The sequence below is a fragment of the Mustelus asterias genome, chromosome 11 (genome assembly GCF_964213995.1).
Source record: "Mustelus asterias chromosome 11, sMusAst1.hap1.1, whole genome shotgun sequence".
Lineage (NCBI taxonomy): Eukaryota > Metazoa > Chordata > Chondrichthyes > Carcharhiniformes > Triakidae > Mustelus > Mustelus asterias.
The window spans coordinates 106,940,572-107,012,660 of NC_135811.1; the positions used below are offsets into that span (position 1 = coordinate 106,940,572).

Genomic DNA, 72,089 nt, shown 5'->3' on the forward strand with positions numbered 1-72,089 from the left:
CAGCTTTACTCTTGGTGGGTGGATGGGATAGTCAGGAGGGCAGCGAAAGAGAAAAAGAAAAAAGCCTCCTTCGTAAGGTGTGTCGAAGGGTCCCGTAATGAGGGCGTGAATCTGTACGGGGAAGGAAACAGTAGCCTTGATCAGAAAACTCCACTGTTGCTTTCCTACCCCCCTCTCTCTCCTCCCTCCTATCACCCTCAGCCTCCCTCTCTCCTCAGAGCAGGAATTCCAACACCCTTCTGAAGGGCAACCAGGATGGGCAAAAAATGCTGGCCTAGCCAGTGAAACCCATAAATGAAGAAAAATACATATAAATCATATCTGTCTGGTCATTTGCTTGCAGGGGACATTGTAGTGGAGCACAGTTTCTGCACATTTCAGCAAGGGGTTCAGTGGACCACATTAACCAGGAATCCCACAGTCAATTGTAGCACACAACCAGCACCGTGGTGGATATGCAACAAGGCAGCATGCATCAGGAATCTCCTTTAGTGCCACACTGAGCAGTATGTACAAATCGACCCTCAGAGCAGCTGCCATAAATCATACTCCCTAAACACAATCTGGCTGGTATTTAGAACATTATGTGGCAATGTAAACTATTAATATGCAAAAAAAAAACTTCCATGTGCACACTTGCTGTGAACTTCTATCATTCTAAATTCAAATGTCCACTTCTGTAACACAAAGTATGTCAACTTCTTAAACTGTAAGTGAAGTGTAATCTATTTCCTGTATTGTCACTGACAGAATGGTGCTATTATATGGTGGGGCGGCATGGCGATAGTGGTTAGCACTGCTGCCTCACACCGCTAGGACCCAGGTTCGATTCCCAGCTTGGGTCACTGTCTGTGCAGGTTCTGCACGTTCTCCCCGTGACTGCGTGCGTTTCTTCCGGGTGCTCCGGTTTCTTCCCACAGTCAAAAGACATGCTAAATTCTCCCTCCGTGTACTCGAACAGGCGCCGGAGTGCGGCGACTAGGGGATTTTCACAGTAACTTCATTGCAGTGTTAATGTAAGCCTACTTACGACACTAATAAACTTTTTAAACATTAATAAGTCCACAGACAGCTTCCATCATAAAGGTTGGCACAGGAAATTGTAATGGAACATTCAAAAACATTAACTTTAAAATAGGGAGTGAATAGTCTGCATACATGGGTCATGTGATCTGTTGCCTTCTAACTTTGCTTTACCTGAACTTTACCTATGCCTCGATTAAGTGCATGCAGTACTACAGAACATTGTGTAGTTTTAATTTTATCTATAGGTGTGGAATTATAGAATGATACAGCACATTTGGCCCATCATGTCTGGGCCAACTCTTTGAAAATTAGTCCCATTTGTCTGCCCTTTTGCCAAAGCCGTGCAAATGTTTCATTTTCAAGTATTTATCCAATTCCCTTCAGAAAGTTACTCCTGAATGTGCCTCCACTGTCCTTTCAGATAAGGCATTCCGGATCATAACAACTCACTATATGAAATATTCTCTGGTTTTTGCCAACTGATCTAAAATAAATATATACTGGAATAATGATTAATATTGTTCAGATCATATTGGAAACACTCAGCACTGGGTCACATTTCAATTTCTTTGTAAAGTTATAGAACTGAAACATTAACTTTGTCTCTGTTCTCAGATGTTGCCTGCGAGGCTGAGTACTTCCAGCATTTTCTGTTCATATTGCAGATTTCCAGTATCTGCAGTTAGTTTATCCTTTAATGTTCTAGTTTTTGGGATGCTACATTAAATACTGCACTGTGTACCAGGTAACAGGTCTCCGTCGCACCTTAGTCATGTCTTGTGGATCTGGGACGACAAACATCCCGGGTGGCGGTTCTTTGTAAATAGACATGATATCCCTGCAGCATGAAATAAAGCAAAATATTAGAACACACTCAACACAAAAATTACCAAATAGTGGAAGAAAATGACAACTTGAACAATAATTCCAAAGGAGGTCTGTAAAATGATGAAGGGGCATGGAAAGGATAGATATAGAGAGGGTGGCCAGGAATTTGCACCCACACCCACTGGGTCCCAATATGGCGAGACTCGGAAAACAATTATCTTGTCGACAAGACCTCGTTTTCCAATTTTTCACACCCACCACCTGTGATGTAACAAGGCTCCCGCTCTTCTCATCACCATATATTTTAATATAATTAGTGGGCTTTGCCACCATATCCGCCCACCCCCACACTCCCCAAACTTCGGAAGCGCCGGTTTACAACTGCTTTTCGCAAACATGAAGCAGTCAAAGGGAACCCGCGGGGATGCAGAGGCAAGCATAGCCCCCTCGGGTGGAGGGAAATATCAGGGTGGCAATGCCAGGGGCAGGGGGTGTTCCTTTTCTATATTGGAGAGTGGGGTGCCCTTTATAAACGATGCCCCAATCTCGGAATTCCTGGCTGCTGTCTTTTTCTGCCCCTCCCCCAGTGTGATGACATAAGCCACACCTCCAGCACCCCCCCCAAAGTGTTTAAAAATATGGCGGGAAAAGCCGACAGTGTAGCTGGCGGCCTACACTTTGTTTTTCTCACCTGACCCAACACTCTGACTGCCCAGAGTTTCCACTTGTTGGGGAATCCAAAACCAAGTGTCATAAATAAAGTGATTTCCTGACCCCACTTACTCCATCTCTCTCAAAGGCCTCGACTAGACCCTGACATCTGATTCCACAGCCACTGCAGACCTTGTGTGCGATGGCCTTGTGAACATTCTTCATGTAGAAGTCACTCTCGAGTTATCGCACCGTTAACAAAGGACCATTATCAAACAGAATTTGACCCGGAGTCAGAGATATTCCTCCCGTCGTGATTGTGAAAGTGTGATGCAATTAATCCCCGTATCCCCGGTTCCCCTTAACCTGACGATACAAGATGAGCTGACATTCAGGGAAACATGAAAATTTAATGCCAATGTCTCCAGCACCCATCGTAAACTCTGCTTTCTTGTAACTGACACCTTGTCGGGCGCTCAGACTGATTAACTTGCTGTCCTATTCGCTTTACTACCGAGCTTCAAATCCACACCCTACCATTCAGCAAAATTATTCAGCTCTACCTTCACACTAGCAGCTCCTGTGTTGTAGTCGATAAAGCTTTATCCATGTTTTAGCCAGTTCTATACTAATTTTCCCAACATTCTGCTCCCAGTTTCCAATCCTCCATTTAGAAGCTCCAAACCATTCCAATTTCAGACACCCATCTGACTCTCATTAATTACTGCTCAAATACTGTTGCCTGCCCTGGTTGGCCAAAAGTGATTTCCTGTCACCGATACAATGAATTTAAAATCCCCGTTCTCATCTTCAAATCCCTCCAACTTTATTTACCTTCAGCATCCTTTATTCCCTCTTTCCCTCCAAAGCACTACGATACAGTCATAAAATTGTACAGTGCAGAAAAGACTCTTTGGCCCATCAGGTCTATTACTATTACTAAAAGGCTCCCCCACTTCCTCATTGAACACGTGTCTGGCTTTGTTCCCCAGTAAGAAGTCTCACAACACCAGGTTAAAGTCCAACAGGTTTATTTGGTAGCAAATACCATAAGCTTTCGGAGCAATGCTCCTTCGTCAGATGGAGTGGTCTCTGTTCTCAAACAGGGCACAGACACAGAAATCAAATTACAGAATACTGATTAGAATGCAAATCTCTACAGCCAGCCAGGTCTTAAATGCACAGACAATGTGGGTGGAGGGAGCATTCAACACAGGTTAAAGAGATGTGTATTGTCTCCAGACAGTACAGCTTGTGAAATTGTGCAAGTCCAGGAGTCAAGCTGTGGGGGTTACTGATAATGTGACATAAATCCAACATCCCGGTTTAGACCGTCCTCATGTGTGCGAAACTTGGCTATCAGTTTCTGCTCAGTGACTCTGCGCTGTCGTGTGTCGTGAAGGCCACCTTGGAGAATGCTTACCTGAAGATCCAAGGCTGAATGCCCGTGACTGCTGAAGTGCTCCCCCACAGGAAGAGAACATGTTCCCCAGCACAGTAAGAAGTCTCACAACACTAGGTTAAAGTCCAACGGGTTTATTTGGCAGCACAAGCTTTCGGAGCACTGCTGTTCCCTAGTACCAGAACTGCTCTATCCCTTGCTGGACCTTCTACATATTGATATAAAAAACTCCCCTGAATAAATTTTTCAAGAAATCAGCCCCCTCTAAACCCTTTACACTATGACTATCCCAATTTATCTTGGGGAAGTTGAAATCCCCTAGTATAATTACCCAATTATTCTTACTCATCTCAGTGAATTGTCTACATACCTGTTCCTCTATTTCCTGCTGACTCTTTGGGGCCCTATTGCCTCATTTATATTCCTCGTTCTACCCACAAAGCCTCGTTTGAAGACCCTTGCAAGATATCATCTCTCCTTATTGCAGTAAATTGACTCCTTAATTAATAGTGCAACACCACCTCCAGTTTTTTACACCTTCCTCTGCCTCGCCTAAAGAGCCTACAGCTTGAAATTCTTGAGACCTCTCCTTCTCCATTTCTCTTGATGCTAATCCAAGATCCTAGCTATCACAATCATGGTTCAATATCCATTTTGTTTTATATCTCTTTCTCTGTTTACACCCTGATTTGATTTATTATTGTCACATGTATTAACATAGTGAAAAGTATTGTTTCTTGCGTGCTATACAGACAAAGCATACTGTTCATAGAGGAGGCAAGGAGAGAGTGCAGAATGTAGTGTTACAGTCATAGCTAGGGTGTAGAGAAAGATCGACTTAATGCAAGACAAGTCCATTCAAAAGTCTGACAACAGCAGGAAGAAGCTGTTCTTGAGCTGGTTGGTCCGTGACCTCAGACTTTTGTATCTTTTTCCCGACGGAAGAAGGTGGGAGAGAGAATGTCTGGGGCGCGTGGGGTCCTTAATTATGCTGGCTGCTTTGCTGAGGCAGCGGGAAGTGTAGACAGAGTCAATGGATGGGTGGCTGGTTTGCATGATGGATTGGGCTACATTCACAACCTTTTGTAGTTCCTTGCAGTCTTGGTAGAGCAGGAGCCATACCAAGCTGTGATACAACCAGAAAAAATGCTTTCTATGGCGCATCTGTAAAAGGTGAGAGTCGTAGCTGACATGCCAAATTTCCTTAGTCTTCTGAGAAAGTAGAGGCATTGGTGGGCTTTCTTAACTATAGAGTCGGCATGAGGGACCAGGACAGGTTGTTGGTGATCTGGACACCTAAAAACCACAATACACATCTCTTTAACCTGTGTTTAATGCTCCCTCCACCCACATTGTCTGTACCTTTAAGACCTGGCTAGTTATAGGGATTCGCATTCTAATCAGTATTCTGTAACTTGATTTTGTGTCTCTCTGCACTGTTTGAGAGCACATTTCCACTCCATCTGACGAAGGAGCAGCGCTCCGAAAGCTTATGGTATTTGCTACCAAATAAACCTGTTGGACTTTAACCTGGTGTTGTGAGACTTCTTACTGTGTTCACCTAAAAACTTGCAGCCCTCGACCTGGGACAGGTCAGCAAAAGTAAGTTGTTAATTCAGCAGTTTTGCTGCCAGGCTTAGCAATGCCTTCAAATGAACTGCAGAGTGGAGATGGGCACTGGTAGTTGCAGGCCTGGCAATCCACAACTATTCACAAAAGGGGCAGTCCTGGAACTGCGTCAACGCATCAATTCACAAAAATCATCATTTCACTTGTAATGAAGTCAACACAATGAAAATGCTGAAAGTCTATCCCAGTTCATCTCCCTGTCCAGGGACAGACTACACCTTTAAAGGCAGAATTGGGCGGGGGCAACAGGAGAGATGGGGAGGGGGGAGGAATTGGATACTATTGGATGTAGCAAATTCCAGCGGCAGATGAAAGCTAAGCAAATGCTTCAGCATCCGCACCACCTCAGATTCTTGACCTACTGGTCAGAATAAAATTTCATGCCATTCCTAATGAGGGCGATGGTCGTGGCATCTTTACGGTTTTTTTTTTAAAACAGAGCTTTCCATTTTGAATTTGCAATGTAAAGCGATTACCATTGACACGCTGGATTACAGCCGGCAACTGGAAAGTCGCTGCTTGCTCGAAGGACCATTGCAGGTGGTGCCATTCCAAATGATTGCGACAATCAGAGCAAGAGAAGTTAAACAATGGTTCGGGTTATTTTGGGGCTTCTCTCACTCATCACCCAGAGACTGGATAAGTCAGCAGCTGCTGTTGAAGGTTAGTAAACCAGAGGTTGGTGGTGCAGTGAAGTTTAGGGCTGCCTTATAAAGGTAAGGTTCACGTGACCGGTCATGTTAAATTCCATTTTTTCTTGCTAGGGATTCGGCGACTTTGGCCAGCATGATAGGATCAAGTTCCATAATGCATTCTATTTCTCAAAGAAATGAAAACCATTGAGGCTCATGGAGCATTCAGTTTCTTCTACTGACAGAGAAAGAGGTCCCTGATTTAAGTGACTCCGCTCACTGTATCATAAAGCATTAATCAGTGGAATCCCCAGCAATCGGGTAGGCTGTGAAGCCAGGTGATCTATTCATTGCGGCTCCTAAAGCGGAATAATGGCAGCCTGGGGTTTGCATTTCCAGGAATCCTCATGAAATAGCACCTTCGAAAGCAAATTCCAGATCCAACAGATAAATGGATAACAGACTCCACTGCCCCTCTGTGCTGATTTTGTTGCTCTTGTCAGTGCTCCCTTTAAGAATTTTATACATTTCAATGAGATCACCTCTCACTCTTTTGAGAACATTGACTCAATCCGCTCGATCTCTCTGCCAGACAGTCTTCATCCTTAAATAAGGAGACCAAAACTGTACACAGAACTGTAGGTGCGTTGTCACAAACATAATTGGAGCAAAACTAACCTAGAATTATACTGCAGACCCATGCAGGGCCAACACATATCATTTGCCGTTCCAATTGCTTGCTGTAAATATATGCTAACTTCCTGTAATGTGTACAATATAAAATCCCTCCAAACTCCTCTGTTTAAAAATTTCCCATCATTTAAAAAAATTCTGCTTTTTCCATTCTTCCGACCAAAGAGGATAATTTCACAACTCTACACATTATTCTCCATTTTGCTCAGTCAGCTGTTCAGAACCTCTTTGCAGCTTCTTTATGGTCTCTTCACGGCTTGCTTTCTTATTTATCTTGGGTGTTAGCTGTGACTCAGTGGGTAACACTTGTCTTTGATTCAGATGGTTGTGGGTTCACCAGACATTCTAGGAGCTAAAAATAAGCACTGACAGTACAATAATGAGGGAGTGTTGTACTACCAGATTAGGCCAATGCCCCATGTGCACAGTGGCGACACTTTGATAAGCACTGATTTGACTGTAAAGCACTTTGGGATGTCCAGGGGTTGTGAAAGGTGCTATACAAATGCCAGGCTTTTTAAAAAATCATCAACAAACTTGGATGTATTTCTTTATTTCCCTATATCTATTTTCACACTTGGTTCTCTCATCTAAGTCACTAATATAGATTATAAACAGCTGAGGTCCAAACACATCATTATGACACTCCATCAGCCACACTGCCCTCCCAAATATTACCTGTTTATTCTGTTTTCTGTTCATCACCCAATCCTAAAACCATGCTATTACCCCCAATCTCACAATCCCTAAACTTGGTGTGCTAGATCATGTTACTGCCCAATTGTATTCATTGCAAAGATCCCGGAGTGATCAGTTAAACACGAACATCCAAGAGGCCACCAAGAAGTTCAACCAGGCCCGTGGGACTGGAACACGTGAACAGTATTCACCAAGTTAAATATGTTAGGGTTGCACAGTGGTTAGCACTGCTGCCTCACACAGCCAGGGACCCAAATTCCCGGCCTCAGGTCACTGTCTGTATGGAGTTTGCACATTCCCCCCCATGTCTGCGTGGTTTCCTCCCACACTCCAAAGATGTACTGGTTAGGTGGACTGGCTATTCTAAATTGTCTCAGTGTCAGGGGGACTAGCTAGGGTAAATGTATGGGGATAGGCCCTGGGTGGGATTGTGATTGGTGCAGACTCGATGGGCCGAATGGCCTCCTTCTACACTGTAGGATTCTATGATATCCTATAATGTCAGATCTCGGCAAAGTGTTTCAGTTATTCTATGAACCACAGATAAGAAGCTTTGTTTGATACCTAACCATAAACTGCATTTCCTCATGGCTTCTTTGAATAAGAACGTTTGCTCTCATTTGTCTCTTAGAATGTAACTTGTGTGATTTTGACAGCAGCAACAGTCATCCCACAGGATACAATCATCACTATGCCTCTATTTGAAAACTCTCATTCTGGTTTTTAAATCCCTCCCTCCATCTCTGTAACCTCCTCCAGCCCCAGATGCACTAAGCTCTCTGGCACTTTCAGTTCTGGGGGATTTCCCTCGCTCCACCACTGCTGCCCATTCAGCTGAAGAACTGCATTGACTCAAAGCTGTGGAATTCCCACCACATCTTTTCTGTCTCTCCCTCTTCCCACATGCGAGGTGTTCCTTTAAATCTACCACTTTGACCAAGCTTTTGGTCACATGTCCTTAGGTGGCTTGTTGCCAGATGTGGTTTGATAGTGCCCCTGTTGTCATGGGATATTTTACAACATTAAGGGTGTAAAATGCTGTTGCAGAACAAACATGGTTATTCCCGATATGTTTTGACTTCTTTACACATTTAAACTTGGACTTTGGATTTATTTCCTTAATTCAAGTACTTTTCTCCTGTCAGAATGCTTCACTGTGTTATCAACTATCCAGTGGCTGGCTGAACAGAATTCTTTGTCCAACACAGTTGTTCTGTTCACAGAATCAGAACAGTAGCATTGGCAGTTAAAAGTGAATCGTAAACAAATTCTAAAACAGAACTTTGCTCGCATTCTAATATTTAAAGTGCAATTGATCATGACGATGAACAAACTGGCTGCTGTGTTTCCTGTGTTTTGATGGTGAACAAGCTTCAGATGTAGTTTGGCTGTAAAGTGCTTTGGGAAAGTTGGAGGACACAAAAGGTGCTATGCAATTGCAGACTTTTTTGTTAAGGCTCTCGGTTTGGTACTTGTTTTGAGATGGAACTAGCGACCCGGCCTCCATACTGCTCTTGTTCCAGAAGGTTCAACACTTGCTTGCAAATAATGATTAAACCGCACCATTCAAGGTTCCTAACAAGACATTTAATAGTGAAGACAAATGATGTTTAAAAAGATTCAGCCAAATATCTTCAAACCCTTGAATTATGGCCATTATTTTGGTCAGCACATATGGAGTCCAACATCAGGAAATTGATCAGTGACGGAGAGGAAAAGATCCCAAACCCACAGTGGAGGGAAACCTGAAAGTAGAAGCCCTCATCGTCAATGCATAATGGAAGCAAAGGTCAGAGATGCAGTCAACCCATTACCCCACCTCCACCTGTGATCAGATGCAAGGGTTGGGGGGCAAGTGGTCAGTTATTTACTGGGCTGAGAGAATTAAAAATGGTAACTGGATATTTAGGAAGTGGGCGGGATCTTTAAGAAATGAGTGTAATGTTGGTTGGGGAGGGGTGGAATTGATAGGGGTATAAATGAGGTTAATAGCTGAGTGGACTGTTGACAACCTCCTGCCCGACCTCAGACTCCACCAGTTTGCTCTTTTTCAGTCACCTGCACAACCATTCTCCCACCCCCCCAATTTATCCCTTCCCTATCCATTTTACCTTCCCCCACAACCACTCTCACCCCCTCCTGCCCTCAATTAACTTTTATAATTGGAGTAAAAAAGCAAATGTATCATGTACACATGTATAGGGATTTGTTGAGACTACACTGGAGTACTGTGAATCAGTCTTTGTACATAAGGAAACATATTCCGGCCTGGGTTAACTGGTGTTTGTAGCTTCTTTGTACTCTCCCACCCCTCCTTCTCGCCTAACTTTTCCTCTCAACCCCCCATCCACAACCATATTCCTCTCCCCAACCCATTCCTATCCACCCACTCCGCTTCCCAGACCCCTACAACCTGCCCAACACCCCCACACAATCCCTTCCCTCCAACCTCTCCCTACGCCTTCTCCAACACACCCCTCTCCAAAGCCCCTTCCGTTCACCCCCTCACGCTGCCACCCTACTCTTCTCCCTCACCCCTCCCCTCCAAATGCCACCCTCCCTCTCCCCAACACTCTCTGCCCTCTTCTCACCCCAGCTCCCTCAGCCCAGCCCCTCCCCACTTGTCCCCCACCCTATTCCCCCCCTCCCCCTCCGGCTGCCTCCCGCTCTGTGGCGATCCCCCGGGTGATCATTACCTTTTGATCCGGAGCAGGCAGGGTTGTGAGGGCTTCTCGCTGTCCCAGTCGGTGCTGAGGGTCGGGTCCCAGGAAGTTGCGTGCAGCTGGCTCAGGAGGCCGGTTGCTACCGAACCGGTGCCTGGTAACAGGATCGGGCTCACGCTCTCCTCCACTGGAGCTTCCGCCATGTTCCCCCCACTCCCGCCCGCACTGCGCACGCGCGGGAAACTCCCAAACAGCACCACCCGCTGGTAACTCCGGGAATGACACTCCACAAGCAGCGCCGCTGACCGGTAACTCCGGGAATGACACTCCACAAGCAGCGCCGCTGACCGGTAACTCCGGGAATGACACTCCACAAGCAGCGCCGCTGACCGGTAACTCCGGGAATGACACTCCACAAGCAGCGCCGCTGACCGGTAACTCCGGGAATGACACTCCACAAGCAGCGCCGCTGACCGGTAACTCCGGGAATGACACTCCACAAGCAGCGCCGCTGACCGGTAACTCCGGGAATGACACTCCACAAGCAGCGCCGCTGACCGGTAACTCCGGGAATGACACTCCACAAGCAGCGCCGCTGACCGGTAACTCCGGGAATGACACTCCACAAGCAGCGCCGCTGACCGGTAACTCCGGGAATCACACTCCACGAACAGCACCCCTAACCGATAACTCTGAGAATCACATGCCACAAAAAGCGCCGCTCAACGGTAACTCCGGGAATCGCACTCCCAGAAACAGAGCCGCTAACGGTAACCCCGAGAATCTCACGCCACAAACAGCTCCGCTAACCGGTAACTCCGGGAATCACACTCCACAAACAGCTCCGCTAACCGGTAACTCCGGGAATCACACGCCACAAACAGCGCCGCTGAACGGTAACTCCGGGAATCACACTCCACAAACAGCGCTGCTAACCGGTAACTCCCAGAATCACACTCCACAAACAGCGCCGCTCAACGGTAACTCCGGGAATCACACGCCACAAACAGCGCCGCTAATCGGTAACTCCGGGAATCACACTCCACAAACAGCGCCGCTGAACGGTAACTCCGGGAATCACACTCCACAAACAGCGCCGCTGAACGGTAACTCCGGGAATCACACTCCACAGACAGCGCCGCTAATCGGTAACTCCGGGAATCACACTCCACAAACAGCGCCGCTAAACGGTAACTCCGGGAATCACACTCCACAAATAGCGCCGCTGACCGGTAATTCCAGATGTGACACCCCGCTAACGGCGCCAATTCGCGGTATTTGCCTGGGTGGAGGAAAGCGCCCCCTGATGGCAGCGCAGCGCCACCGAGGGCGTGTCTCCGCGATGCGCCACCCAGAGGTGATTCTATGTAAGTGCACCGATAATGGCGAAGGTTCCTGGAAGCCCTAAATGAATTAATTGCGCCAGAATTGATTGGGCTTTTTACGCAATAGTTCACCTCATCCTCAAAACATTTTAAAGCGCTTCACCTATAACAAGTCACCAGCAATTAGATAAACAGAAAATAGATACATTTCTCAATCTGGTTCTCAATGTATGGGGGGGGGGGGGTCTCAGACAAATTGTTGGCCACAATTCCCCCACATTGGGTGCAATGAGTTGGCTTCTCTCCCTGGGAGGGAGTCAAAGTGTCGGTCGTGGCTCGGTGGGTAGCACTGTCATCTGAGTCTGGAGATTGTGGGTCCCATTCCAGGCACTCAATCCAAGTGTGTTACTGAGGGAGTGGCTCACTTGTTAGAGACATCAAGCTGAGGCGCCACCTGCCTTCTCAAGGGTTAAAGACCCCATGGTACCTTTCAAAGGGTGAGGGAGGGGAGAACATGTCCTACTAGATGATTATCTGGTCATTTGTCACATTGCTATTTGTGGGAACTTGCTGTCTTGAAATTTCTTACTTGATTTGATTTGACTTATTGTCACATGTATTAACATACAGTGAAAAGTATTGTTTCTTGCGCGCTGCACAGACAAAACATACCGTTCATGGAGAAGGAAACGAGAGAGTGCAGAATGTAGTGCTACAGTCATAGCTAGGGTGCAGAGAACGTTCAACTTAATGCAAGGTAGGTCCATTCAAAAGTCTGACAGCAGCAGGGAAGAAGCTGTTCTTGAGTCATTTGGTACATGACCTCAGACTGTTGTATCTTTTTCCCGAAGGAAGAAGGTGGAAGAGAGAATGTCCGGGGTGCGAGGGGTTCTTAATTATGCTGGCTGCTTTGCCGTGGCAGCGGGAAGTGTAGACAGTGTCAATGGATGGGAGGCTGGTTTGCGTGATGGATTGGGCTACATTCACAACCTTTTGTAGTTCCGTGCGGTCTTGGGCAGAGCAGGAACCATACCAAGCTGTGATACAACCAGAAAGAATGCTTTTTATGGTGCATCTGTAAATGTTGGTGAGAATTGTGGCAGACATGCCAAATTTCCTTAGTCTTCTGAGAAAGTAGAGGCGTTGGTGGGCTTTCTTAACTATAGTGTCGGCATGGGGGGACCAGGACAGGTTGTTGGTAATCTGGACACCTAAAAACTTGAAGCTCTCGACCCTTTCTACTTCGTCCCCGTTGATGTAGACAGGGGCATGTCCTCCATTACGCTTCCTGAAGTCAATGACAATCTCCTTCATTTTGTTGACATTGAGGTAGAGATTATTGTTGCTGCACCAGTTCACCAGATTCTGTATCTCATTCCTGTACTCTGTCTCATCATTGTTTGTGACCCGACCCACTATGGTGGTATCGTCAGCAAACTTGAAAATCGAATTGGAGGGGAATTTGGCCACACAGTCATAGGTGTATAAGGAGTACAGTAGGGAGCTGAGAACACAACCTTGTGGGGCGCTGGTGTTGTGGGGCAACCTTTACAGATGCACCATAGAAAGCATTCTTTCTGGTTGTATCACAGTTTGGGATGGCTCCTGCTCAGTCCAAGACTGCAAAAAACTACAAAGGGTTGTGAGCGAAGCTCAGTCCATCATGCAAACCAGCCTCCCATCCATTGACTTTATTTACACTTCCTGTTGCCTCGGAAAAGTAGCCACGCTCTCCGGACATACTCTCTTCTACCTCTGTCTGTAAAAAGATACAAAAGTCTTAGGACACGTACCAACCGACTCAAGAACAGCTTCTTCCCTGCTGCCATCAGAATTGTGAATGGACCTACCTTGTATTAAATTGATCTTTATCTACACCCTAGCTATGTTGCTATTCCTTCATTGGTCAAAAACTGGAACTCCTTACTTTTCACCACACAACTTGCAACAATTGGAGATGGTGGCTCACTATAGAACATAGAACATTACAGCGCAGTACATGCCCTTCAGCCCTCGATGTTGCGCCGACCAGTGGTACCAATCTAAAGCCCCTCTAATCTACACTATTCCAATATCATCCATATGTTTATCCAATAACCACTTGAACGCTCTCAACGTTGACGAGTCCACCACTGCTGCAAGCCGGGCATTCCACGCCCTTACTACTCTCTGAGTAAAGAACCTACCTCTAACATCTGTCCTATATCTCTCACCCCTCAATTTAAAGCTATGTCGCCTCGTGCTAGCCATCACCATCTGAGGAAAAAGGCTCTCACTATCCACCCTATCTAATCCTCTGATCATCTTGTATGCCTCTATTAAGTCACCTCTTAACCTTCTTCTCTCTAACGGAAACAACCTCAAGCCCCTCAGCCTTTCCTCATACGATTTTCCCACCATACCAGGCAACATCCTGGTAAATCTCCTCTGCACCCTTTCCAACACTTCCACATCTTTCCTATAATACGGCGACCAGAACTGTACGCAATACTCCAAATGCGGCCGCACCAGAGTGTTGTACAGTTGCAGCATGACCTCCTGGCTCCGAAACTCAATCCCTCTACCTATCTCCGGCTCAAAGACATTGTGGAATGATATCAAATCCTGGCTTTGCTAATGACGTGCAGACAGTGAAATAAACCTTGTTTACTTGAGCTTTTCACAAGCAGTCATCAATTCGAGCCTTCTCTGCCATCCCACCAGATCACGTCTTATCTTCTTCCTCAACTCTACTTTCCCACAATAGCATTATATCCTTTAGTATCTAAAAATGTAATCAATCTCTGCCTCAGTGACTGAGCCTCCGCAGCTTTCTGTTGTAAGAAACATCTCATTCCTAAATGGACAACCCCTTTTTGAAAAGGGTAAATTTATTAGTAATACATAAATCAAGAGAATAAATTTCAGATAAAGGTAAAATTTCAGATCAGATAAGGTTCTTGAGGAATACAAAGGTAGGGGGAAATAGCTTAAACAGGACAAAAAGGGGCCAAGACATGTCCTTGTGCGGCAGGATGAAGGAGAATCCCACAGCTTTTTATCCGTATATAAGGAGGATATGAAGTGATTCAGTAAAATGCTTAGTTTCTAAATCATTCACAGTATCCTACAAGGTAGAGCTTGCTACTCTCCCCAGTGTAAGGGATAAATTAGTATCCATATCTAGTTCAAATCGCTCTCTCCACAATTCTCTGTCCTCTCCATTAACTATATAACGATATATAACAATCACTGAAACAACTCTATGATGACATCAACAAGTTCCATCCCACCATCAGACTCACCATGGACTACTCTCCAGAATTGGTTGCATTCTTGGACACACACATCTCCATCAAGGACGGTCACCTCAGCACCTCACTGTACCGCAAGCCCACGGATAACCTCACGATGCTGCACTTCTCCAGCTTCCACCCTAAACATGTTAAAGAAGCCATCCCCTACGGACAAGTCCCCCGTATGCAGAGGATCTGCTCAGATGAAGAGGATCACAACAGACACCTACAGACGCTGAAGGACACCCTTGTAAGAACAGGATATGGTGCTCAACTCATTGATCAACAGTTCCGATGCGCCATAGCGAAAAACCCCACAGAGCTCTTCAGAAGACAAACACGGGACATGGCGGACAGAGTACCCTTCGTCGTCCAGTACTTCCCCGGAGTGGAGAAGCTATGACATCTTCTCTGGAGCCTTCAACATGTCATCGATGAAGACGAACATCTCGCCAAGGTCATCCCCACACCCCACTACTTGCCTTCAAACAACCGCACAACCTCAAACAGACCATTGTCCGCAGCAAATTACCCAGCTTTCAGGAGAACAGTGACCACAACCCTGCCACAGCAACCTCTGCAAGACATGCCGGATCATCGACACGGATGCCTTCATCTCACGTGAGAACACCATCCACCAGGTACACAGTATATACTCTTGCGACTCAGCCAACATTCTCTACCTGATACGCTGCAGGAAAGGATGTCCCGAGGCATGGTACATTGGCGAAACCATGCAGACGCTATGACAACGGATGAATGGACACCGCTCGACAATCACCAGACAGGAGTGTTCCCTTCCTGTTGGGGAACACTTCAGCAGTCACGGGCATTCAGCCTCTGATCTTCGGGTAAGCGTTCTCCAAGGTGGCCTTCAAGATGCACGACAACGCAGAATCGCTGAGCAGAAACTGATAGCCAAGTTCCGCACACATGAGGACGGCCTCAACCGGGATCTTGGGTTCATGTCACACTATCTGCAACCTCCACGACTTGCCTGGGCTTGCAAAATCTCACTAACTATCCTGGCTTGAGACAATTCACCTCTTTAACCTGTGCTTAACCCTCTCTCCACTCACATTGTCTGCACCTGTAAAGACTTGATCACGTGTTAAGACTCGCACTCCAACCATTATCTTGTAATTGAGTTTGTGTCTATATATGCCCTGTTTGTGAAACAAATCCTGCACTCACCTGATGAAGGGGCAGCGCTCCGAAAGCTCGTGCTACCAAATGTAAACCTGTTGGACTTTAACCTGGTGTTGTGAGACTACTTATTGTTAACTATAAGACTGGCACCTTGATTCCACATCATAGCCAAATCCCTCTTCAGCCTGTTTGGTTTCCTGCACAAGTTACTGGGGTGTGAGAGAATAAAGACATGGTTGATATCTCACTCCCAGGAGATATCTGGGACTTTCATGGACTAAACACGACAGTGAAATGGGCAACAGATCTATCTGAGTGAAATGGGACCTGGTTGGGTTTGTATCAGGCCACATATGCAAGATTTTTTAAAAAATGTTCATGGGATGACTGTCATTGGCTAAGCCAGCATTTATTACCCATCTCCAATAAGATGGTGAGGGACTACCTTCTGGAATTGCTGCACGCCATGCGCTGAGGAACACCCACAGTCCTGTTAGGAAGTTCCAAAATTTTGACTCAGCAAGAAGTCCCAAGTCAGGATGTTGTGTGCAAGGTGAACTTGCAGCTGGAGACAATAGTGGTGGATTTTGGTGAAAAACCTTGATGAGTTGCTGCAGTGCATCTTGTAGATGGTACACACGGCTGCCACAGTGTCTCAGTGGTGGACATGATGTGGAGATGCCAACATTGGACAGGGTGGGCACAGTAAGACTCTCAACACCAGGTTAAAGTCCAACAGGTTTATTTGGAATCACAAGCTTTCAGAACACTGCTCCTTCATCAGGTGAATGATTCACCTGATGAAGTAGCGGCGCTCTGAAAGCTCGTGATTCCAAATAAACCTGTTGGACTTTGACCTGGTGTTGTGAGACTTCTTACTACGTCAGTGGTGGAGGAAGTGAATGAAGATGATGGATGGGGTTAAGCAGCCTGCTCTGTCCTGGATGTTGTCAAGCTACTTGAGTCTTGTTGGAGCTGCATTCATCCAGGCAAGTGGAGCATATTCCATCACACTCCTGACTTGCGCTTTGTAGATGATGGACAGGCTTTGGGGAGTCAGGTGAGCTACCCTCTGTAGAATTCCCAGTCTCCGACCTGCTCTTGAAGCCACAATACTTATATGGATGGAACAGTTCAATTTCTGATCAAGGATAACTCCAGGATGTTAATAGTGAGGAATACAGCAACGGTAGTGCCAACAAACATCAAAGAGTGACAATTAAATTCTTTCATGCAAATGTTACTTGCCACATGTCAACCCAAGCCTGAATTTTGTCCAGGTCTTTTTGCAGATGAACATGGACAGCTTCAGTAGGAGGGGTTCTGAAAGATATGGAACATGAACTGTGAACATGCCCACTTCTGACCCTTGATGGAAGGTCAATTAAGCTGAAGATGGTTGGGGCTAAGACATTACTCCAGGACTGATAACTGACCTCCAACAATCAACTGGGAGGAATTAAGCCACATTAAGAATTTGGAAAATCTTTAGGGAATGGTCATTCTGCACCATCAGTAAAAGATAACTGGACATTTAAATAAAGAAATTATTTGCAGCGCTATGATGAAAGTGGAGGCTCAGTAGGACTAATTGGATAGTTTTTCTATACAGGCACAATAGTCCCCTTCTGATTCTATGGTGTGCTGCGCAGATAATTGAGAATTAAATCAATGTGGATTCAGTGCTGGGGAAATCTAATCTTATTACAGGTCAAAACATTTAGTTACATAGTGGTTAGGACTGCTGCCTCTCAGCACCAGGGACTCAGATATGGTTCCCAACTTGGGTCACTGTCTGTGGATTCTGCACGTTCTCCTGTCTGCGTGGGCTCCCTCTGGGTGCTCTGGTTTGGTGCATCAGCCGTACTAAAATTTTCCCTCAGCATACCCAAATAGGCACCGGAGTGTGGTGACTAGGGGATTTTCACAGTAACTTCATTGCAGTGTTAAAGCAAGCCTACTTGTGACTAACAAACTTTACCTTAACTCTTGCCCTTGATGGGGAGAAAGTAGGGGGCTAAAAAGTAGAACAGTGTGTAGCAAGGGATAATGTACAAGAAACAACCCCAATTTATTAATCCTCCCCCCACCTATCTACATTGCTGCATCAACCCACTGGTCCCATCTCCAAATACCACACCCACCTCTAAGCAACTCACTCAGACTGGAAAAACAGTTTATTAATGAAATACACAAACATACTTGTTTAACCATTTTATTCAGTGACCCCTGCAGGACTAAATCAAAGAGTTCTTACACAATTGGATTGAAAAAAATAATCCCATTTGAATACTTAGTGGTGACAGAGAGGCCAAAGCCACGCACTGCAATAATTTACTCTTCGCCAGCCATCTTCCGGATTCTCCCACAGGAATTTACATGGCAAACAAGATCAGGAAGGCAACCATCAGACAGAAGAGACCCATAGCTTCAGAAAGGGCAAATCCCAGGATTGCGTATGAGAAAAGCTGCTGTTTCAGAGAAGGGTTCCTGTAGAAGACAAAAAAATTGAAAACCAATTTCAGTTTCTCTGGCTACATTATTAACTGTTCACAAACTGAGCACGAGGGGTCTGGGGGATGCCAGCTATGTTGGTTTTGTACTGTCAGACAGAACTCAGTTACACAGTGCAGCTACTCTTCAAATTATGAGCAACACTCACTGAACAGCACGGATAACCTCAGCTCACCACAATATACTTTGTCGATGTGGAGAAATTCAGTGTTTGTTTATGGGTGGCATGTCCTCCCTGTGTCTGCGTGGGTTTCCTCCCAGTCTGAAAGACGTGCTGGTTAGATGCATTGGCCATGCTAAATTCTCCCTCAGTGTACTTGAACAATGTGGCAATTTTCACCGTAACTTGATTGCAGTGTTAATGTAAGCCTACTTGCGACATAATAAATAAACCATTTCAAGTACCCAGGCAGTGAGCAAGTCCAGATATGATACAATTAGTTGCTCCAACTCTGTCCAAAACTTGGCGGAAGCAGGTAGCTAACTTACTATGAGAGCAGTGTGACCCTTCTCAAGGTACCCTCACAAAGCAAAGGAAGTTTAATCCCATTGACTTGGACCAGAGAAGAACCAAGATGCAAATGGTCAGTGTGCAATCCAAGGGCCAGTGAAACAGACAGCCTGCAGACCCTTCCGACAGAGTCAGTGAAGTACAGGATCAAACTTAGAACCCGGAAAGACAGCCACCTGGCCCCTTACCCATGCTATCTCTTTGAAAGAACATTTGAGCTTACTGACCGTTAAGTTTTTCATCCTCAAGTACCTTTCAGAGTGATGGAATCAGCTTCCTTCTTGATGCTACATTTCAGATACTGAAACAGCATGTGAAACACTCTCATCCTCACAATCTTTTCGATTTTAAACCAATTTTGTGATTAACCCACTCACCAGGGAGAATAGCCTATGTTTCTACTAAAACCTCTCACTCTGAAAATCTGAATACCTCCATTGGGGCAGAACATACACTTCAGCACAGACCAATCCAAGATTCGATGTATCTGGGTTGTGTTCCAGCAGGTTTGAGGTAAAAACTCACCAGGTTCACAAGGATCCTTACCTGGCATAGCCAATAATCAAGCTGCCGAATACCGTCCCAATTCCAGCACCGGAGCCGGCCACTCCGACAGTAGCAGCACCAGCACCGATGAACTTAGCAGCAGTGTCGATGTCCCTGGAGGCGACGCTGGTTTGGAGGTCCCGCCGTACGGTCTGCACCAGTGCATTCCCAGGTACAGGGAGGAACTGTGCCTAAAGAAACAAGAGGGTGATGGTGTTTAAAGAACTTCCAAAACATAAAGCCATTCCTTTCAGATGGTCTACCATGTCAAGGGCAAACCTCTCTACTTGATGTAGGCTGCAATTCAGAAATGCATCATTTGCATTCCTAGCTGAACTCAAGAGGGACTTTGCAGCAAGGTGTACCTCGTCTAGGTAGAAAGGATGGAGGGCAGAGTCAAGGTTCCTGATCTTGAGCCAGTGACCCCCCCTTCTGCAAAGTGCACATGGTCTCTTAATTCCAGCTTTTGCTCAAAGTTAAATGATGAGAGTGGGGGGAGAAAGATGGATTTCAATTCTGGCAAGTGTGCAGTCATCTATTTTGAACATGAGGATCAGAGTGGTTTTATTTCAAAGATAGTGAAGCCAGAAACAGGGATATGGTCAAAAATACAAATGGAATGCTTCCTTTAGAAGTAGAAAGTCAAGGGGAAGGAAGCTTTGAACCACTTCTGGAGTATGAGGCACCATAGTTTAGAGATAATTTACTGACCTTGGCAGATGTACAGTGCAGATTCAGAATGTTACTCTGGTTCCAATGCTTTAAGTAGGAATAGAAATTTCATAAACTGGCTCATAGTAGATTATGGAGTGATTTAAATGAAGATTTGGGGCAGGGCTGAAGTGAATTGATTGGACAGAGAAACCTTTTCTTCTGTTGGGAGTGTTTAGGACAAGGGGATAAATCTTCATCAGGCCCCGGCCATTAAGGAGGTTAAGCAGCATTTATTTACACAAAAGGTGGCAGGAGTGCACAACCCTTCTCCCACAAAATGATGTTAGCTGAATTAGTGTAAAATGAGAGAGAGAGAGAGATTATCCAAGAATTTTAATAGATGTGGAGCCAAGGTAGGTGGGTGGAATGCAGACATAGATCAGGTATGATCTTACTGAATGAGAGAGCAGGCTTAGGAGCTAAATTGCTTCTTGTTCCTACAGAGGCAGAGGCATCCCATGTCAGATGCTCATTGTCTGGGCTCACTTGCAAGTATAGAGGGCTCTGGCACTGATGGAAAGTAGAAAGACCATACACCCCTCGAGCTTGCTCCATCATTCAATCATATTATGGCTGATCTATACTTTAACTCCATACCTCCAATGCCCAAAAACCAACCAAAACCCACCAGTCTCAGTTTTAAATTCATATCAACAATTCAGAGCTAATAAATGGCCTATAATTGCAGGAGGGAAGGTGCCGATTAAAAGACAGCCACTTGTCATTCTCAGAGGTAACATTACTACCGCCTAGACAAGACAGTCCACTTCTTTCCCAATTACCGACAGTTTTACACATTGCTGCTACGCTCAACAATGGTCTTTACCCCGCCAATGATTGCAGACTTGAAAGGTCACTGAACAGCTAGGAGCCATGCAACACTCTGGATGCCACCATTCAACAGTCACAGAAGATTTCAAACAAGCTCTTACTTGTTCATTTTGGATCTCTGGTCTGAAGACGGAGGCCGACATAGGCCGAAGGAATGTCCTCGAAGTGCTGCGAACCTGGAAGGCAAATGAAATAAGTGTTTCACCGACACTACCTCAAACTTCATGCCACCCCAACCCAACAGCTCATGCATGCCCCATACCATTTGAGCTGCCCTATCGAACAGCACTTTTTCCATGTCCAAACGTGCACTGTTTCAAAAAGTAACTTGCAAAGTCCACAACTGTAACGATCACCCATCCTTTTAAAAAACCCTGAAGAATATGTTAAACAGGAAATCTGTTCACTCACTGCAGGTAAAAACTCAATCAGGGTCTGTCAAATCTTTAAGTAAAAGAAATATTACAAAACAAGAGACAGTCTGAAGGTTACAGTTGCACATTACTAATATCTAGGTGATCTCATTACAGTACTTTTTCCCTTAAATTATACACAAGACAGAGTAACATACAATCACAGTCAGAAGAATCACAAGATAACAAGCTTAATTTCCTTAAACAACAAATAGCCCTAAATCAGAGTGAAGGGCAGAAAGTCAGATAATGCTTCCTTTAAACACTCACCACAGCAGGACAGGAGACAAACTTAGCACAAGCGTACATCATGATTATACCTTATAGAAAGAAAGGGGGAAAAATTGACAGTTACAAACAGGACTACAAATCTAATCTGCACAATATCTGGTTAGAACTAGTCACTGAACAGCATTAATTACAAAGATTAACCTGACACAGCTACTGGTACCTGCAGACTGATCCAGGTACATGCTTAGAGATTACAAAACATGAATTTTAACACAGAGCATAAAGGAGATGAATATCTGTGTGATTTGAGCTGATTATTGGAGCCCAGGTGTTTCAGCAACATGTCACTGAGCATAATGACCCTTTCGGCAGTCTGGAGGTCAAGGCACAACACTGAAGGCAATAAGTGAAAGAGGCAGAAAGTGAAACACTGTAGACTTTAAGAGCAATATTATTGCATTAAATACACAGAGTAACCAGACAGTGAGAGAGTGAGTGCAGAAATCCTTGTAATTTTCTACACTTTCACACAGACTCCATTGAACGGATTCTATTTGACAAGAGATCAATGTCCAGAGGAAAGGGTGGATTCTAATGGATTTAAATCCACTGCAATAAGCCAGGAGCAATCACTCGTGGAAGCTTCAGCTCCAGCTCCAAATCCGGGCAAAGCATTACAGGTCGAGCCAACACCCAAATGGGGTAAAGAAAATATTTAATGCAGAATAAAAATATCAGAGCAATTGTTCCATTAATTCAGGTTAATGGGTATTGGTCAAAAAGCCAGGGGAGTGAGGAAGGTCATGTGGGACAAGGGCCGCCCTCGGCCTATCCAGGGCTGGGCCGGGCTGATACCCAACTCGAGCCCCAGGCTTTGCGGCCTAAGCAGGCCAAGGGTCGGGTGTAAGCTGCAAAGATGCCACATGGAGGCGGCCCCGGCCGTTACCCGGTCTCACAGTCCTGCTTGTCCTCCTGCCTCTCCTCAGCCGCGCTTCGCAATGGCGGCGCCGCTCACTCACCTTCTCCTGTAAGTCACCTCGAGCCTCCCTGCCGGTGATTGGCCGCCGCCGCCGGAAGCCCCCGCCCACAGCCGCCCGCTTCCCCCTTCGTTGATTGGTCGGCCCGCCAGACTGGCAGCCCGCTCATCCAATGACAGCGCTAACAACGAGCACAAGCATGGTGGCCAAGATGGAACCTTGCTGCGCATGCGTCCCTGCCGCCCCCTCGTGGCCGGGAGGACAGATATGGCCGCAGGGAGCTGCAATGTCCCCCATCACTTCCACGCAATAATCTGGCTGCACTGTCAAGGTCATTGCAAACTGGGAGAAATTGACTGAGGTGAAGGCGGTTGTTGTGATTTATGGACTCTACATTTTACAATCACACACACAGAAATATGTCAGAGTAATTAGGAAGGATGACAAGGCCTTGGAGAGGGTACAGAGATTTACTAGCATGATACTATAGAGTTTCTTCACATAGAGGTTTGCTTGGATCTGGAATTCACCACAGTGGGTGGTGGAATTAGATTCTATCGGAGATTTCAAAAGGCATTTGCCCCTGCTTGAAAGTAATTAATTGTAGAGTTATAGGGAAAGTGCTGGGAGCAAGTTGGACAACTCTTCCAAAGAACCACTTCAATAAACTTGAAGCTATTACACAGGATTAACTAACAGGAATGTTATTCTTGCAGCTCCCGTGATGGCTTGGTTGGTTAAAGTAGTGAGTCGCTCCACCTCACAGCAAGAATATCCTCAGTCCAATCCTTAGTTTGCATTGAATTAGAATCATCGAATCCCTACAGTGCAGAAGCAGGCCAATTGACCAGTCGAGTCTGCACTGATTCTCCGAAAGAGCATCTTACCCAGACCCTATCCTCATAACCCCACAAGTCCCCCTAATCTACTCATCGTGGGACACTCAGGGGAAGTTTAGCATAACCAATCCACCTAACCTGCACATCTTTGGACTGTGGGAGGAAACCGGAGCACCCGGAGGAAACCCACGCAGACACGGGGAGAACGTGCAATCTCCACACAGACAGTCCGAGATCACGTTCCAACCAACTCAAGAACAGCTTCTTTCCTGCTGCCATCAGACTTTTGAATGGATATTTCTCTACACCCTTGCTGCACTCTTTCCTTCTCCCCTATGCACTCTATGAACGGTATGTTTTGTTTGTATAGCGTGCAAGAAACAATATTTTTCACTGTATCCCAATAGATGTGACAATAATAAATCAAATTAAAAAAACAAGGCTGGAATTGAACCCGGGTCCCTGGTGCTGTGACGCAGAATTGACCTCAGTGTGAGTTAAAGTTTATTTATTTATTTATTAGTCACAAGTATGGCTTACATTAACACTGCAATGAAGTTACTGTGAAATTCCCCTAGTCTCCACAGTCCAGCGCCTGTTCAGGTCAATGCACCTAACCAGCACGTCTTTCAGAATGTGGGAGGAAACCGGAGCACCCGGAGGAAACCCACGCAGACACGGGGAAACATCACTATCTAGTTACTCATTGATGTCAACGTTGAGAGTAGAATTAAGCTGAGCTGTGATAGCTCCCACTGTCAAATTAGCTGTCAACACTCACTATCTAGGCTTAGAAGCAATGAATGATTAGTGGGAAGAGCTATTAGTAAACTTCTAGCCATCATGGAGATCAAAACAGCTGTAGGAAATAAACTTAGGAGAGAAAGAAATGAGTAAAGAGGAAAATAAGTGCAAAATGAACCTGTTAACGTGTAGACAGGATCAATCGAGAATGATGCATGAGGTCTATCAGCATTTGATGTCTGACCTGATATCCCCATATCCAGAAATAGGGACCACAACAGAATAGAAAACACTCCATAAACACCACAGGGGTATAAATAACAGATACATTGAAGGATCTAATCTTCTATTGGAAGTTAGATGAAAGTTGTAAACCCTGCTGTTATAGTAAATGAAATAAATCATCTGATGAGATTACTATCTTGTAATTATTGCTTGGTGATTTCTTCCTTGCTCCTTCCACAACATACAAATTGGGGACCATATGGTGTAAAAGTGCAGGCGCCCAGTAAATAACTGAAATAAGGACAATTCTTAACAATGGCTATCAGTGAACATCAGCTGTCTTATTCTAAATGTTATCCTTTTGAAAATGAATGGGATTGTAACAGGAAGTGATTCTTGTCCTAATTATCTGCAACACGGGTGACTGTCCCCTTCCTGCATCCATCCCATTTCAAATTGGCCTGAATGTGACAGAGTGGGGAGTTGGTTGGTGTACAATGTGACATTTCACAGTAAGCAATGTGAGCTGTCCCTGCAGAGATAGAATGAAAGAACACATACATGTGATGTAGAAAAGCAATTTAAATTAGCTGTATGTGCTACATGATTTTAACAGACCAGCATTTCTTGTTTGCAATGTGTTGGATTTGTCCTTTCAGATTTCCTCTCTTTGTCTCTCCAACACAATTGAAAGGACATTGAGTTATAGTTTACTTATTAGTCACAAGCAACGCTGCAATGAAGTTACTGTGAAAGTCCCCTACGGCGCCTGCTTGGGTCAATGTATCTAACCAGCACGTCTTTTCAGATTGTGGGAGGAAACCGGAGCACCCGGAGGAAACCCACGCAGACACAGGGAGAACATGCAAACTCCACAAAGACAGTGACCCAAGCTGGGAATCGAAGCCGGGTCCCTGGCGCTGTGAGGCAGCAGTGCTAACCACTGTGCCAGCATGCTGCCCAACATTGAGTTATAGTCTGTATAATGACTTGTTTTCCCACTCCAAGGACATTCTGTTTTGGAAGTTTTCCATGATGGTGTGTGAGCTAGTCCCACTTGAGGGAGATACCTCTGGGCTAGTAGTTCTGACGACTAAATTAATGCTCTGCGGACATGGGTTCAAATCCCACCACAGAAGCTGGTGGAATTTAACTTCAATTAGTAGATCTGGAATTGAAAGCTGGTTTCAGTAATGGTGACCAAGAAACTATCATTGACTGTGGTAAAAATCCATCTCGTTCAATAATGTACTTTAGGGAGGGAAATTTGCCATTCTTACCTGGTCTGGCCTACACATGATTCCAGACCCACATTAATGTGGTTGACTGTTAACTGTCCTCTGAAATGGCCGAGCAAGCCACTCAGTTCAAGGGCAATTGGGGATGGGCAATAAATGCTGGTCTTGCCAATGAAAGAGAAAGAAAAATGTTTCCAGTGACTCAAGTGCATATTTCAGGTAATCACACCTGGTGCAGTACCGAGGGAGTGCTACACTGTTGAAGATGTTGTGTGGCCTCTCAGGTGGATGTTAAAGCTTCCATTGTACTATGTCACGAAGAACAGGTGAGAGCTCATCCTCAACACCGGTGGCCCACAAGGCTGTGTCCTCAGCCCCTTACTATACTCCTTATACCTATGACCATGTGGCCAAATTCCCCTCCAACTTGATTTTCAAGTTTGCTGACGACACCACCATAGTGGGTCGGATCTCAAACAATGATGAGACAGAGTACAGGAAAGAGATAGAGAATCTGGTGAACTGGTGCGGCGAAAATAATCTCTCCTTCAGTGTCAACAAAACGAAGGAGATTGTCATCGACTTCAGGAAGCGTAGTGGAGGGCATGTCTACGGGGACGAATTGGAAATGGTTTGGAGCTTCAAGTTTTCAGGTGTCCAGATCACCAACAACCTGTCCTGGCCTCTCCGTGCCGTGCTGTAGTTAAGAAAGCCCACCAATGCCTTTACTTTCTCAGGAGGCTAAGGAAATTTGGCATGTCCACTACGACTCTCACCAACATTTACAGATGCTCTGTAGAAAACATCCATAGAATAGAATCATAGAATCCTACAGTGCAGAAGGAGGCCATTCGGCCCTTCGAGTCTGCACCAACCACAATCCCACCCAGGCCCTATCCTCATTACCCCATGCATTTACCCTAGCTAGTCCCCCTGACACTAAGGGGCAATTTACCATGGCCAATCCACCCAACCCACACATCTTTGGACTGTGGAGGAAACCAGAGCAGCTGGAGGAAACCCACGTTGACACGGGGAGAATGTGCAAACTCCACACAGACAGTGACCCAAGCCGGGAATTGAATCTGGGTCCATAGCGCTGTGAGGCAGCAGTGCTAACCACCGTGCCGGCCTCTCTGGTTGTATCACAACTTGGTGTGGCTCCTGCTCTGTCCAAGACCGCAAAAAATGACAAAAGATGGTAAATGAAGCCCAGTCTATCACGCAAACCAGCCTCCCATCCATTGACTGTCTACACTTCCCGCTGCCTCAGAAAAGCAGCCAGCATAGTCAAGGACCCCCACGCATCCCGGACATTCTCTCTTCCATCTTCTTCCATCGGGAAAAAGATACAAAAGTCTGAGGTCACGTACCAACCGACTCAAGAACAGCTTCTTCCCTGCTGCCGTCAGACTTTTGAATGGACTTACCTCGTATTAAGTTGATCTTTCCCTACACTCTATCTATGACTGTAACACTACATTCTGCACTCTCTCCTTTCCTTCTCTATGAACGGTATGCTTTGTAGAGCATGCAAGAAACAATACTTTTCACTGTGTACTAATACATGTGGCAATAATAAATCAAATCAAATCTCCCTGTTCTGGGCAAATACTTATTCCTCAATCCAGCTATAATGACAGTGCCATGTGTGGAAGCTTGATTTATGTAAATTAGCTGCTGCCTTTCTTACATTACGACAGTTTACTTATGGGTGGCACAGTGGTTAGCGCTGCTGCCTCACAGCGCCAGAAACCCGGATTCAATTCCCAGCTTGGGTCAGTGTCTGTGTGGAGTTTGCACGTTCTCCCCGTGTCTGCGTGGGTTTCCTCCGGGTGCTCCGGTTTCCTCCCACAGTCCAAAGATGTTCACGTTAGGTGGATTGGCCATGCTAAATTGCCCTTTAGTGTCAGGGGGGCTAGCTAGGGTAAATGCATGGGGGTGGGGGGGCCTGGGTGGGATTATGGTCGGTGCAGACTTGATGGGCCGAGTGGCCTCCTTCTGCACTGTAGGATTCTATGATTACAATTCAAAAGTATCACCTTGGCTGTAAAGTGCTCTGGACATCCTGAGGTCATTTAAAGGGGCCCTATCAATACACTTCTTTTTTGTTTTCAAGATTGAACTAATTGACACTAAGCTTGTTGTTTATAAGAAAATGTAAATTGCAAGAGGTAGAGGAAGCAGCATTTCCAGGTCGTGGGAAATGAATGGTTAAAACAGTCAATTTTTAATGAACGCTGAACAATAAACAATGAATCAAGTCAATGGAAAGTACGAGGAAAAGAAAGCTTACACTTTGTTTGTCTTCAGAGGCCCCAATTATCCTCACAGCAGCCACTGCGACACTGAGCTAGGAAATTCCCAAAATTGCAGCAAATATACAAACTGCCCTGATTTCCCACAATGCAGCAGCCTGAACTCTGCCCTGCCTCAGAATCATTTCCTGCGTAGTTCCTTCACTAACCAGAAGATGCCATATGTGTTCTGTTAATATAAGCAGCTCAGCTACGATACAGGTCAGGCAAGCTCATAAAGAAGGGTCATACCTGGTAGCAATGCTTACCAAAAATAAATTGCACAATTATGGAGATGATTTGCCAAGCAAGATCCCAGGTTTTACAGCTGTATCCAAACTATTCTCCTCTCCACCTTTACATTTCACCTGCTCCTCAGCCTTTTGGATAAGATCAAGCGATAGGATCAGGTTTGAGATCAGGTGTAATGCCTGCTCTTGTCAGCTTGGATTTAGTATGTCTCTTATCGGGGCCATGAATTGGATTAAATTTGAATTATTTTTTGGAGCAGGCAAGGAGATGGATTAAGAGCTTGCCCTGTCCACTCTGCTCATTGGCTTTGTAACTCTTGAGAAAGAAATTTTAAAAAAATATTTTACCTGCTCCTTCCTATCTTGTGCATGCCCTGGTTAGGTGGATGTTGGTGCTGAGGTATCTCTGCAGGAGAGCACTACAGGAGTTCCCCATTTTTCCCAAATCATAGAATCCCTACAGTGCAGAAAAAGACCATTCGGCCCATCGAGCCTACACGGACAACAATCCCACCCAGGCCCCACCCCCATAACCCCACGCATTTACCCTGCTAATCTCCCTGACACTAAGGGGAAATTTAGCATAGCCAATCCATCTAACCTGCACACTTTGGAGTGTGGGAGGAAACCCACGCAGACATGGGGAGAACATGCAAACTCCACATAGACAGTGACCCGAGGCCAGAATTGAACCTGGGTCCCTGGCACTGTGAGGCAGCAGTGCTAACCACTGTGCCACCATGCCGCCCTTTGAGGATAATTGCTATGTATCCATACCCCTTGTTTGTACTTCTCTCACATTGTTAATTATTTATTTTATTTATTAGTGTCACAAGTAGGCTTACAGTAACACTGCAATGAAGTTACTGTGAAAATCCCCTAGTCACCACATTCCGGCGCCTGTTCGGGTACACTGAGGGAGAATTTAGCACGGCCAATGCACCCTAACCAGCACCTGTTTTGAACTGTGGGTCATCATGTCTTATCTTGCATAGAATACTGCCAAAAAAAAGAAAGTAAATGTTTTTGATGAATTGTAATGATGATTTCCATGAATAGTCAAAGTGCATTTATATGTCCCATTAACTGACACACATTCTTCACACACATGTCTGTCGTCTTGATTGAATGAAATCTTTTAGTTCCCTCAGCCAGAAATACAACTCGATTCCAAATCATTCAGCTGAACTTTATCTTAACATTAACACTGTGGTAATTTTAACTTTACAATGTTCCACAGTTGACTGAATAATCTGTGGCCAATAATGCCCAAGCACTCTGCGATGAGGGTTAGACCTGGTTGACTTGCTGTATAGTTGAGAATAGACAAGAAGTATGATGATATTAGCGTGATTAAGTCCAGTATAGCACACAACAACATGAACCAGCATGAGAAGCTTCCCTGAGAACACATTTAGCATCTTGAGTCTGTTTCATCATTCAGTAAGATTGTGGCTGAATCTGTATTTTAACTTCATCTAACTGCCTTGACTCTGTACCTCTTACTGCCCTTGTCAAAGAAAAATCCATCAACCTTAATTTTGACACTTCCACCGATTAAACCCCAGCTTTTTGAGGGAGAGAGTTCCAGATTTCCGCTCTCTTTATGTGAGGAAATGCCTCCTGATGTCACCCCAGAATGGCCTGGCTCGAATTTGAAGGTTATACCCTCTAGTTCTGAACTCTGTCCACTGGAGGAAATGATTTCTCTCCAACTGTCCTATCAATTCCTTTAATCATCTTAAATGACCCCTTAATTTTCTATACCCAAGGCAAGGCTGTTGTGTGACACCTGTCCTCATGGTTTAATAAATATCTCACATTCAAGAAGCTTCCTGTGCTGACTGCTTACAAAACCTGTGGATGAGGTTTGGAAGACAGGTCACTGAGGCTATGTGAATGAGAAACAGAAGGGGTTGCCCACTGTCTGAAACAAAAAGCAGGTTAAAAGGTTAGCCATTATGGGCTGAGATGAGGTGAAATCTTCCTAATTAGAGGGTTGTGAGCTTTTGGAATTTTCTACTCCAGAGGGTTATGGATACTAGGTTGATAAGTTTATTCAAGTCAGATATGAAGAGATTTTTGGATACAAAGTCAACAAAGGAATATGGAAAGAGACAGGAAAGTGGAGTTAAACTGGCAGATCAGCCATGATCTTATTGAATAGCAGAGCAGGACTGAGTTGGATTTTAAAATATTGATGTTTAGTTTTAGTTTTATTGTTATTTTATTTATATATTTCTTATATTCTTACAAAGCTTCCCTAAACAAGGCTATGGTCAATACATTCTCCCTTGACGTGGATTTGACTATAGGCCAGAGATTTTCACCAACCATTCATGGTCCCCTCTTGTAGTTTGGTCATTTTAATTTTGAATTCAGTGTCTTTGTTGTTGACCTGTCTCTGACCTTCATAAAGCAGGTAATACCAGCCCTGCTTAATCCAGACCTTAATCCCATCCTCAAAATGACAAACCTGATTTATTAATCCATTTAAAATTTAAAGACGATGGCCTGGCCTGTAAAGGGAAGCTTGGATTTGTCATCATTTATCAACAGAAGGAGACAGAGCAATCCATTAGCACTCGAGGGTGAAATGCAAAACAGCAGCTCCAAAATCCATGGAATCCCGACGGTGCAGAAGGGGGCCATGTGGCCCATCCAGTCACCAACCCTCTGAAAGAGCATCTTAGCCGGAATCCCCGGCGCTGTGAGGCAGCAGTGCTGACCACCGCGTCACTGTCATTCACCTTTGCCACTTATTCTTTCTCTTTGTTCATCTACCTTCAACTCCAACCAACCAACCCAAGTTGCAATAAGAGGGATCCTTAGCATTCTTATCCAATGGAAACTCAATGCTCCTAGCATTGGTCTGCCACCTCAAAAGCAGCAATAAATTCTATCTCAATCAATCACTTTGACCGTCTTCCCAGCACGTGAAATACACCAATCGACAAGAAAGGAAGAGCATGACAATGTCAATAAGATTTTGGGTGCAGACTGTTTTGGGAGTTAGTTTCTGATGACAACAGAAACTGAATTCAAAATGTATGACACACTGCCATGGATGCTCAGGTCAACTTGAAAGATATAATTCCTCCTTCTCGCGCCCCACACATTCACCATTCGGTGTGAAAATGCAAAGAAATCACAAGGATTCTGCACTGGAAAGTGTACAGCCACCTGCACTTTCACCCTTTGTTCCCCTTTCAGATGCTGCACTGGACAATGTTGAACACTGCTTCACATTTGCAGCAATTTTTGTAACTCCACCACTTGCGCTGCCTGCGAGTGTGATCAAGGGATTCAATTGTGGAGCTTTCAAAATTATCTGAAGGGAAAGAATTTTACAGGATTCTTGGTAAAGGGCAGGGGAGTGGGATGAGTGGAGTTGCTCTCGTAGAAAACCAGCACAAACATAACAGGTGAATGGCCTCAATCTGTACCATAACCATTCTATATGTAGGCCAGACGAGGTAAAGATCATAGGTTTCTGTGATAACCCCACAAAGTCCATGGGGAATCACTGATTGCTCTCCCTGTGGCCTCGTTGAGTGTGAGTTCCCCTGGTAACAGGCAGTGGTCTGACTAGTTGGAACTCATCACCTGAGCCTCTTATAGTGCTGGCCTAGGACTGGGCCTGCTGAAATGTCGTCCCAGGCAGGGACTAGTCTGTGTACACTAGGGTAGTGGTTTTACTTTGCATTCTGCAATAAACCATGTTCATTTCCAGTCGGGTCATTACAGTGGCGACGAGGAGCAAGAAAAGTTTCGGATAGCCTTGCCTTTCAACAAACCCGGTCAGACAGTGACAGAGATATTGAAAATGCTGCTGTTTGGGAAGCTGGAAGTTTATGATGTGGGTGTGGGGGAGCGGCCACAGTTCACCGAAAGAATAAAATATTTCTACTGGGCAAACGGGATAGAAAGGGGCAACCGGCAAATAGTCATCCTCCTGACTATTTGGATTAGATAGGGTGGATAGGATTAGATAGGGTGGATAGTGAGAGCCTTTTTCCTCGGATGGTGTTGGCTAGCACGAGGGGACATAGCTTTAAATTGAGGGGTGAGAGATATAGGACAGATGTTAGAGGTAGGTTCTTTACTCAGAGAGTAGTAAGGGCGTGGAACGCCCTGCCTGCAGCAGTGGTGGACTCGTCAACGTTGAGAGCGTTCAAGTGGTTATTGGATAAACATATGGATGATATTGAAATAGTGTAGATTAGAGGGGCTTTAGATTGGTACCACTGGTCGGCGCAACATCGAGGGCCGAAGGGCCTGTACTGCGCTGTAATGTTCTATGTTCTATGTTCTATGACTGCTTGTGGGGCCCCAACTTCCAGCATCATAAAGAGTTTAACCTACCCAGCAGCCCTGGATTCAAAATCTTTTGACAAATTGATAGATATACTATCGAACCACTACGACCCTAAACCGTCTGTTATACTGCAACGCTATGGGTTTAACATGGCAACTACACTCCCCGGGGCACCAGTCACTGAATTCTTGATGAGATTGTGGAAGTTGGCGGAACATTGTGAGTACGGGTCAGCACTTGCAGAACTGTTAAGGGAATGAATAATCTTGCAACCCAAAAGAACCAACTCTGGACCTCAAGAAAACCATCAAATTGGCCCTTTCTTATGGAAAAAGGGGCCAAGGAGCTTCAGGGATCCATAGACGGTACTGTCCTCAGCCTTGCGTAACCCCCATATACCGGAAAAAGAAGTCCCCAGCAGATAACACTCATGTCTCCCATTTGCTGCCAAGAAAGGACGCTTGGAAACGGAGGCCGCGAGATCCCAGAACTAGATGGGAACTCTCTCCACAATATAGTGAGGAAGGAGCATAACCATACTGTACTTACAGTGATGGAGTCTGCCCCAGACAATGCTGCCAAAACTGGCAAAATGCCTATCACCCAGGCTGAAGGGTGAAGCCACCTCAGGATAGGGCGTTACAAATAAACCAGCCTGAGAATGAGGAATTGATGCAACTAAATTGCATCACCGCATCCAAGGTGGCTTCAATCCAGAATAAGCTCCAGGTAAATGGCCACCCCCTAGACTTGGAAGTAGACACAGGAGCCGCTGTATTTATTATTGCGGAGCAAACCTTTAGGTGACTTTGGGCATCTTGCCTTTAAACATCTGGGACACCAAGGCTAGATTGGCCACATACACTGGGAGCCCCTATGTATTGTTGGGACCACTGTAACCCCAGTTAACACAGGCAACAGACATTCCCACTGCCCCTAATAGTGGTTCAAGGACCTTTTGGGAAGGGACTGGCTACAGAAAATCCACCTGGGTTGGCAACAGATCTTTAAAGTGGATACAGGCAGTCTGTACAAAGTCATTGGGAATGATCCCGAAGTGTTCCAAGAAGGCCTTGGGAAGATTAGGGGCACGAGGACTAAGATCTATGTGGACGCAGAGGCCCGACCTAAATACTTCAAGGCACTATCAGCCCCCTATGCCTCATGTGTCAAAGTAGAGGCCAAATTGGAATGTCTAGAGGAACTTGGCATCATATGCCCAGTACAATTTGCTGAATGGGCAGCACCAGTAATCCCAGTTTTAAAACCTGACAATTCGGTCCATCTCTGTGGGTATTATAAGTTGATGGTCACCAGAGCCTCCCGCTTAAACAGAGAAGACTTGGATGTGAAGTTGGCTGGCGGGGTGCTTATGAATATACCTTAAAACATTGTCCAATGAGCTGCAGAGCAAACATGGATGCCTTGAGCCTCCTGCTGCTACCCACCTCGCTACCTTTTCCTCCGAAGATGCATGAAGTCATCATGACTCAGAACTTCATGGGCACTCTGCCAGTATTCGCCAAGCAAATTCAGGCATTGATCCAAAAGGATCCTACATTGGCAAAACTATGTCACTTTGTGTGTCCTAAGTGGTGGACCACAATGGCATCCTACAGAGGATTTGAAACCTTATTTCTCTAAATATCAGGAGTTGAACATAGAAGATGACATCATCTTGTAGAGAGCCTGGGTGGCTGTCCCATATCCTGGCCAAGAGACCAACATTTCAAGAATTGCTCAATGGTCCCCAGGAATTTCTAAGTGGAAAATGTTCGCAAGGAGCTATGTCTGATAGCCTGGCATTGACAGTGATATCGAAAACCTGGTCAAGTGGCGCAAATCCTGCCAGGAAAACCAGAAGGCTCCACCAGCAGCCTTGTTGCACCCTTGAGAATGGCTGGGGAGACCCTGGGTGTGAGTACATGCAGACCTCACGGGGCCGTTTATGGGCTCAATGTTTTCAATTCTCATCGACACCCATTCAAAATGGATCGAATGGACTCTACTTCCTTTTACAATCCCATAGGGAAGCTCTGTCAATCTTTGAGTATGCGTGGCATACCTGAGATTCTTGTGACAGCCAACAGGGTCCCGTTTACCAGTGGAGAGTTTCAGACCTTCATGAGTATGAACACAGCCACATGGCACCCTACCACCCATCTTCAAATGGCCTGACTGAGTGGGGGGGTCCGGACATTTAAAAGTGGCGTGAAGAAACAAGGAACAAAGCTTACATGTTTCCCTTTTAATGATTGGACTATGCTGCATACGGCGACGGGAATAGCCCCAAAGAACTATTGATGGACCGACGTCTTTAGACCAAGCTTAGCCTGACATTCCCAAATTTGGCCAGCGACATAGAGTTAATACAAGAGGCCCAGAAAAAGGGCCATGATGGTCAAGACTGAATAGAGACTTCAAACCGGGGAGACACGGTCCACGTGAAGAACAGTGACGGCTCTCCATGGATTCCGGGATTTATTGTCGAGAAAACAGAGCCAGTATCCTCCAAGGTAAAAATCAATGGACCTTAAAGGAGCATGTAGATCACCTCCGTCACAGGGAATCCTCCACAGTGGCAAGCTGTTTTTACAGATGCGCCACCATCAGGGTCCTTCACACCGGCCTCTGGATGGAAAACTCTGCCCTCCCAATCATCTGGATGATGAAGATTCTGGCTCGGACATGGAAACAGAGGCAGTGGACATCCAGTCAGAGGTCGCCACTGAGCATGAGCTCCCTGCAGTGACTCGTGACCTTCTTCGCAGAAGAGACATTCACCTAAACATTACACGCCCCTAACCAGACCCGACAAATGATGGAGATGAGGCCACATGCAAAGAGACGGAGAGGGCCCCGTCGTCATGGGAATGAGGGGGAAAACCTTGGACCCAGGAGGAGGTTGGGGGTGGGGGGGCAGGCAGTGTGATAACCCCCACGAGGTCCATCGGGAATCACTGATTGATCTCTGCCTGTGGGGCTCGTTGAGTATGAGTTCCCCTGGTAACAGATAATGACCTGCCCAACTGGAACTCATTACCTGAGCCTTTTATAAGGCAGGCCCAGGACTGGGCCTGCTGAGCTGTAGTCCTAGGCAGGGACCAGTGCATGTACACCAGGGTAATGGTTTTGCTTTGTATTCTGTAATAAACTATGTTCCTTTCCTTGGTCATTCCCTAAATGACATTAATAAATTATTTGGGTTTATGCAAGAAACTGATGAGGTCACCAATAATAATGCTAGCTTTTTATTTAATTAACTGAATTTAAATTTATAAATTATCATGGTAGGATTTGAACTCCCATCTCCAGATCGATGAGCACAGGACTCTGGATTACTGGTAACATGGCCACTATACTACAGTCCACTGTATTGTGTTATTGGACTCTGACTACTGCTAGTTTCATGGTTAGCATTTTGAACACACTTTCTGACTGAGAGGTGGATACAGATTCATTAATAGCTTTCAACCAGATATTAGTAACCTTCAATTGGATAAAAACTTGAAGGAGAAAGAAAATTGACGGATATGAGGAAGGGGTGAAGACGAACTGGATTGTTCTTTGAAGAAGCTGACACAAGACCAATGGACTGAATGGCCTCCTTCTGTGCTGTATAACTCTGATAGAGTTAAGCTACCTTATTTAAATTTCAGACAATGCTTGGCAGTTATCTGTCAGTCATCATCAACTGGTGTATTCTCTGAGGCAACCTCTCTACCAATCAGAGCCTGTATGTCTACCAATCAGCATTCTCTTCTCGTATAGTATAAATTGTTGTTTTCCCCTTGCACTGGTGTTCTTGTGAAATGTCTTGATGAGTGCAAGACGGAAAGCTTTGCTTTATTTTTTTTAGCAATAATCATGTCCTGTCCTACCAAACAACTATGTGGGATTGTCTTAAAGCCTGATTGGCTGAAGAATTCTCTTTATGGAAACAAACCTGCCCTCCTTACTTGGTCTGGTCCATATATGACTCCAGGCTGACACCATCAGGATAGATTCCTAACTTCCTCCTGAAGACATGTAGTTGTATCAAACCTCGAAGAACACCCCACAGACTGCAATGATTCAAGAAGGAGACTTGCCGCCAGCTTCTCAAGGGAACCAGGGTGGCCAGTAAATGCCAGTCTTACCAACAGTACCAACCTCCCAAGAATGAATTAATAAAAACCCAGCTAAGATCAGCCAGAGTGAATGCGGTAATTGCATCTTCCTGGATGTATGGCTCAGCTCCTGGTTTGTACCACTTCCTGCAGTATGCGGTTACAGAAATGAAAAAAAAAAGTTGCTTGCATTTATATAGCACCATTAAAGCAGAGAAATGAGCCAGGGCATTCCACAGAAGTGAAATCAGAGAAACATTTCACACTGAACTAGATAAGAAGATACGAGTGAGAGGTTGGGGGGATGATGAAAATGGAGAGGGTGATGATGACAAAAGCTTGATTGAAATGCTAGATCTTAAGAAGCAGATAAAAGGTGCTGACGGATAAAACAATTTAGAAAGGAAATTCCGGAGCTTATGAGCTAGAGGCTGAAAGCATGGCCACAAGTGATGGAGTGAAGGAAATCAAGGATTCGCAAGCTGCTGGAATTGGAGGAGTGCAGAGATGTTGGAAGGTTGTAGGGCTGGAGGAAGTTAGAAGGATAGGAGGCACGGTGGCATAGTGGTTAGCACTGTTGCCTCACAGCGCCAGGGACCTGGGTTCAATTCCCGATTTGGGTCACTGCCTGTGTGGAATCTGCACGTTCTCCCTGTGTCTGAGTGGGTTTCCTCCAGGGGCTCCAGTTTCCTCCCACAGGTGCATTGGCCATCCTAAATTCTCTCTCAGTGTATCCGAACAGGCGCCGGAGTGTGGCGACTAGGGGATTTTCACAGTAACTTCATTGTAGTGTTCATGTAAGCCTACTTGTGACACTAATAAATAAACTTTGTGGGTGACAGTTGGTGAGAACTTGAGGCATAGATCAGTAAATGTGAGGAGACCTGGTGAAGTAGAAAAGGTAAACTGAGAAATAATATGATGTGAATGGCTGGGTGAAGAGTGTGCTCTGGATCATCCACACTGTCCCAAAAAATAACCTAAGGGAAGAAGTTTACTCATTAGTGTCACAAGTAGGCTTACATTAACACTGCAATGAAGTCACTGTGAAAATCTCCGAAATCATTTTTAGAGAAAAAGAGCATCCACCCTCAGCTCTGCACTGTAAGCAGATAATCATTTCATTGTAACAGGATCCCACTGGGCTAAATAATAAGAGAATTAACTGGTTGACATTTCACATGTAAAATGGGTAATTTCTTCTGATATCAGCCTCATTCTAAGTAGGTTATATTTACAAAAATTCCCCTGTTTGTAATCTGACTTGGGAGCCTCTGACAGACTGACCTCCACATGCATGCAGCCATCACAATGAGATGGCAGCCAAGGCATCCTATAATTATTAGACCTGTTACCCTACCCTCACCCTCTCTGGGCCTGGGTATGTTTCACTTTGCTTTTAATGGATGAAATTGTTTAATTTCAAACATGGTTGACATCTCATAATAATAGGACTGAACTGCTTGACACTATGGGACCCTCACTGACGGCAGTATCCCCAATACAGTAAATCCTCTACTGCTGTCACACTTGTTTCATATGCATCCCAGTTTCATCTACTGTGATCTGAACATCAATTGTACCTAAGCTAGAAGATATCAGTGGATGAGCTTTCATGGTATTTAAAGACTATTTCCTCCCAACACTATAGATGGGATTTTATTGACGAAAAGCTGGAAATATCTTTCCTTCTAAAGCAATGAAAACATGTTTCTTCAGGTATGCGTTTGCCAATATATTACTCTGTCCTGGTATTTTTCTGGAGTATTAATATATTGCTCCTTCTGGCAAATTGAGCTAGTACAGAAACTGCTGGCAGTTATACACTCTCCATCGACAAGCATCTGGTTTTCATTGTAACTCACCAACTGTACAGCTTATTTCCAGAGTATCACAGCAACAGAAACCATTTGCAGAATATACAAAAATTATGTAAAATATCCAGCACGGAAACAGGCCATTCAGCTCAGCTGGTCTATGCCAGGATTTGTGCTCTGCGTGAGCCTCCTCCCACCCTTCTTGACTTAACCCTCCCCTTAAAGTGAAGGTGAAGACTTGATCCTGGGATCCCATTCCACAGGAGGTGGAATCTTATCCACGGTGATGCTTATCATTCTAATTATTTATTTGTTCATGGGATGTATCACTGGCTGGGCCAGCATTTATTGCCCATTCTTAACTGCCCTTCAACAGAGGGCATTTAAGAGTGAACCACATTGCGATGGGTCTGGAGTCACATATAGGCCAGAACAGGTAAGGACAGCAGATTTCCTTCCCTAAAGGAACCAGATGGGTTTTTACAACAATCAACAATGGTTTCATGGTCACCATTTTAAAATGCAGATCTTTTAACTAGACTTGTAAATCCTGCTGATAGCTCAGGCTCAGTGGGCTCGCAGCTGAGTCAGAGTTTGTGACTTTCAGCCTCACTCCAGAGTGTGAAAATCTAGGGTGACACTTCAGTGCAGATACGGAGGGAATGCTGTTCTGTTGGCGGTGCGGTTTTTCTAATGAAATGTTAAACTTAGGCCCTGCCCACTTTCTCAAAAAAATTAGCATTTTTAATCACACTTTTCCCTGAACACTGACCTCTCTTGACAGCCCATGAAATACTGTCTGATGTGTTGTCATTTTTGTAATGTGCAATCAGGTACACATTCAATATCCAATGGTGCCATTTTGAGTTTCTCTTTATTCACCTTATCAAACCCTCTACAACTCCCGTAAAATTCCTCCTCATAACCTTTCCTAGAATTATAGAATCATAGAGTCAGACAGTTTCCTGTTTTTAAAAAACCCTCCAGCTTCTCCAGAGTCTTCACTTCATGTTTTTCTGCATTTTCAGAAGTATCAAAGTTTAACACAGTTCAGCGATTCACTGGTAGTCCTCTAGTCGTGCCTGCTTTACTCTCAGAGCCTGTCCGCGGGAGTTGTTGAACAATGCACTGATTCCTCACTGTGAAGGAGGTCTCGGAACATATGTCGGGAATTTGAGCAGGAAATTCAGTTTGTGATAGGAACACAAATCAGGAATTCAGAGCGAGATCTGCAGGAGTTTCCTGTCGTTCGCTCTGTGCATTAAAACATTGCGAGTACAGGCAAAGGCCATTTGGCCTAATAAGTCTATCTCCTTTTGGTTGATCTCAACCCCAACTTCCTGCAGCCCCCCTCCCTCCCCCCCTTGCCCCCTTCTCTGGCAGTATATGGAGCTGTCTCTTGAACCTATTTATAATAATTACTTTAAGTGACCTTCGCTCCTTCTCCGGTAACTTAATCCACATGCTGATTTGTGTGGAACATTTCCACCTGAATTCACTCTTCAGTCCCATTTTCTCAAACATGTCTTTTAATTTCTGGGTCCCTCATCAATTGCAATTATTTGTCTGGATCACTTTTATCAATGGTCTTAATAATTTTGAATGCCCTCCCTTCTGCTCACTGACTGTTTTGGGGGATTTTATTTCTTCTTTATTTATTCTTGTGATATGGACAAGATTCACAGTTATTGCCCAAGCTTAGTTACCTTGCTCTGCTCGAACTGAGGCACTTGCTGCAGGACCTCTGGTGTAGGACTGGAGTCACATATAATTAACCAGTTACGATTTATGACCATCTGATTAGCTTCATGTGTTCTTAACTCATACCAGATTTAGTTTTTATAAAGCAGAATTTAAGTTCTTAAACAGCCTTGGGAAGACTTTCTGGTTGTACAAAGACAAAGGGGCAGCATGGTGGCACAGTGGTTAGCACTGCTCTCTCACAGTGCCATGAACCCGGGTTCGATTCCCACCTTGGGTCACTGTCTGTGTGGAGTTTCCACATTCTCCCCGTGTCAGCGTGGGTTTCCTCCGGGTGCTCCAGTTTCCTCCCACAGTCCAAAGAAGTGTGGGTTAGGTTGATTGGCCATGGTAAATTGCCCCCTAGTGTCAGGGGAACTAGCAGGGTAAATGCATGGGTTACGGGGATAGGGGCTGGGTGGGATTGTGGTCAGTGCAGACTCAATGGCTAAATGGCCTCCTTCTGCACTGTCGGGATTCTATGACTATTAGCTCAAACCTGCTGGATTACTAGGCCAGCATAATCATCTACATTCTACTTGAAGACAACCTCTAGTGCCTCACCCAAACGGTTATTCTTTATTTTTAAAAAATAAGTTACGGGCGTGTGCGTCGCTGGCTAGACCAACATTTATTGTCCATTCCTAGTTATCCTACAGAAGATGGTGGTGAGCTGCCTTCTTGAACCGCTGAAATCCCTGAGGCGACGGATCACCCATAGTGTTGTTAGACAGGAAATTCCAGGATTTTGACCCAGTGACAGTGAAGGAACGGCAATATATTTCCAAGTCAGGATGGTGTATGACTTGGAAGGGAATCTCCACATGTGGTGTTCCCAGGTATCTGCTGTCCTTGTCCTTCTAGGTGTTAGTTGTTGTGGATTTGGCAGGTGCTGCCCAAGGAACCTTGGAGAATTCCTGCTGTGCATCTTGTAGATGGTCCACATGGCTGCCACTTTGCGTCGGGGGTGGAGGGATTGACTGTGGAAGGGGGAGCAATCAAGCAGGCTGCTTTGTTCTGGATGGTGTTGAACTTCTTGAGTGTTGTTGGAGTTTCATTCATCCAGACAAGTGGAGAGTGTTCTATTACACTCTGGACTTGTGCCTTGTAGATGCTGGATAGGCTTTTGGGAGTCAGGAGGTAAGTTACTTGCCGCAGCATTTCAAGTCTTTGACCACCTCTGGTAGCCACAGTATTTATATGGCTAATCCATTCAGGCAATGGTAACCCCCAGGATGCTGATAGTGGGATTTTCAGTGATGGTAACACCATTGCATGTCAAGGGGCAATGGTTAGATCCTCTCCTGTTGGAGGTGGTCATTGCCTGGCATTTGCGTGGTGCAAATGTTACTTGCCACTTGTCAGCCCAAGCGTGGATATTGTCCAGTTCTTGCTGCATTTAGACATGGACTGCTTCAGTATCTGAGGGGTCACAAATGGTGCTGAACATTGTGCAGTCATCTGTGAATAGACCTCCAACCACCACAACCATCTTCCTTTGTGCCGGGTATGACTCCAACCAGTGGAGGGTTTACTCCTGATTTCCATTGACTCTAGTTTTTGCTAGGGTTCCTTGATGCCATACTCGGTCAAATGGTGCCTTGATGTGGAGGGCTGTCACTCACCTCACCTCTGGCATTCAGCTCTTTCATCCATGCTTGAATCAAGGCTGTAATGAGGTCAGGAGCTGAGTGACCCTAGCGTACCCAAACTGAGCATCAGTGAGCAGGTTATTGCTGAGTAAGTATCGCCTGATAGCGCTGTGAATGATCCCTTCCATCACTTTGCTGATGACTGAAAGTAAACTGATGGGGTGGTAATTAGATGGGTTGAATTTTTTCTTGCGTATGGGATATACCTGGACAATTTTCTACATTGCCAGGTCTATGCCAGCGTTGTAGCTGTACTGGAACAGCTTGGCTAGGGGTGTAGCAAGTTCTGGAGCACAAGTTTTCAGGACTATTGCCAGAATATGTTCAGGGCCTTTGCAATACCCAGTGCTTTCAGCCACTTCTTGATATCATGGGGAGTGAATCGAAATGGCTGCAGCAAGTAACTTACCACCTGACTCCCAAAAGCCTATCCAGCATCTACAAGGCACAAGTCCAGAGTGTAATAGAACACTCTCCACTTGTCTGGATAAATGAAACTTCAACAACATTCAAGAAGCTCAACACCATCCAGAACAAAGCAGCCTGCTTGATTGCTCCCCCTTCCACAGTCAATCCCTCTTGTGATGCCAGGAACCTCCGGAGGAGACTGAGATGGATAATCCACTTGGCACTTCTGGCTGAAGATTGTTGCGAATGCTTATCATTTGCATAGATGTGCTGGGCTCCTCCATCATTGAGGATGGGGATATTTGTGGAACCTCCCCCTCCAGTGAGTTGTTTAATTGTCCAACACTATTCATGTCTTGATGTGGCACGGCTGCAGACCTTAGATCTGATCCATTGATGGTGGAGCAATTTAGCTCTGTCTCTTACTTGCTGCTTATGTTGTTTGGCACGCAGGTGGTCCTGTGTTGTAGCTTCACCAGGTTGACACCTCACTTTAAGGTGTGCCTGGTGCTGCTCCTGGCATGTCCTCCTGCACTCTGCATTGAACCAATGTTGACCCCCTGGCTTGGTGGTAATGATAGAGTGGGGGATATGCTGGGCCATGAACATAGAACATAGAACATAGAACATTACAGCGCAGAACAGGCCCTTCGGCCCACGATGTTGCACCGACCAGTTAAAAAAAAACTGTGACCCTCCAACCTAAACCAATTTCTTTTCGTCCATGAACCTATCTACGGATCTCTTAAACGCCCCCAAACTAGGCGCATTTACTACTGATGCTGGCAGGGCATTCCAATCCCTCACCACCCTCTGGGTAAAGAACCTACCCCTGACATCGGTTCTATAACTACCCCCCCTCAATTTAAAGCCATGCCCCCTCGTGCTGGATTTCTCCATCAGAGGAAAAAGGCTATCACTATCCACCCTATCTAAACCTCTAATCATCTTATATGTTTCAATGAGGTTACAGATTGTGACTGAGTACAATTCTGCTGTTGCTGATGGCCCACAGCGCCTCCTGGAGGCCCAGTTTTGAGTTGCTAGATCTGTTCGAAGTCTATCCCATTTGCACGGTGGCAGTGAGGATATACTGAATGTGAAGGTGGGACTTTGTCTCCACAAGGACTGTGCAGTGATCACTCCTAATGATATTGTCATGGGCAGATGCGTCAGTGGCAGGCAGGTTGGTGAGGATGAGGTCAAGTATCCCTCTCGTTGGTTCTCTCACCACCTGCCACAGTCTCAGTCTCGCTGCTATGCCCCTCAGAACCTGGCCAGCTCTGTCTGTGGTGATGTCACCGAGATATCTGTCAGCGGAGACAGGTGGTGGGCTCTGGATTTTTTCCATCTATTTTTAATCTGGGAGAGCCAATCAGAATGCTGCCATGGTGAAGCTCCAGCAGATAAGTATCAAGTGTGGATGACGCTCTGGAAAGGAAGAATCTGGAGGCTTACCCGGAGAAGGCGGGGGAAGTCTCAACAGGGGAATTGCGCCTTCTGAAAACTGGCACAGATACGGTGGGCTGAATGGCCTCCTTCTGTGCTGAAACCATTGCACGATTTTTCTGAGTCCTAAAGAGATGTACTGTGCCTGATTTTTCCCAATCCAGAGCCCAAGGAGTCTGAGGTTGTTGCACTGTTCCCTCTCCGTGATTAACAAACTTCTAATGATTCTCAGACTGGGGTCTGTGAACTTTAGGGGTCTGTAGAAACTCTTCAGTGAGTGTGCGGACTGATGTGAATGAGCCGCGTTGCTGTGATGTGTTGGGATGGGGTGTGCGCTATTGGGCATCATAGTTACTGATGGTGCCCGAATGGCAGAGATGCCACACACCAGGCAGGTGTCAGCAGGTTGCTGAACAACTGGGGGAGAGGAAATTCCCTGAAAACTCAGAATAGAAGGGAGTTGGTTAGCACTGCTGCCTCACAGTGCCAGGGACCTGGGTTCGATTCCTGGCTTGGGTCACTGTCTGTGCCTGTTCTCCACGTGTCTGCGTGGGTTTCCTCCGGGTGCTCTGGTTTCCTCCCAAAGACGTGCTGGTTAGGTGCATTGGCCATGCTAAATTCTCCCTCAGTACCCGAACAGGCGCCGGAGTGTGGCGACAAGGGGATTTTCACAGTAACTTCATTGCAGTGTTTTAATGTAAGCCTACTTGTGACATGAATAAATAAACTTTAAAAGTTCAAGGGTTACACCTGGAACCCTGCCAGTGCCACTCCAACAGGAGCTACCAAGCCCAATTCCACTCCCAACAAGAGCAGGGAGGTACACCACGGGGAACTGTTCAACAGGCATGTTACCTTTCAACTGAAGGGAGTAATGACACCAATGTTCACTATGTTAGACAGTCCTGGTAACATTTCATACAGGTTCCTTTAACATGTCACAGGCAAACTTTACATTCAGAAATGTAAGTGTGCAAGAGGCTTTTTTTGTTCATTCGTGGGACATGGGCGTCGCTGGCTGGCGGGCAGTTGAGAGTCAACCACATTGATGTGGCTCTGGAGTCACATGTAGGCCAGACCGGGTAAGGACGGCAGATTTCCTTCCCGAAAGGACATTAGTGATCCAGATGGGGTTTCCCCGACAATCGACAATGATTTCATGGTCATCAGTTCGGATCTTAATTCCAGATATTTTTTATTGTATTCAAGCTCCACCATCTGCCATGGTGGGATTCGAACCCGGGTCCTCAGGACATGAGCTGAGTTTCTGTATGAATCGTCCAGCGACAATACCACTAGGCTATCACCTTCCCATCGCTTACTGTGCTATAGTTGAAATGGAATGAAGGAGTCTGTGATTACCAATCTGCTTGTCAATGTTGAAGAGCCATTGGCATCATTCATTTACCAGTTGGTCAAAGAGGACTTTCTATTGATTCAACTCGAAGACTTTGGGGAATGTTGACTTTGGGCAAAAGCGAAGAAGAGACAACAGCAGCTTGATGCCTTCATGGGAGAGAATTCGATGCTGGTCATTTTGCTGTTGCCTGAAGTCAAAAGGCTGGAAAAGGAAACTGTAGAATTTACCCAAGTGTAGATCACAACAATATTAAAAATAACCTTTTCAAAGTTGGTGCTGGGAACAGCTGACAGTCAAGAATCATCTGATTGGATAACAAAGGGTTTGTTGCCTTTCAAGTTGGCATTAAAAGTGCTGAGCACCGATAGGATAGGAATCTTAGATACGAAATAGGGGAATCCTCGGCATCACGGGTAAGGGTGTCAAACTCTCACCAACTCTTACAGATGCACCATAGAAAGCATTCTTTCTGGTTGTATCACAGCTTGGTATGGCTCCTGCTCTGCCCAAGACCGCAAGGAACTACAAAAGGTCGTGAATGTAGCCCAGTCCCATCATGCAAACCAGCCTCCCATCCATTGACTCAGTCTACACTTCCCGCTGCCTTGGAAAAGCAGCCAGCATAATTAAGGACCCCACGCACCCCGGATATTCTCTCTTGCACCTTCTCCCGTCGGGAAAAAGATACAAAAGTCTGAAGTCACGTACCAACTGACTCAAGAACAGCTTCTTCCCTGCTGCCATCAGACTTTTGAATGGACCTACCTCACATTAAGTTGATCTTTCTCTACACCCTAGCTATGACTGTAACACTACATTTTGCACTCTCTCATTTCCTTCTCTATGAACGGTATGTTTTTTCTGTATAGCACGCGCGCAAGAAACAATACTTTTCACTGTATACTAATACATGTGACAATAATAAATCAAATCAAATTGGTAGGAATAAGTCATACAATGAAACATCCAGGGAATACATCCGGCCAGAGTTAGGAAGCCTGTTTCCAACAGAAATTTCTGGATAAAGGATCAGGTTGGGAAGCCGGGCTGGATTTTCCCAATCCTAGCGAGGCAGAAGTGAGGGAGTTTAGCAGCTTTCCAGCTGGGATGTGTAAGATTCAGGAATGGAACCACAGCATTTGTTAGACAGGAAGAGCAACACATCACACCAGTAATTCTCACTTAGCAACCCAGCCACTGCAGGAGTGACTCTGTGCATTTCTGTAAATTTAGCTCTTTAACAGGCGGTTCTTTTGGCTCATATAACTAATAGAGAACATCTGTGCGTTTAAAAAGATCTGCTAGACACTCAAAATATAAAAATAAATCAAAGTGCTTTTAAAACAGTGAAGGCGCAAAGATTTTTAGCTTCCCAGTCAGTGGAGCCTATAAAACTAAAAAGCCCTTGGAGGATGAAATGGAGAGTGTTAATTCAGAGGGTAATGCTGATGTGAGACGCTGATTGGAAGCAGCAGGTACACTGGAAGGAGAGTTGAATGTCACCTCACTATCGGTAGCGGGAGAAGAATTCAGTACAAATACAATCAAATAGAAATGGAATTGGAGATGTAAAATGACTCAGTCTGTTATTAAAAACAGTTTGCATTTATATTTCACAACATTAGGACACCCCAAAGTGTTTTACAGCCAATGAAGTACTTTTGAAGAGGAGTCACTGTTGTAATATAGGAAGTGCAGCAGCTAATGTGTGCACAGCAAGATCCCAAACACAGCAATGCAATAATGTCCCGTTGGCTGAGGGCTCAATACTGACCCAGGACTCCTGGAGAACCCACCTGCAGTATGGCATGGGATCTTTTACAGTCACCCCAGAGAGCAGCAGAAACTCCCTCAGTCCTACACTGGGAGTGTTTAACTGGATTACACGCTCAAATCTCTAAACCCACGTCTTCCAATTCAGAAGCAAGGATGCTCTTCACCTTCAAGAGTTTGTTTAAATCCATTTCTGATCAAGGTTTGCTGATGATGAATCCGTTTAAATTATTAAAGGCAAACGGAACTTCATTTCCCAACAGTTTTCATTGTTTTACTGTCCACTTCTGCTGAGGCATTTGGACAGCACATTCCCCTGAAGCAGTTGTCTGTTAGTTCAGACAGTTAGTGCTGGGAGGCTATCTGATCAAGAATGTCACAGCTGAACGCTCACCCTGTCAACACCCATTCTCTGTGTTACCGAGCGGAGAGTGGGTGTTGGAGAGGCTGTCGCAGGGCCTGTGGTGCAGGCAGAATTGTCAGAGAGGAGATGTGCGGGTTAGGTGGATTGGCCATGTTAAATTGACCCAAGTGTCAGGGGGATTAGCAGGGTAAAAATGTGGGGTTACGGGGATAGGGCCTGGATGGGATTGTGGTCGGTGCAGACTCGATGGGCCGAATGGCCTCCTTCTGCACTGTAGGGATTCTATGATTCCATGAGAGGAGTAATCGTTTTCCCACCTTGTTACTTGCCTCTGCTCACGTTCCACTACCAAACTCTTGCTGCTTGACTTAAGCATTATAAACATACATTTGTGAATATCTAATTGATGACCCTAATCTGCAAATGTATGTTCTTGATGGACACAAACCTACATAAATAAGCTCCCAACAATTTATATTTATATATCGCCTTTAACGTAATAAAATATTTAAAAAACAAGAACTGGTTTCAAATCAGAAGATTTTTGATCAAAGACATTGTAAAGTAAATAGATTTTAAAGAGCATCTTGAGGGCAGAGTGAGTGGAGCAGAGGGGTTTGCAGAGGGAATCCCATGTCTTAGGCCCAAGGCAGCTGAAGGCAGGGCCACTAATGGTCACCAATGATTAAAATAGAAGATGCTCAAGAATGAATGAGCGCAGAGGGTTAGGGATGGAAGAGGTACAGAGAGAGGGAGGGAGCAAGGCCAAAGAGAAATTTGAAAACAACGATGAGAGTCTTTGCTTAACCAGAAGTCAGTGTAGGCCTGGGGCACAGGAGTAATTGTTGATGAGAACTTAGTGTGAGTAAGGAGACAGGAAGTACAAACTCTTAAACATATGCATACCAATACACAAACAAAAACTTATAGAGAAACACCTGCATAAATATATGTGCACACAATACACACCTACACCAACATTAGATAGATTTTACACATGAAACAAAGCATTTGTTCCAACCGGCCCATGCTGGTGCTTATATACCACACAAGGCTCCTCCCACCCCACTTCATCCAACTCCATCAGCATTTCTTTACATCGCTTTCTCCCTCATGTATTAGCTTCCACCACAATGAATCAATAGTATTCATATCTGTTATGTATTTCTAATTATTCCTATTGGCTCACTAAAGCTGCGCTGTGTTAATATATGCACCGGAAATGATGTAATAGACCTAGCGTGGGAAACAGGAAGAGAAGTGGCAGCCATGGAAGAGATCACGCATCATTAATAAAGCTTCATTTGTCTCTTTACCAAAGTCTGTCCCGCGTATCACGTCTCTAATACACACAATATCAATACAACCTGTGCAGTGAATTCCGCATTCACACCGAATTCTGGGTCTGGAGGTTTCTACTGAATTTCCTATCGGATTTTTTACTACTATCTTTTAATCGTGAGTTAGAGTCCATGCAGGTTCTGGATTCTTCCACAAGTGGAAACATCTTCTCTACGTCTACCTTTTAACAATTTTAAATATATCTGTTTGGTCTCCTCTTTGATGGAGTAACATGCGCGATGGATAAAGGGGAGGAGCCTGTAGACGTACTGTACTTTCCAGAAGGTATTTGATAAGGTGCCACATCGAAGGTTATTGCAGAAACTAAAGTCTCAAGGTGTAAGGGGTAAAATATGAACAAGAACAGGAGATTGGCTGACTGGCAGAAAACAGAGAGTGTGCATAAATGGGTCTTTTTCTGATTGGCAGGATGAAGTGCGTGGAGTCCCACAGGGGTCTGTGCTGGAGCCTCAACTTTTTAGAATTTACATCAATGACTGCGATGAAGGGAGAGAAGGCATGGCAGCTAAATTTGCAGATTAGACAAAGGTAGGTAGGAAAGTATATTGTGAAGTTGGCATAAGGAGGCTGCAGATAGCTAGTTGAGTGACTGGGCAAAATCTGGCAGATGGAGTATAATGTGGGAAAATAGGAATTTGTTCACTTTGGCAGGAAGAATAAAAAGTATTAGTTAAACTCTGCCAAATTCTGAGTTGCAGAGGGATCTGGGTGTTCTTGTGTATGAATCACGAAATGTCAGTAAGCAGATCCAGTAAGTAATCAAGAAAGCTAATGGGATGCCAACCTTTATTATGAGAGGAATTGAATAAAAAAATAAGGATGTTATGCTTCAGTTATACAGTGCATTGGTGAGACAACATCTCGAATACTGTGTGCAGTTTTATCTCCTTGCTTGAGGATATAAGTGCTTTGGAGGCAGTTCAGAGGATGTTTACTGGATTGATAACTGGAATGACTGGGTTGTCTTGTGAGGAAAGGTTAGACAATGGAGTTTGGAAGAACCATATAATCATAGAATCCCTACAGTGCAGAAGGAGGCCATTCAGCCCATTGAGCCTGCACCAACTCGCCAAAAGAGCATCATACCTAGGCCCACTCCCCCACCTTATCCCCATTACCCTGTGCATTTGCCATGGCCAATACACCTAACCTGTACATCTTTGGAGTGTGGGAGGAAACCGAAGCACTCGGAGGAAACCCACGCAGATACACAGAGTGAGGGATTGACTTGATTGAAATATATAAGATCCTGAACAATCTTGACAAGGTGGATGTGGAAAGGATGTTCCCTCTTGTGGGTGAGTCCAGAATGAGGGGGCACTGTTTTAAATTTTCGGTCATCCTTTTTGGACAGAATGGGAAGATTTTTTTTCTCTGAGGGTTGTTTGACTTTGGAACTCTCTGCCTCAGAAGATGATGGAGGCGGAGTCATTCAAATTTTTTTAATGGTGGAGGTAGATAGATTCTTGTTTGGCAAGGCAAACAAACATTACCAGGGGTAGATGGGAATGTGGAATTTGAAACACAAGCAGATCAGCCACAATCTTATTTGAATGGCGGAGCAGGCTCTAGGGGTCGAATGGCCTTCTGCTCCTATTTTGTCTGTTTGTGTGTTTGAGAGGAAGGAGCCTCAGGCTGTTCAATCCCAATTGTTGTAATCTCTCAGCTCAGATCAAATGCTTGTAAATCTTTTCTGCATTTTACACAGTTCTTCTATATCCTTTCTGTAAGGCTCGAAGGGCTGAATGGCCTACTCCTGCTTCTAGTTTCTACATTTCTATACAAGTATATAAATATATTTATACATATATACACACACAAATAGAAAAACACACACTGACTCACACTCACTCACTCACTGTTGCACTCCACAGATTTACTTTGTCATTATAACCCGATGGAAGGAAATGGTTTCTGTTTCCTGTCCTGAATGTCAATCAACAAAACACCAAGCAAACATTAAAAACAATCCTGGGATTTTATAGGCTGCAGTGTCTGATGAGCTGTTTATTGGCCTATGTTTAAAGGGACATTGCACCCCTATAAAGTTCCCAGGAAAGGCTTGTTTCTACAGTTGATTATCACCTGTCATTTATCGTGAGAAAACATTGCTGCATTTTTCAAAATGCTTTTGGTCCTAAAGACTAATTTTATTGGATGTGGAATTGTTCCCTAGGATTTTATATTGAAAACTTTGCCTTCCCCCTGGCTCACAAATACAGATGAGGCAATTCAGCCAACTGCACCCTTCTACGGCTCATAGAGCTCCCCCATCCCAAACCCCACACACTCCTGGCCCATTGCAGCATTTCACTTGGATGATTTCAGAGTTTATGTGATTGTAAGATAGTAAGTAGCAGCAGGAGTGGCCATTCGGCCCTTCAAACCTGCTCCACCATCATGGCTGAACTTCGACACCAATTCCACTCTTCTGCCCGATCCCCACATCCCTTAATTCAGGCTTTCCCAAAACTTTCTCAAACTTTCCTGGGTAACCTCCCAAAAGCATTAAGGGAATCCCAGACATCCTTATTATATTGAAGATACATTATACTTGTGCATTTATTATCATTAACACTTTACTGTATTCATCAAAGTACTTAAATCTGACCCCCATTCTCCCCCTCCCTCGGAGCCCTCATTCCTATGGCCCTCCTCCCCTTGGCTCTCTCCCCACTGCCCTCTCCCTGAGGTAGAGAAATTCAAAGAATCGTAAGCTTCCAAGAAGAACTCTCTCCTCATCTCAGTACGAAATGGCCAACCTGTTATTCTGGGGCAGCAAGTTCTAATGATAGACTCTCCAACCAGGGGAAACATCTTCTCAGTGCTCCCCCTGTCAAATGCTGTCAGGCTTTATTCATTTCAGTCAGATCACCTCTCATTCTTCCAAACTCTGAAAATATTAAGCCCATTCTACCCAACCTCTCCTCACTTTATTCTGAAAGCAATTCCAGGTATTAATCGCTCCTTCTGTGAAGGAGTGTTTCCTGACAAGACTTGCCTTTTTCCAAATTGTACCCATGTTGTTTATCCAATAGGTTTAACCTGAAAGGATGCTCAGGGTTAAGTTTCTATTCTCCAAGTTACTCGCTCCTTCCAGGGCTGAAGTGTTTTCCTAAAATGTCTTTGTAACTCTATTATGGACAGGAGGGAGTTTAATTTAAACAGCACTGATTTCTCCTCTCACCATAGTATCACCATAGTGCAGAAGGAGGCCATTCGGCCCATCATTATCCATCCAGATACGGAAAGATGTTTTCGATTTCCCCCTTTATGAGTGGTGACGTATTTTCCAAATCCCTCAGTGTGATCCAATTCTCCATTAATAAACCTACAGAAAACACGAGATAGGATGAGCTAAAAGGGTTAATTTATTTGCACCCACTCAAGCGTGAGAGGAAGGTAGCAACGTGGTCTCCTTTTCATTCACACGGTAACTGGTGTGAAAGAGAAAAGAAAGAGACACAGGGCAAAGACCACAGGCAAAATAAGGATTATGTTTTCTTGTGAGTCCGGAGTCCAGAATCAAAGCTCCACGATGTATTCTTTCAGTCAGCTGGTTGAAGACTGATGCTGGATAATTCACTTTTGCAAAGGAGGCGATGACCATGATGAGATAAGCACATAGCAATGCACTAGTCTTGTACACGTTGGTGTAGAAGTTCAGAAGTTCCAGTAGAAAGAGTGTAGGTGGGAAGTCAGGTATTTGAATCTGAACAGAGGTCTTTTTCCGCTGCTGCCTGTTTAGTAGAGAGATGGCCTTCTGAGCCTGGCTGCTCTACAAGGCAATATTACAGGTTCCACCAGCGTGGAGTGGGGAGGGTCATGTGACTCTCTCCTCTCAATTTTGGCTTGGACAATAGATGTACATTCCTTAGTCTGGGTTCTTGAGGTTGATAATGCTTCAATCATTAAGTTTATTTATTAGTGTCATAAGTAGGCTTATATTAACACTACAATGAAGTTACTGTAAAAATCTCCTAGTCGCCACACTTTGGCGCATGTTCAGGTACACTGAGGGAGAATTTAACCTAACCAGCAAGTCTTTTGGATTGTGAGAGGAAACCGGAGCATCCGGAGGAAACCCATGCAGGCACGGGGAGAACGTGCAGACTCCACACAGACAGGGACCCACGCTGGGAATTGAACCCAGGTCCCTGACTCTGTGAGGCAGCAGTGCTAACCACTGTGCCACTGAAGAGATTTCAGGGTCATTTGTCCTTGCAGACTGGCCATCTCCATTGCCCAGACCTGGCCTTAAAATTGTAAATGGTCTTTGTACAATTCTCTTGGATTTGATCTCTGCAGTCACATTCGCATCTCGTTAGAGACACTGAGGTGCCAGCTTCTCTGAATGCTGGAACATTCCTTTTATCTGAGTGAGGGCCAGCCATGGCTTCAGCCATTTTAAAGTCTTTGTCCTGTTTTTAAATTTTTTAATATATAAAGACTGTATGTTTTATAAATAAAAGTATAGAGTGAAGTCTCAGTTTCCTCACAGCTCAATCTGTTAACACTAAGATATTTTGCTCTTTGTATTAAGTCCAGGGGCGGGATCTTCCGGCCGTGCTCACCCCAAAACCAGAAAATCCCACTCGAGGTCAACGGCCCTTTTCATGTTCCATCCCTCGCCTGCTACGATTCCCAAGGCGGGCAGAACGGGAAAATTCACCCCCAGCACTGGGATCTATTCCATGTTCCCTGGAAATCTTCTCCAGTGTGGCCAGATAGTTGGCCTGCTTTCAGTATGAGCACAAAACACATACATGCCCTCCTCACACATCCCCCAAATAAGTTAAGTTTCAAGTTTACTTATGAATGTTACAAGTAGGCTTACATTAATACTGCAATGAAATTACTGTGAAAATACAATCATTAAAAAAGCAGTGTATATATATTTGTCCACGTTTATGTGTTTGGATATGCATGTCCACAAATTTGTATGCGTCTGCTTGAACGTATTTGTGTACATGCACACTTCTGTGTGCATCATCTTCCATTTAATACATTCATAGTATGTGGGCATTGCTGCCAAGGCTGGCATTCACTGACCATCCCTAATTATCCTGAGAAGGTGGTGCTGAGCTACTTGCTTCAATAACTGTGTCTCCTGCCAGTGCAAGATGGCTGCCAGCACCCATCTCCACTTTCCACGCATGGGCCAAAAACCATTGATGCCATTGGCCGATGTGTTGGCAGCAAACACATCTTGGTTAAAAATCATGGAAGGTAAAATCACACCTTTCCTGGGTTTCTGTTAACAAAACTTTACAACTTACAGTTTGTGTAAGAGAAAACAATAGATTGTATTTGACTTTATATCCAAAAAAGAGAGAGTGCAGAGAATAACAAAATGTTTCAGGTAGCTGCCAGGGTTCGGATATAATAGAATGGAAAATATTTCAATATTCTCACAATGAATGGAAATAGTAGCACGTGGCAGCCTCCCACAGATGGAGGTTGTAATCGGAATTATTTACATTGGGTTATAAACATGGAGGACAGAATTGTCAACACAGAAATAACATTCCAACATTGTGCTTCATGTTAGATAAAAGCATATACACTCTGTCATAACTCTCTGTGTCAGAGAGTTTTTATCTAAATCTCGACTGGAAATGAACACCACAATTATCAAAGATTAACGACAGGAACTTCTTGGCGACTAGAGTCAAAACGAGAACACTATTCTGCCACAGAACACACCCTTCAATTACAGGAAGTGCAGTATTCCTTCAAGAAACCCCTTCCTTCAGAATATTCCCTTTCATCTGGTGCCAGTAGACCCCGGATAAATTAGCATCACTGACACTTTCTGTCTCAATATAGGGCAGGAAGTTCAGACCGACATTGAATGTTGTTGAGATAGAAAAGTGCAGCGATGCGAAAGAACCTAAAATTGTCAGAATAACAGTTTAAGTTCTCTCTCGCTCATTGCGAGCCAGCATGGTGGAACTGTGGTGGTTAGCACTGCTGCCTCACAGTGCCAGGGACCCGGGTTCAATTCCAGCCTTGGGGTGACTGTCTGGAGTTTGTATGTTCTCCCCGTGTCAGCGTGGATTTCCTTTCACACATTCAAAGATGTGCAAGTTAGATGGATTGGCCATGTTAATTGCCCCTTGGTGTCCAAAGTTGTGTAGATTAGTGGGATCAGCGGGATCAGTGTGTGAGGTTACGGGGATAGGGCAAGGGGTGGACCTGGGTAAGGTGCTTTGTTGGAGAGTTGGTGCAGACTCGATGGGCCAAATGATCTTATTGAATGGCGGAGCAGGCTTGAGGGGCTAGGTGGCCTACTCCTGCTCCTATTTCTTATGACCTCCTTCTGCACTGTAGGCATGCTATGATTCTAATCTAGCTGTACCCATGGCAATCACTTGGTGTTAGTTAAGGGATAAATTTTGGACAGGACATTGGAGAAAATAGTCATTAAATTGTGGCTTGGGGACTTTGATGTCCAGCTGAGAGGGTATCATGTCCTCAATTTAATGTCTCATCCTGGCAGCTCTGACAGTACCCCCTCAGGATCAGTCTGAGCAACGTTGGCCTGTATCTTGTGGTTAAGTCCCTGGAGGGAGATAATTCTGTTCGGTGGACGGATCCGATGAGTTATCACTGGAATAGAATTGCTAATAAATGTAAAACAATTGAGAAAGGAATTAGATATCTTCAAAGAGGGTGCAGGAAGCTATGTGTTTCTGTAGAACAACCTTAAAGGGTTTTAGGGCAATCTGCTGTTAAAAAGCCTTTGGGATCCTTGGATTTATTTGTAGGGGCATAGAGTACAAAAACAAAATGCTGGAATTGCATCAATATCTGAAGAGAAAATATTTGCAGTGGAACGGGCGAGGAGTGGGATCAGCTGTGTTGCACATGCAGAGGGCCAGCATAAACACAAAAGGGCTGAATGGCCTAATTCAGTCCTGTAACCGTTTTGTGAATCTATGATTCTGTAAATTAAGCTAAGCTTTTATAAAACCCTAGTTAGACCTCAGCTGCAGTGGTGTGCCCAATCCTGGGAACTACACTTTGGGAAGGATGTCAAAGCCTTGGAGCCGGTACAGAGGGGATTTACTAAAATGGCTACCAGGATGTGGGACTTCAGTTATGTGGAGTGACTGGAGAAACTGGGATTGTCTCCTTCAGGTGGAGAAGGCTTGGAAGAGGGAAGTTCATAATCACGAACGATTTGGATGCAGGAAATAAAGAGAAACTCGTTCCTAGGACAGAGCTGTTGGTGAACAGAGAACAGAGATTGAAGGCGATTGGCAAAAGGACCAAAGGTAACATAAGGAAACACATTTTACATTGTGGGTTTTAGTGGCTCGGAATGTGCTGCAGGGCTAGGGTAAAGAGTAACCCTCCTGGGGCGAATTGGACAGCTCTTTCAAAGGGCTAGTAGGCACAATGGACTGAATGGCCTGCTTCCCTGCTATATAATTCTATGATTCTATGACACTAAACATTAAATAAAGTGGTGACTGCAGCAGAGTTGAACCTCCAATTGGAACATGAAGCTAATGAGAAAATCAAACCTTCTCTTTGCCACATGATGTGGCACTGCGGAATGCACATTTCCTGCAGATCAGAAGATAAAAGAATAACAAAAAAAAATAAACAAGCCGACTATCTGACTAACCCCAAGCGCTGTCCCATTCTATATTCCCATTCTCCATACACAGCATGTCTCAATCTCTGACTCTCAAACCTCTCCCAATAAACATTTAACAAGGTTTCTTTTTCCCTTTGGAACTATTGCCTTTTAAATTATCTCAGGTCTCACCCCTCTCAAGCCAATGAATAAACCTTTTCACCCCATTTCCTGGTGTCTAGACTTACCACAAGAATTTTCTTTTCTTTCAGCCATTCTCTCTAGTTTACTCTCCGTGGTGGAAGAATTGAATAGCAAATCCATCGGACCAGGCAGAGGCCATTCAGGCCCCTTCAGCAACTTCCACCATTCAGTTCGTTCCTTGCTGATTTGCATCTTAACTTCCATTTACTTGCCTTAGCTCTGTAACACATTAGGGAACAAGAATCGAACAATCCTAGTTTTGAAATTTGCCTCAACAGCTTTTTTGGGGGAAGGTTGGCATAAAAATAAAAAGTACTTTTGTATCAAATGCCTGTTGGTATAGTAAATATGGTAACAGTAAATATCTGCGAATGCTGCTATTCCAAACTGAGCTGAAACTCACTGAAAAATTATTCCTGTGGGGGTAGCAATTTGGGTTGATGTTGGCTGATTGGCTGGCACAGGCATGATGGGAAGAGTGACCTCTTTCTGCCTTATTCTATTATTGAAATGTATGAAATTCTGAGCCAACTTGACAGGGTAGAAGCTGAACAGTTGTCTCCACTGGCTGAAGAGTCTAAAACTAAGGGGCATAGTCTCAGTATGAGGGGTTGGCTATTTCAGAATTAGGTGAGGTGAAATTTCTTCAATCAGAAGGTTACGGATCCCTGCAATTCTTTCCCACAGTCTCCATGCCTCATCCATTCCTACCCATGCCTCTCTACCTCATGGCCCCTTGTACAATCCAAGCCAGCCTATGCTTCTGTACTCACCCACATGGCCCCAATTACCCTCCATACCAACTTATGCCCCTCCACCCACCATTATGGCCCTTTATAGCCCCTTTGCCAACAGTGCCAACCCATGTTAACCCAGAGAATTGTGAATGCTCAGTCCTTGAGGATGTTCAAAACAGAGATTCCTGAATCTTAGGGCAAAAGGGAATCAAAGGATATGGAAATAGGGCAGGAAAGTGAAATTAAGTTAGGAGATCATTCACGATCTTACTGAATAGCAGAACAGGTTCAAGAGAGTGAATATTCTACTCCTGCTCATTTTTCTTATGTTCTTATGATTCTGAGATTATTTTTCATCGCATTATCCTTTTCTGCTGAAGAAACGTGAAGCTTCTTGAAATAGTTCCACTCAAATCCCCATACATTACCCATGAGTGCTGGCAGCCCAATTGGCAGAGATGGCAGCACACCCACATCCTTGAGGAAGGTGAGCAGTGTCAGGAGGATTCCTGGCTCTGTGAACACAGCATCTAAAATGACTGTCCAGACGTAGGATTTTCAGTCTGAGGGGGGTTGAGGGGCTAGATCAGAAGCTATGGCGAGTGACTCTGGAAAAAATGAAAAGGTTACTAAGTGCCAAGGTGGGCTGGGCAGAAGGCCTGTCTTGGGACTCCAGTACTGTCCAAAATTTTTTAAAAAGGAATAAAACATGAAAGGTTCTCCCAGCTCTCACCCCATACACTTCTCATGCTCTATCCATGCCAACCCATGCCAATCTATGCGTCTGTACCAACCCCCATGGCCCCTTCATACCCTCATGCCAACTTATGCCCCTGTACCCCTCCATGTCAATCCATGCCTCTCCAACCACCCCCATAGCCTTTTATAGTCCCTTTCCCCCTACCCACCACACTTTGCCCCTACACCTAGCATGTCAACACATACCATATTCACAATGGGCAGCCCTCAGGATTCATAGAGATATGAGATAAACTAAAGTTCTATAAAATAAAGTTCTGTGTATATTGTAGACTCACTATATTGAAAAAACACTCATTCATAAAGGCCATTTACTCAATTTACAATCCTTCAACTCATGAAATTTTATAACAACAATATTTCTTTCAAGTGCAGAATCCCTTATAACAAAGCATTGGATTTCATCGTCCCATTTCAAAGAGGCTACACCATTTGGAGCTGTTAATCAAAGTTTGAAATGGCAAGGAACCTACCATGATAATGGATGGATGTGAAATCAATCACTCAGCAGTAATCCAGTGTTGGAGCCCTCAGGTTTATGTCAGTAGACAGGGTGAAATAGCAAGCAATTCTTTTTTTAAAACTCTCCAGACATTTTTTTCAAAGATTTAAAGGGCAGGATTTTTAAATGCCTTGAGAGCTCCCTTGGACAGAATTGACAGACTCTTGACAGATCTTCTTGAAAGGATTTCCTGACAGTTATAATAGTTAACTTTGACAAGTCTGTTGATAGTTCTAATGAGCTTGACAGTAATGAGTTTATGTATTTTCTTACACACATCTATGCCTACTTTTAACAATTCCAAAGGGCACTTTAATTCCTCTGAAGGACATCTGACCTCCACCAAGGTGACCCAGAACCAGATCCAAAGGGGTTCCCTGATTATCCAGAAAAATCCACAAAGTTCAGACTCACTCTTACCAGGTCTAATCTGTACACTTTGGGTTTCAAACTCCAAGGTTTTGAAAATCCCTTTCGTGCAGCTGATGATTTAAACAGCCACCTGCCTCCGTAAACCATGGAAACAAGACTGCCTCTATTCTCATCTCCACAATAATGGGGGGTACTGTGTTCAGGGGGAGAACTTACAATCTTCAGCGACTTCTGCCATTTTCGCCATGATTGTGAGGCTCTCTGTCCTGTTAAAGGTCTGGGTAAGAGTCCAGTCCTCTCACTGTTCACCTTCCAGCCCAGCTGCTCAGATATTTAATTGATGGTGATTCGGAGCAGGAGATTGGGCTGAATTTTGTCTACTTGCTCATGGCAACTCTAATCCCCACCCCTACCCCCATCCCCTAGCGATGGAACCTGTAAGTTTGGACTTTCCAGTATCTGTTAGTGGATCCCTAGATTAGGAAAGAGTCAAGTTATCTACTGGCCCACTCTAATGAACAAAGAACAATACAGCACAGGAACAGGCCCTCCAAGCCTGCATCGATCATGTGTTCCTAACTAGACCATCTGTTTGTATCCCTCTATTCCCAGTCTGTTCATGTGGCTATCTAGATAAGTCTTAAATGATCCTGGCGTGTCTGCTTCAACCACCTTGCTTGATAGTGCATTCCAGGCCCCCACCACCCTCTGTGTAAAATACGTCCCCCACATATCTGTATTGAACCTTGCCCCCCTTACCTTGAACTTGTGACCCCTTGTGTTTGTCATTTCTGACGTGGGAAAAAGCTTCCAACTGTTCACCCTATCTATGCCCTTCATAATTTTATAAACTTCTATTAGGTCGCCCCTCAACCTCCGTCTTTCCAGGGAGAACAACCCTAGTTTACTCAATCTCTCCTCATAGCTAATACCCTCCATACCAGGCAACAGCCTGGTAAACCTTTTCTGCACTCTCTCCAAAGCCTCCACGTCCTTCTGGTAGTGTGGTGACCAGAACTGGACGCAGTATTCCAAATGTGGCCTAACCAACGTTCTATATAACTGCAACATCATATGCCAACTTTTATACTCTATGCCCCGTCCAATAAAGGCAAGCATGCCTTCTTCATCACCTTTTCCACCTGTGCTGCCACCTTTAAGGATCTGTGGACTTGCACACCCAGATCCCTCTGTGTGTCTATACTCCTGATGGTTCTGCCATTTATTGTACAGCTCCCCCCTGCATTAGATCTACCAAACTGCATCACTTCGCATTTATCTGGATTAAATTCCATCTGCCATTTCTCCGCCCAATTTTCCAGCCTATCTATATCCTGCTGTATTCTCTGACAATGTTCATCACTCTCCGCAACTCCAGCAATCTTCGTGTCGTCCGCAAACTTACTAATCAGACCAGCTACATCTTCTTCCAAATCATTTATATATATCACAAACAGCAGAGGTCCCAGTACAGAGTCCTGCGGAACACCACTAGTCACAGACCTCCAACCGGAAGAAGACCCCTCCACTGCTACCCTCTGTCTTCTATGGCCAAGCCAGTTCTGTACCCATCTAGCTAGTTCACCTTTGATCCCATGAGATTTAACCTTTTGCACCAGCCTGCCATGAGGGACCTTGTCAAATGCTTTACTAAAATCCATATAGACGACATCCACGGCCCTTCCCTCGTCAATCATTTTTGTCACCTCCTCAAAAAACTCAACCAAATTTGTGGGGCATGACCTCCCTCGTACAAAACCATGTTGTCTATCGCTAATGAGATTATTCAGTTCTGCTGTTTGTAATATTTATTAATGATCTGGATGAGGGTATAGTTGGGTGGATTAGCAAATTTGCTGATGACACCAAAGTCGGTGGTGTGGTAGACAGTGAGGAAGGGTGTCGTAGTTTGCAGGAAGACTTAGACAGGTTGCAAAGTTGGGCCGAGAGGTGGCGGATGGAGTTTAATGCGGAGAAGTGTGAGGTAATTCACTTTGGTAGGAATAACAGATGTGTTGAGTATAGGGCTAACGGGAGGACTTTGAATAGTGTGGAGGAGCAGAGGGATCTAGGTGTATGTGTGCATAGATCCCTGAAAGTTGGGAATCAAGTAGATAAGGTTGTTAAGAAGGCATATGGTGTCTTGGCGTTTATTGGTAGGGGGATTGAATTTAGGAGTCGTAGCGTTATGTTGCAACTGTACACAACTCTGGTGCGGCCGCACTTGGAGTACTGTGTGCAGTTCTGGTCCCCACATTACAGGAAGGATGTGGAGGCTTTGGAGAGGGTGCAGAGGAGGTTTACCAGGATGTTGCCTGGTATGGAGGGGAGATCCTATGAGGAGAGGCTGAGGGATTTGGGATTGTTTTCGCTGGAAAGGCGGCGGCTAAGAGGGGATCTTATTGAAACATATAAGATGATTAGAGGTTTAGATAGGGTGGATAGTGATAGCCTTTTTCCTCTGATGGAGAAATCCAGCACGAGGGGGCATGGCTTTAAATTGAGGGGGGGTAGTTATAGAACCGATGTCAGGGGTAGGTTCTTTACCCAGAGGGTGGTGAGGGATTGGAATGCCCTGCCAGCATCAGTAGTAAATGCGCCTAGTTTGGGGGCGTTTAAGAGATCCGTAGATAGGTTCATGGACGAAAAGAAATTGGTTTAGGTTGGAGGGTCACAGTTTTTTTTTTTTTAACTGGTCGGTGCAACATCGTGGGCCGAAGGGCCTGTTCTGCGCTGTAATGTTCTATGTTCTATGTTCTATGTTCTAAATGTGTATAGATCCTATCTCTAAGAATCTTCACCAACAATTTCCCTACCACGGACGTCAAGCTCACTGGCCTATAATTACCCGGGTTATCCTTGCTACCCTTCTTAAATAACGGGACCACATTTGCTATCCTCCAATCGTTTGGAACCTCACCTGTGTCCAATGAAGAAACAAAGATTTCTGTTAGAGGCCCAGCAATTTCATCTCTTGTCTCTCTCAGTAATCTAGGACAGATGCCATCTGGCCCTGGGGATTTGTTTACCTTAATGCTTCCTAAAACACCTAACACTTCCTCCCTTGTAATTGCAAATGAGCCCCTCTACCCCTTGTGGGAAAATACCAGATGTGCCCTTGCACCTATTCATGGTCCAATAGCCAATTAAGAATCCTAGAAAAAAAAAGGCAGAATAACATTTATTTATTTCCAAACATAGTTTTGACATGAAATTCTTTATTTTCTTGTAAGAAGAGGACAAATGTCTGACAGTGCGGCTCTCCCTCAGCACTGACCCTCTGACAGTGCGGCACTCCCTCAGCACTGACTCTAACAGTGCAGCACTCCCTTAGCACTGACCCTCTGACACTGCAGCACTCCCTCAGCACTGATCCTCTGACAGTGCAGCACTCCCTCAGCACTGACCCTCTGACAGTGCGGCTCTCCCTCAGCACTGACTCTAACAGTGCAGCGCTCCCTTAGCACTGACCCTCTGACACTGCAGCACTCCCTCAGCACTGATCCTCTGACAGTGCAGCGCTCCCTTAGCACTGACCCTCTGACACTGCAGCACTCCCTCAGCACTGATCCTCTGACAGTGCAGCACTCCCTCAGCACTGACCCTCTGACAGTGCGGCTCTCCCTCAGTACTGACCCTCTGACAGTGCGGCACTCCCTCAGCACTGACCCTCTGACAGTGCAGCACTCCCTCAGCACTGACCCTCTGACAGTGCGGCTCTCCCTCAGTACTGACTCTCTGACAGTGCGGCACTCCCTCAGCACTGACCCTCTGACAGTGCAGCACTCCCTCAGCACTGACCCTCTGACAGTGCGGCTCTCCCTCAGCACTGACTCTAACAGTGCAGCGCTCCCTTAGCACTGACCCTCTGACACTGCAGCACTCCCTCAGCACTGATCCTCTGACAGTGCAGCGCTCCCTTAGCACTGACCCTCTGACACTGCAGCACTCCCTCAGCACTGATCCTCTGACAGTGCAGCACTCCCTCAGCACTGACCCTCTGACAGTGCGGCTCTCCCTCAGCACTGACTCTAACAGTGCAGCGCTCCCTTAGCACTGACCCTCTGACACTGCAGCACTCCCTCAGCACTGATCCTCTGACAGTGCAGCACTCCCTCAGCACTGATCCTCTGACAGTGCAGCGCTCCCTTAGCACTGACCCTCTGACACTGCAGCACTCCCTCAGCACTGATCCTCTGACAGTGCAGCACTCCCTCAGCACTGAACCTCTGACAGTGCAGCGCTCCCTTAGCACTGACCCTCTGACAGTGCAGCACTCCCTCAGCACTGAACCTCTGACAGTGCAGCGCTCCCTTAGCACTGACCCTCTGACACTGCAGCACTCCCTCAGCACTGATCCTCTGACAGTGCAGCACTCCCTCAGCACTGACTCTCTGACACTGCAGCACTCCCTCAGCACTGACCCTCTGACACTGCAGCACTCCCTCAGCACTGAACCTCTGACAGTGCGGCACTCCCTCAGCACTGACCTTCTGACAGTGCAGCACTCCCTCAGTACTGACCCTCTGACAGTGCAGTGCTTCCTCAGTACTGATCCTCTGACAGTGCAGCACTCGCTCAGTACTGACCTTCTGACAGTGCAGCACTTGTTCAGTACTGACTCTCTGACAGGGCAGTGCTCCCTCAGTACTGACCCTCCAACACTGCAGTGCTCCCTCAGTACTGACCCTCCGACACTGCAGTGCTCCCTCAGTACTGATTCTCTGACAGTGCAGTGCTCCCTCAGTACTGACCCTCCGACAGTGTGGCACTCCATCAGTACTGATCCTCTGATAGTGCAGCACTCGAACAGAACTGACCCTCCAACAGTGCAGTGCCCCCTCAGTACTGACCCTCTAATAGTGCATCACTCCCTCAGTACTGACCCTCCAACAGTGCAGTGCTCCCTCAGTACTGACCCTCTGACAATGCAGTACTCTCTCAGTACTGACCCCCTGACAGTGTGGCAGTCCCTCAATACTGACCCTCTGACAGTGTGGCACTCCCTCAGCACTGACCTTCTGACAGCGCGGCACTCCCTCAGCACTGACCTTCTGACAGCGCGGCACTCCCTCAGTACTGACCCTCCGACAGTGCAGCACTCCCTCAGTACTGACCCTCTGACAGTGCAGCACTCCCTCAGTACTGACCCTCCGACAGTGCAGCACTCATGATATGGAGATGCCGGCGTTGGACTGGGGCAAACACAGTGAGAAGTCTCACAACACCAGGTTAAAGTCCAACAGCTTTATTTGGTAGCAAAAGCCACTAGCTTTCAGAGCGCTGCTCCTTCATCAGGTGAGTGGGAGTTCTGTTCACAAACAGGGCATACAAAGACGCAAACTCAATTTACAAAATAATGGTTGGAATGCGAGTCTTTACAGGTAATCAAGTCTTAAAGGTACAGACCTTTAAGAGCGTTAAGCACAGGTTAAAGAGATGTGTATTGTCTCCAGACAGGACAGTTAGTGAGATTTTGCAAGCCCAGACAAGTCGTGGGGGTTACAGATAGTGTGACATGAACCCAAGATCCCGGTTGAGGCTGTCCCCATGTGTGTGGAACTTGGCTATCAGTCTCTGCTCAGTGACTCTGCGCTGTCGTGTGTCATTTCGGCCGCCTTGGAGAACGCTTACCCGAAGATCAGAGGCTGAATGCCCGTGACCGATGAAGTGTTCCCCAACAGGAAGAGAACACTCTTGTCTGGTGATTGTCAAGCGGTGTTCATTCATCCGTTGTCGTAGCGCAGCACTCCCTCAGTACTGACCATCTGACAGTGCGGCACTCCCTCAGTACTGACCCTCTGACAGTGCAGCACTCCCTCAGTACTGACCATCTGACAGTGCAGCACTCCCTCAGTACTGACCATCTGACAGTGGGGCACTCCCTCAGTACTGACCCTCTGACAGTGCGGCACTCCCTCAGTACTGACCATCTGACAGTGGGGCACTCCCTCAGTACTGACCCTCTGACAGTGCGGCACTCCCTCAGTACTGACCATCTGACAGTGGGGCACTCCCTCAGTACTGACCCTCTGACAGTGCGGCACTCCCTCAGTACTGACCCTCTGACAGTGCAGCACTCCCTCAGTACTGACCATCTGACAGTGGGGCACTCCCTCAGTACTGACCCTCTGACAGTGCGGCACTCCCTCAGTACTGACCATCTGACAGTGGGGCACTCCCTCAGTACTGACCCTCTGACAGTGCGGCACTCCCTCAGTACTGACCCTCTGACAGTGTGGCACTCCCTCAGTACTGACCCTCTGACAGTGCGGCACTCCCTCAGTGCTGACCCTCTGACAGTGCAGCACTCCCTCAGCACTGACGCTCTGACAGTGCAGCACTCCCTCAGCACTGACCCTCTGACAGTGCGGCACTCCCTCAGTACTGACCCTCTGACAGTGTGGCACTCCCTCAGTACTGACCCTCTGACAGTGCGGCACTCCCTCAGTGCTGACCCTCTGACAGTGCAGCACTCCCTCAGTACTGACCCTCTGACAGTGCAGCACTCCCTCAGCACTGACCCTCTGACAGTGCAGCACTCCCAGTACTGCAATGATGGGTGTCAGTATAGATTTTGTGCTCAAATCAATGGATAAGAGTTTAAATGCAGAACTCTGTTCGTTCGGAGAGTGTTTTTCACTGAGTATCAGCTGATACCATACTGCCCATTCCATTAATGTTGGTCAGTGCTGCACCAGACACCACTATTAGTTATTGAAAATATTGAATATGGAGAAAATGAGGCTGTTTGACTGAGAGTCGATGATAATGAAGAGTCCATTCACTTTCTGATTCGCCATGGGAAGGTGGAAAGCCACAAAGATGATGCATTGCGACCAATGGCAGGAGTGTGGGTGGGACGGGGATGGGGGTGGGGGTGGGGGCGTGGGGGGACGGGGGGAGGGTGGATGGGAATGGAGGTCGGGTTGCTAACTGTAATTAAATGTATGTCACATGACTTGCCCCACAGTCCAGTCTTTGGCCAACACAGCCATCCTCGCGACGTACTGCCTTCCTCCACCAATCAGAAAGTAAAAACACTCATTACCCAATCGAAGGATGTTTGACTCTCTGCTTCCCCCCCCCCCCGCCCCCCCAAACTCGCCATTTTGATTAGCTATATATTTGGCAAAGAGAAATATTCAAAGAAAATTACAAAAAAATCTTTTTGAAAGTTGTGGTTTTTCTCCAGGGTTTCACACAGCAGTATCTTGATTGATCTTTGATTGCTGGAGATTCCCGGTCAAACCTGGAGGCCTGGTGAGCCTCAGAGGTGGGAAGTCATGTTTCCAGGGTGCAATCCCAATCTCCTGCAAAGATGCGAAGTGATGCATTTTGGAAGAAATAATGTAGGGAGGAGTTATACAATAAATGGCAGAGTCATCAGGAGTATAGAAACACAGAGGGACCTAGGTGTGCAAGTCCACAAATCCTTGAAGGTGGCAACACAGGTGGAGAAGGTGGTGAAGAAGGCATATGGTATGCTTGCCTTTATAGGATGGGCTATAGAGTATAAAAGCTGGAGTCTGATGATGCAGCTGTATAGAACGCTGGTTAGGCCACATTTGGAGTACTGCATCCAGTTCTGGTCGCCGCACTACCAGAAGGACGTGGAGGCGTTAGAGAGAGTGCAGAGAAGGTTTACCAGGATGTTGCCTGGTATGGAGGGTCTTAGCTATGAGGAGAGATTGGGTAAACTGGGGTTGTTCTCCCTGGAAAGACGGAGAATGAGGGGAGATCTAATAGAGGTGTACAAGATTATGAAGGGGATAGATAGGGTGAACAGTGGGAAGCTTTTTCCCAGGTCGGAGGTGACGATCACGAAGGGTCACGGGCTCAAGGTGAGAGGGGCGAAGTATAACTCAGATATCAGAGGGACGTTTTTAAAACAGAGGGTGGTGGGGGCCTGGAATACGCTGCCAAGTAGGGTGGTGGAGGCAGACACGCTGACATCGTTTAAGACTTACCTGGATAGTCACATGAGCAGCCTGGGAATGGAGGGATACAAACGATTGGTCTAGTTGGACCAAGGAGCGGCACAGGCTTGGAGGGCCGAAGGGCCTGTTTCCTGTGCTGTACTGTTCTTTGTTCTTTGTTCCTGGAATATGTCCATGAAGAGTTGGCAACCCAGGGGGTGACAGGGGAGAGGGTCTGTGCACGGGCGGCACGGTGGCACAGTGGTTACCACTGCTGCCTCGCTGCTTCAGGGACCCAGGTTCGATTCCCGGCTCGGGTCACTGTCTGTGTGGAGTTTGCACATTCTCCCTGTGTCTGCCTGGGTTTCCTCCGGGTGCTCCGGTTTCCTCCCACAGTCCAAAGATGTGCGGGTTAGGTTGATTGGCCGTGCTAAATTGCCACTTAGTGTCCCGCGCTGCATAGGTTGGAGGGATTAGCGGGGTGGGTATGTGGAGTTAGGGGAATAGGGCCTGGGTGGGATTGTTGTCGATGCAGACTCGATGGGCCAAATGGCCTCCTTCTGCACTGTAGGGTTTCTGTGGTTCGATAAAGAAGTCTAAATCAAAAGAAACTTTGAACAAACTCCCAGCTCATCCTGTCGAACAGGTTCGCACTGCACCACAGACACACTCCATGAGTACAACTTGCTGCCACAGTGAATGCTAAGTTCAGTGCTGCAGAGGGATGGGGGCTGATTCTAATGAAAGCTCTACCTCCTGTTTTAATTAGCTCGGTGTCCTTGCTCACACAGGCCACATTATTCATAACCAGCTGAGTCGCTGTCTGCACATCAGCACTCACCCACTATAACATACTTCCCCTCATTTATCCCGCTCGTACATTATCCACCAACATTGATTGAGCCACGACTTTGTGCCGGCATCTGTCTCCAGTGCAGCCCAATATTAACATTGAATATTCACTCCACAGACAAAGAGGGAACGGAACAGAAGTCGATGTGTTTTTAATTTATTAATTTATTGCAGAGCAGATTCCTGGCCCTAAGCCTCGTCGTCCATTAAGACAAAATGCTGTCTGCCTCCGTTCAATCACATCCTTTTATTGTAGCATTTTACTGCTTTCCCCCCGCCACCTCCAGCAGTTATAGTCATCTTTTTTCTGTTGTTAGTAATCAGATTTATTGCTAATAAACCTTTGGCTGTGAAAGATGGGAGCACTGACCCATCAGATGTTGCAGCACAGCAGCAGAGGAGAGCCGTGGCTCACAAGGGAACACTCCCCCCTCTGAGTTCAGGAGGTCATGGGTTCGAGACCCTTTCCAGAGACTTGAATCTAAGCTGGTAGTCAGGGAGTGCTGCCTTGTCAGAGGTGCTGTCTTCTAGATGAGATGTTAAACTAAAGGCCTGTCTACCTCCTCAGGTGGACATGAACAATCCCATTGACTTTATTCAAAGTAGAGCATGGGGTAAAAGCAAATTACTGCGGATGCTGGGAGCGGAAACCAAAAGAGAAAATGCTGGAAAATATCAGCAGGTCTGGCAGCATCTGTCAGGAGAGAAAAGAGCTGACGTTTCGAGTCCAGATGACCCTTTGTCAAAACTTTGACAAAGCATGGGAGTTCACATCCACTCACCGTGCCCTGGTCAAAATCTATCCTCAACTGACATCACTGAAAAGAAACAACTTATTTGATCATTTTCACATTGCTGCTTGTGGGATCTTGCTGTGCGCCAATTGGCTATTGCATTTTCCCACAATCATAATAGTGACTACACTTTACAAGTTCTTCTCTGTCTGTAAAGTGCTTTGGGACAATCTGAGGTGATGAAATTCATTATATAAAGGCATCTTTCTTTCCATGAAAGGTTAGATTGCGGCTTTGTGACATCCTAAACATGCCCTTCATCTGGACAAGCTCACCTTCTTAATTTTCTCTCCTTATGTTGGAATATAATCACAATGGTGATGTTAATTGGTTCCTCACCCAAATAGAAAGAAAGGGGAGGTTGTGGCACACTGATATTATAGAATAGAATAGAAACCCTACAGTGCAGAAGGAGGCCATTCGGCCCATCGAGTCTGTGACTGGATTAATCCAGAGACCCAGGGTAATGCTCCGGGAACCCGAGTTCGAAAGTTAAATTCAATTTTAAAATAATCTGGAATTAAAAGTCTAATGATGACAATGAAATGATTGTCGTAAAAACCCACCTGGTTCACTCAGGTCCTTTAGGGAAGGAAATCTGCCGCCCTCACCTGGTCTGGCCTACATGTGATTCTGGAGCCACAGCAATGTGCTTGGTTGACTCTTAAATACCCTCTGAAATGGCTGAGCAAGTCATTCAGTTCAAGGGCAATCAGTGATGGGCAATAAATGCTGGCCCAGCCCGTGACACCCACATCCCTTGACTGAATAAAGAAAAAAGTGCTGAATTTATATAGTGCCTTTGACAATCAAAACAAATTGCAGCCAATGATGTACTTGGACCGAGTCACTGAAAGCACCACTACTTCGACCCACGCCACTTTGGTCACCTGTCCCAAGACAAAATCATGTGTCAAATGTTGATTGACAATGCTCCTGTGTAATGCCTTGGGATGTTAAAGGTGCTATATAAATGCAGGTTGTTGCAATGTTTGGGTAACTGTCTCGATTGAGAGCAGCCGACACAGTGTAGTCAAATCTGGGACCCAGAATGCGTAATATACTAAGCAGCACATTTCCCAACTGAGATGGGCAAATCTGACTGGAAGTAAAACCATTTAACCGGACCTGTGATGGTTTTGAATGAGTTTAGACCAAGAATTGTTGCTGTAGATCCAAGGCCTGCCCAGGAGAGGGCTCTACCTCACCACAGTGGCTTCCTGAATCTCCACTGCTGGCATTTGCAGAGAGCAGCTGCGGTCTGTCATGGGGGATGGGATGAGCTGGTTTTTATTCCCCGTGTTAAAGGAGTCTGTGAAACATGTGTTGAATTATGGCTGCCTACCTTTTTAATTCTTACATTACAAGACCACAGAAGGGCTTTGGAAGAGTTAATAACGCACACAACTGCCTCATTCTGTTGGAGGCCAGAAGCTTGCTTCTGAAAAATATGTAATTTCTAAAGACTGCAGTCAAATCCTCACCGCTAAAGAATTACAGTTTAAAATCAACATTTAAAAAGCGCTGCTCATTCTCAGTGGTGGCCATCTTGCCTCTAATTTGGAAGCTGTGGGTTCAAGTCCCACTCCAGGACCTGTGAAGACAATTTAGGCCGGCACTGTCAGTGCAGTACTGAGGGAGTGCTGCACTGTCAGAATTACCCTCGTACACTAAACTGAGGCCTTGCCTGCCGTCTCAAACGGATGTGAATGATTCTGTAGAAACATTTTAAAGAAGAAAAGTTCTCCCTGGTATCTTAGCTAATATTCATCACCCAATCAACAGAAACCATAACTGGAACACAGAGGGATTTGCGGGCCGCCCTCGCCCAGCTGCAGGAAAATCCCGCTCAAGTTCAACGGACCTTTCCATGGTCCGCCCCTCGCCCGCTACAATTCCCGTGGTGGGCGGAACGGGAAAGTTTGCCCCAGAGATACGGAGTTAGTGTTTCGAGTGCAATATGATTCTTCTTCGGAACTCAGCTTTTTCCACACATGCTGCCAGACCTCCTGATGTTTTTCCAGCATTCCTTGTTTTTATTTCAGATTTCCAGCATCTGCACTATTTAGCTTTTAGACAAAAAGCAGGTTTGGTCATTATCCCATTGCTGCTTGTGGGATCTTGCTGTGCTGCTGCGTTTCCCACATTACAACAATGACTACATTTCTAAACGTTTTCCAGCGGTTGCAGAATGCTTCAAGACATCCGGAGGCTTTAAAGAGGCAAAATAAATGCAACCTTTCTTGATTGCTTCTTTCAATGGCAATGCTTCTGTCTGGTTTAATCACTCCATCATTAGCAGTCATGCCTGGGCCCTAAGCTTCGGAATTTCCTCCCTGAACCTTTGCGCTACCTCATTCCTCTTTAGGATGCTCCTTAAAACCTTTTTCGGCCAAGCTCTTGCTAACTTGTCCTAATGTCTCCTTGTGATACTCAGGTGTCAGATTTTGGTTGGTAACGCTCCCGTGGGATGCCGTTTTAATGGCACTATTGAAATGAAAGTTGTTGTTGATTGACCGCTCTACCCAACTGTACACAGGAATGGTGGCCCTCATTAGCAGAATGAGCTGTTACCCTGTTCACCACTGGTGGCAATGCTCCTCTGATGGGTGCTGTTGGCAGATGGAGGGGGGTCGGGGAGGTGGGGGGGGAGCTGGTGGAGGGGGGTCAGAAGGGAGGGGGGCTGGTGGAGGTGGGTCGGGGGTGGGGATTGGTGGAGGGGGGTCAGGGGGAGGTGCAGCTTGTGGAGGGGAGTGGGGGGGGGTGGGTGGAGGGGTCGGGGGGGTGGCGGAGCGGGGTTGGGGGAGGGGAGCTGATGGAGAGGGGTCGGGGGAGGGGGTAGGCGGTGGGGATTTGGGGAGGGGGCTGGTGGAGGGCGGTCGGGGGAGGGGTTGGTGGGGGGAGCTAGGGGAGGTGGGCTAATGGAGGGGGGGGAGGGGGGTTGGTGGAGTGAGGGTTGGGGCAGGGGGGCTGGTGGAGGGGGTCGGAAGAGGGGGGCTGGTGGAGGGGGGGGGTTGGGGAGTTGGGGGGAGGAGGGCAGGTGAAGGGGAGTCGGGGGTCAGGGAGTCGGGGAGGGGGGCTGGTGGAGGGGGGTCGGGGGGGGGGTCGGGGGAGGGGGGTCGGAAGAGAGGGGCTGGTGGAGGGGGGGTTGGGGAGTTGGGGGGAGGAGGGCAGGTGAAGGGGAGTCGGGGGTCAGGGCGTCGGGGGAGGGGGGCTGGTGGAGGGGGGTCGGGGGAGGGGTGTTGGGGAGAGGCGCTGGTGGAGGGGGGTCAGGGAGGGGGGTCGGGGGAGGGGGGCTGGTGGAGGGGGGTCGGGTGTTGGGGAGAGGGGTGCTGGTGGAGGGGGGTCGGGGAGGGGGGTCGGCGGAGGGGGGTCGGGGGAGAGGGGTTGGTGGAGGGGGATCTGGGAGTCGGGGGGAGAGGGGCAGGTGGAGGAGAGTCGAGGGAAGGGGGCTGGTGGAGGGGGGTTGGGGAATCGGTGGGAGCGGGGGCAGGTGGAGGGGAGTCGGGGGTCAGGGAGTTGGGGGAAGGTGTTTATATCACCCATTGAGGTGCTGATCAGAGCCACCAAGTTTCAATTTAACACTCAGGTATAAAACTGGTCTTTCACATTGGCAGCATCGAGACTACTCCAATTTAATTTCTGTTAACTCAATCAGATTTCCCAGGGAGAAGGTGGGAAGAGTTCAGCTTCACTCACTTGGCCAT

General features: G+C 45.9%; 2 protein-coding genes across 3 annotated transcripts in view; both read right to left on the reverse strand.

Annotated features, from left to right (window-relative positions):
* Positions 1 to 10,935, reverse strand: part of ube2z (ubiquitin-conjugating enzyme E2Z) — a 24,993-nt gene extending 14,058 nt beyond the window's left edge. The window contains exons 1-3 of the mRNA XM_078224204.1: positions 10,257 to 10,935; positions 1,792 to 1,864; positions 1 to 111 (exon numbers count right to left, since the gene is read on the reverse strand). The exon at positions 1 to 111 is cut by the window's left edge and continues 77 nt beyond it. Of these exons, the coding sequence (XP_078080330.1) occupies positions 1 to 111; positions 1,792 to 1,864; positions 10,257 to 10,426 (354 nt within the window). The 5' untranslated portion in view covers positions 10,427 to 10,935. The remainder of the gene's footprint in view (positions 112 to 1,791; positions 1,865 to 10,256) is intronic.
* A 7,238-nt stretch (positions 10,936 to 18,173) lies between these two features.
* On the reverse strand, positions 18,174 to 22,809 carry atp5mc1 (ATP synthase membrane subunit c locus 1). Of its 2 annotated transcripts, none has more exons than XM_078224206.1 (5): positions 22,752 to 22,809; positions 21,772 to 21,821; positions 21,190 to 21,264; positions 19,544 to 19,734; positions 18,174 to 18,462 (listed from the first exon to the last, which is right to left on the reverse strand). In XM_078224206.1, the coding sequence occupies exons 2-5, from the start codon at positions 21,811 to 21,813 to the stop codon at positions 18,348 to 18,350; spliced, it is 423 nt and encodes a 140-aa protein (XP_078080332.1). In that variant the 5' UTR covers positions 21,814 to 21,821; positions 22,752 to 22,809; the 3' UTR covers positions 18,174 to 18,347. The 2 variants fall into 2 exon arrangements, with proteins under 2 accessions (XP_078080332.1, XP_078080331.1); XM_078224205.1 differs by having other exon boundaries at positions 22,679 to 22,775.
* Positions 22,810 to 72,089: the final 49,280 nt, after the last annotated feature.

Bases quoted from the DNA above. Each gene is read 5' to 3' on its own strand.
- atp5mc1 (XM_078224206.1), bottom strand. From the start codon at position 21,813: ATGATGTACGCTTGTGCTAAGTTTGTCTCCTGTCCTGCTGTG. The intron at 19,735-21,189 runs GTAAGAGCTTGT...TTGTTTCTTTAG, and splicing joins CAGAGATCCAAAATGAACAA to GCACAGTTCCTCCCTGTACC. The intron at 18,463-19,543 runs GTAAGGATCCTT...TGTCTTCTACAG, and splicing joins TTGATTATTGGCTATGCCAG to GAACCCTTCTCTGAAACAGC.